This window comes from Ranitomeya imitator, chromosome 1, assembly GCF_032444005.1.
Source record: "Ranitomeya imitator isolate aRanImi1 chromosome 1, aRanImi1.pri, whole genome shotgun sequence".
Classification (NCBI taxonomy): Eukaryota; Metazoa; Chordata; class Amphibia; order Anura; family Dendrobatidae; genus Ranitomeya; species Ranitomeya imitator.
This window is the reverse complement of record NC_091282.1, coordinates 1,252,331,427-1,252,402,799: the sequence shown is the minus strand read 5'-3', so window position 1 is coordinate 1,252,402,799 and position 71,373 is coordinate 1,252,331,427.

The following is a 71,373-nucleotide window of genomic DNA, read 5'->3' as shown; positions in this document are numbered from 1 at the left end:
TTTCAATGTTTAGGCACATCAGGGGCTCTCCAAACACAACATGGCGTCCCATCTCAATTCCAGTCAATTTTGCATTGAAAGTCAAATGTCGCTCCTTTCCTTCCGAGCTCTGCCATGCGCCCAAACAGTGGTTTACCCCCACATATAGGGTATCGGCGTACTCAGGACAAATTGTACAACAACTTTCGCGGTCCATTTTCTCCTGTTACCCTTGGTAAAATAAAACAAATTGGAGCTGAAATAAATTTTGTGTGAAAAAAAGTTAAATGTTCATTTTTATTTAAACATTCCAAAAATTCCTGTAAAACACCTGAAGGGTTAATAAACTTCATGAATGTGGTTTTGAGCACCTTGAGGGGTGCAGTTTTTAGAATGGTGTCACACTTCGGTATTTTCTATCATATAGACCCCTCAAAATGACTTCAAATGAGATGTGGTCCCTAAAAAGAAAATGGTGTTGTAAAAATGAGAAATTGCTGGTCAACTTTTCACCCTTATAACTCCCTAACAAAAAAAAAATGTTGGTTCCAAAATTGTGCTGATGTAAAGTAGACATGTGGGAAATGTTACTTATTAAGTATTTTGCATGACATATCTCTGTGATTTAAGGGCATAAAAATTAAAATTTGGAAAATTGCGAAATTTTCAAAATTTTCGCCAAATTTCAGTTTTTTTCTCAAATAAACGCAAGTTACATCGAATAAATTTTACCACTAACATGAAGTACAATATCTCATGAGAAAACAATGTCAGAATAACCAGGATCCGTTGAAGCTTTCCAGAGTTATAACCTCATAAAAGGACAGTGGTCAGAATTGTAAAAATTGGCCCGGTCATTAACGTGCAAACCACCCTCGGGGCTTAAGGGGTTAAACATTCTCAAAAATTCCTGTGAAGCACCTGAAGGGTTAGTAAAATGTGGTTTTGAGCACCTTAAGTGGTGCAGTTTTTAAAGTAAACATGTGGGAAATGTTACTTATTAAGTATTTTGTGTAATATATCTCTGTGATTTAAGAGCATGAAAATTCAAAGTTGGAAAATTGCGAAATTTTCTGAATTTTCACTAAATTTCCATTTTTTTCACAAATAAACACAAGTAATATCAAATAAATGTTACCACAGTAATGAAGTACAATATGTCTCGAGAAAACCATGTCAGAATCACCGGGATCCGTTGAAGCGTTCCAGAGCTATAACCTCATAAAGGGACAATGGTCAGAATTGTAAAAATTGGCCCGGTCCATAACGTGCAAACCACCCTTGGGGTAAAGGGGTTAAGGTCAAAACTGTCACAGTCACTAAGGGATTTTAATGCAATGACACTTGTTTCTGTGCATGCTTTTTGTAAGGTTCGTAATAAAAGCCAATAGAGAAAAAAACACAGGTGGTCCTTGACCTAGAATTCTTCGTATTATCAATGCATGTCTCTAAATACTTTGAAATCCCTATGTAATGTTTTTTATTTTAATATATTGTTCATACATCAATATCTATTAATAAGTTTCCTGCGTTTATTACTTCTTAACTTTTTTGGGGGTCCCAGGAGAGTTCTAGTACTTCTATTGGACAGAATTGTATTATATTTTTTCTAAGAACATCATCCTTGGCTTCAATGAAAATAAAGTCTTACAAAGTTGAAATCTGATTAAACTTTTCAGTAAATTTGTAAATTATTAATCTATGTCAAGATAAGAATGAAGAAAACAAGAAGAAAAAGCTTAATTCCATCATGATCAGAATCATTATTTCTAACTGTTTCTCAAAAGCATTTAAAAATGATTCCATGCTACAATGTTATATTTTCTTAACAGTTTAGGGCACAATCAGCAGGGAGTAGATCCAGGGTGACGCATGATGAAACAAGACTATATCTGGTCCCATGTAAAATCTATCCCATCATACTGTATATAAAGTGAGGACGGAGTTGTGTGGTGCACAATGCAGCTGATGATGATGAGTGCCGTGTTCTCTATGTTGGGTGACTTGCTGACTTTCCCTCGTCAGTCATGTATTGTGGCAAATGTAATGCTCGGCACAGGAGCTTCATATCACTGCTGTAATATTATGTTATATGTCACTGTCTTCTTAGTGACTCAGACTATATCTGAGGATTCACACCTAGTCTGTAACCTTCCTATTAGAAAGACTAAAACTGTTTTTAAAACTTGTTACCATGATGGAGACATCATCATTGGCGGATTGTTCACTATACATACAAGAAGCAAGGATGAAATATTTCCCGAAGAGCCTTATACATCTATATTGTGTGTTGCGTAAGTAGTTTTCAAATATTTATGGAGAAATAATATGTTCTTGTATCACAATTAAAGTATATCCATGAATTAATGACTCATCATCAACAATGTAGTAAATGTGACTAGCAATTTCAAAAACGACTTTGGGGTTTCTCTTGAACTTGATCAAATAGATCATGTGGCATCAAGTAATATAGTCTCACGACTCTTATTGTAAAAATGTCCTTCTATGATGATGGTACCTTCTAGAACAGAGGTCTCGCATTCCTCGAGGGCCGCAAACAGGTCATGTTTTCAGGATTTCCTTGTATTGCACAGGTGATAATTTAATCACCTGCACAGGTAAAGATTTCAGCACCTTGTGCAATACAAAGGAAATCTTGAAAACACGTATGGTCTGAGGCCCTCGAGGAATGCAGTTTGAGACCCCTGTTCTAGATGGAGTGGATGTCTCCTTCTCATGGTCATGGAAACTCATTGATCAGATCAGAAGGGGAGATGTCCTTCCATGATGAGGTGGTGAAAGGTGACCGCAGTCAACAAAGGCTACAACTGCAGAGAATGGTGTTTTTTCCAAGCTACTCTGGCCATCATTGTAAGAGCTTTGCTGCTATTTCTCAGTCATTCCAACACTGTAGCATGGCATGAAAAATATTAAGATTTGAGAGTCCTCAGTGGTTGATACCTTTTAATGGCTAACTGAAAAGATGGTAACAAATTGCAAGCTTCCGAGACTACACAGGTCTCTTCATCAGTCATAGAGTAGTCATAAAAGAGACCTGAGTAGTCTCGAAAGTAAGCAATTTGTTACCATCTTGCAAGCTTTCAAGACTACTCAAGTCTCTTTATCAGGCACAGAACACAAAATATTCTATGTCAGATGAAGAGACATGAGTAGTCTCGAAAGCTTGCAATGTTTTACCATTTAATGTAGCCAATAAAAGATATCAACCACTGAGGACTTTCAATTCTAAATATTTTTCTATCCACTGGCCAACATGGTACCAAGATATATATCTTTCCATTTGTTGCATGGTATGTGATTCAGCCATCCATCACTTATTCTAGAGAGCCATAAAACATAGAAAGGTGAAACTAATCACCTGAATTGAAATTGAAGTTACATTTACATTTAGGCCATGTGCAAACGTTCAGTATTTTTCGCATTTTTTTCCGCGTTCTTTCACTATAAAAACATGATAAAAACGCGAAAAAACCGCGAAAAAAACGCTTACATATGCCTCCTATTATTTACAGTGTATTCCGCATTTCTTGTGCAAATGTTGAATTTTTTTCCGTGAAAAAATCGCATTGCGGAAAAAAAAGCAACATGTTCATTAAATTTGCGGAATTGCGGGGATTCCGCACACCTAGGAATGCATTGATCTGCTTACTTTCCGCATGGGGCTGTGCACACCATGTGGGAAGTAAGCAGATTATGTGCGGTTGGTACCCAGGGTGGAGGAGAGGAGACGCTCCTCCATGGACTGGGCACCATATAATTGGTAAAAAAAAAGAATTAAAATAAAAAATAGTGATATACTCACCCTCTGATGGCCCCGGAGTCCTCCCACCTCTCAGCGGCGCATGCTGCCGCTTCCGTTCCTATAAATGGTGTGTGTGAAGGACCTGCGATGACGTCGCCATCTTGTGATTGGTCGCGTGACCGCTCATGTGACCACTCATGTGACAGTGACATCATCGAAGGTCCTGCACCCACACACCATCTATAGGAACGGACGCTGCTGAGGAGATCGGCTGTCTGCAGGTGAGTATAACCATTTTTTTTATTTTTTTTATTATTTTTAAACATTCCATCTTTTACTATTGATGCTGCATAGGCAGCATCTATAGTAAAAAGTTGGTCACACTTGTCAAACACTATGTTTGTGTGACCAACCTGTCAGTCAGTTTTCCAAGCGATGCTACAGATCGCTTGGAAAACTTTAGCATTCTGCAAGCTAATTTCGCTTGCAAAATGCTAAAAAAAAATGCGAAAAAAACGGGAAAACAAAAAAAAAAAATGCGGATTTCTTGCAGAAAATTTCTGGTTTTCTTCAGGAAATTTCTGCAAGAAATCCTGACGTGTGCACATACCCTAACAGCTACATTTCTTAGTTTGTGGCTCTGCTTTGCTGTCTCCAGTTGAAAACCTTTAAAAAGTCCGACATCTGATTTGGCCGTCTTTTTGAGATACCTTTCATCCTCTTTTTTCTACATGACTATTGTACTGGTCGCTGTGACCAGTGGGGTACCGCAGGGGTCAGTATTGGGACCTGTTCTCTTCAACATATTCATTAATGATCTGGTAGAAGGTTTACACAGTAAAATATCGATATTTGCAGATGATACAAAACTATGTAAAGCAGTTAATACAAGAGAAGATAGTATTCTGCTACAGATGGATCTGGATAAGTTGGAAACTTGGGCTGAAAGGTGGCAGATGAGGTTTAACAATGATAAATGTAAGGTTATACACATGGGAAGAGGGAATCAATATCACCATTACACACTGAATGGGAAACCACTGGGTAAATCTGACAGGGAGAAGGACTTGGGGATCCTAGTTAATGATAAACTTACCTGGAGCAGCCAGTGCCAGGCAGCAGCTGCCAAGGCAAACAGGATCATGGGGTGCATTAAAAGAGGTCTGGATACACATGATGAGAGCATTATACTGCCTCTGTACAAATCCCTAGTTAGACCGCACATGGAGTACTGTGTCCAGTTTTGGGCACCAGTGCTCAGGAAGGATATAATGGAACTAGAGAGAGTACAAAGGAGGGCAACAAAATTAATAAAGGGGATGGGAGAACTACAATACCCAGATAGATTAGCGAAATTAGGATTATTTAGTCTAGAAAAAAGACGACTGAGGGGCGATCTAATAACCATGTATAAGTATATAAGGGGACAATACAAATATCTCGCTGAGGATCTGTTTATACCAAAGAAGGTGACGGGCACAAGGGGGCATTCTTTGCGTCTGGAGGAGAGAAGGTTTTTCCACCAACATAGAAGAGGATTCTTTACTGTTAGGGCAGTGAGAATCTGGAATTGTTTGCCTGAGGAGGTGGTGATGGCGAACTCAGTCGAGGGGTTCAAGAGAGGCCTGGATATCTTCCTGGAGCAGAACAATATTGTATCATACAATTATTAGGTTCTGTAGAAGGACGTAGATCTGGGGATTTATTATGATGGAATATAGGCTGAACTGGATGGACAAATGTCTTTTTTCGGCCTTACTAACTATGTTACTATGTTACATGGTCAGTTCCAAAAGTGTCTGCCGGTTGTTATATGCATAGTTTACTTGCTGGCTTCTTAACTCTAAAAAGTCGCGAGTGCCATTTTAAAACCTCAAATACCACAATGCTTAAACATCTACATCGTGGTAAAGTCATTGCCATTTTGCCAGAACTTGATGAAAAATGTATGTTTGCCCAAAAGTCATCATTGTGTAAGCAGTAGCGATAGTCAACATGGCATTATAATTCTCGATATTTACAATGATAAACCATAAAATTAAATATTGAGCGCTAGAGAGCTCCAACAAAGTCCTACACTCTCCATGACACCTTTCTTTCATAGACAGGTATACATTTTTCCGCAATTTGTGCATTAGTAGCCGCAATTCCTCTTAAATTTTAAAGTGCTGCGGAATATGTTGGCACTATGGAAATAAATTATTATTATTATTATCATTTTCTCTCTCCATGGACAACAATGAGCTTTGGGTGCATCGCTCTCTTCCCAGTTCACCGTTGGTCCTTCTTTGGGACACCTTTGTTAGGTACTAACCGCTGCATAGCTGGATATTAAAACTCATTTACTTTGTAAATGTCTTTCAGATGGTGAGTAGGAATAATGAGAAGGAAAAGTAACATTTATCAGTGCAAGAAACAACCTGCATTCCACTCCATATAGAATCCATTAGTCGCCAAACACATAAAATTTGAAGTCAAATTTTTATTAGTAACAGTGATGTTTGTGTTTGTCAAAATTCTAGTTTTGCAGTTAACTCCAATTTGCCCAGGAACTTTCATTTGTATTTGATTTTTCTCATAGTTATATGAATGAGCCTTATTGTATTTTCACCAGCTCCTAGTGCAGAATAATCATAGGGTGGAAAAAAATAAAATATCTAATACCTTGTTCGTTGAGATGAAAGAACCTGAATTTCAAAGTTCGGTGTTCGTACCGGACAGTTAGTGACTGATGCTAAACGTCGAAATTCGGGTTGTGCTCACCCCTACTTGCTAGCCATCTGTCCCACCACCGCAGTGAGTATTGATATTCTGTTATTTTTTTCTCTCCTGTCCCAACCTTCTACAAATCAGTAAAATATCTGCTACAGTTACACAAAGTGAATCACAACGCGTGCGTGAATCAGAATTCCATGTAAAAATTGAGGCACATTTCATTCAGCTCAGGCAGATTTATTCAACTCTGTTATTAGATAATGAAATAAGCAAAGGAGATATTGGCGCCAACCACAAAGAATGTAGATAATTCACAGCAAAGAAAGTCTTCAAGAAGCAACATGAGTTAAGAAGAAGATTGAAGGAAGGTCAAGGGTGGCAGTAAGTGGCTTCCTTTTTAAGATGATTATATTTTCTTATTTTTTTTACCATTTACAGGTCCTCATTTCAGGGACACATGGATGCTATGGTTTTCTCCTTTGCTATTGACAACATTAACAAGGATCCTGACATTTTACCCAATATTACACTGGGTTATCATATATATGACTCGTGCTTAGATACAAGACTGGCAGTGAAATATGCTTTTCAGCTTCTGTCCAGTCCAGATGAAGTGATTCCTAATTACTCCTGTGAGGAACGTGCTCAGCTGGCTGGAGTTATTGGAGACCACCACTCATCCACCACTATCCCAATAGCACAGATACTTGGCCTATATGGATATACTCAGGTCAGTGTATAATCATCACAGATTATCATCATTTCAACAAAGTTGCATTCCTTTTTCTAACATCAGACAAATAGAAATGTTGCCCAATTAACTACTACAAATTATATATACGTAGTCATGCTAAAATGTGTATATATATATATATATATATATATATATATATATTAGTCCATAAGGTCAAAAAACACATTCACCAATGCCTACCACGACAACCCTCCACACATTGGACAGGCTAATGCTACCCTTTCTGTAGCCTGTCCAATGTGTGGAGGGTTGTTGTAGTAAAATGTATTTATGCAAATTTTCTCTTCAGAGAAGAAGAGAATTTGAACTCTAGTGCCACCTTAAAGGGTCAATATTGACTTGTAGGATTGCTATTTCCAATAGGAGTCACTAGAGCTCCATTGCACATGTAATTTCCCAGAGTAGCATTCAAGGCGTTTAACCCCTTTCCGACATCCGATGCAATAGTTCGCCGATGTCGGACTCCCTCCCTTTGATGTGGGCTCCTGCGCTGAGCCTACATCTTTCCTGGCACATGTCAGCTGTTTTGAACAGCTAAGATGTGCCTCTAACAGCCGCAGGTGGAATCGTGATCCACCCTCTGCTGTTATGTAGTTTAACACGCATTTCGGGCAATCGCACCACAATGCTTGCCCATCGGCACTTGTGTCACATGACCACAGGTCGCCGATAGGTTGGAATGACAATCAGAGGCCTCTGGCAGACCTCTATGGTGGTCACTGCTGGATCGCTATGAGCGCTGCCCGGTGGTCGCAAGTCAGCAATTCTGCTACATTCAGGCGATCTGATCATCGCCTGTATGTAGCAGAGCCGATCGGGTTATGGCAGCTTCTAGTCTCCCATGGAGACTATTGAAGAATGCCAAAAGTAAAAAAACACAGTTTTTAAAAATATTAAAGAAATAAAAATAAAAGTTCAAATCACCCCCTTTCATTCCATTCAAAATTAGGCAATAGAAAAAAAAATCAAACATACACATGTTTGGTATTGCCACGTTCAGAATTGCCCAATCTGTCGCTATAAAGAACAAATTAACTCAATCGCTAAATGGCATAAAGATAAAAAAAAGTAAAAACTCCAGAAATGTTTTTTTGGTCGCCGCAACATTGCATTAAAATGCAATAATGGATGATCAAAAGAACATACCTGCACCAAATATTATCAATAAAAATGTCAGCTTGGCTCACAACTAATAAGCCCTCACCTGACCCCAGATTATGAAAAATGGAGACGCTATGGGTATCAGAAAATGGCACAATTTTTATATTTTTTAAAACATATTTTGGATTTTTTTTCACCACTTAGTAGTGTTGAGCGATACCTTCCGATATTTGAAAGTATCGGTATCGGATTGTATCGGCCGATATCCGAAAAATATCGGATATCGCCGATACCGATATCCGATACCAATACAAGTCAATGGGACACAAATATCGGAATGTATTCTGTAATGGTTCCCAGGGTCTGAAGGAGAGGAAACTCTCCTTCTGGCCCTGGGATCCATATTAATGTAAAAAATAAAGAATAAAAAAAAATAATATGGCTATACTCACCCCTCCAACGGCCCCTGGCTATAAGCGGTGTAACCGGCAACCTCTGTTCCTTAGAATGCAGGGTGAAGGACCTTCGATGACATCGCGGCTTGTGATTGGTCGCGTGACCGCTCATGTGACCGCTCAGGCGACCAATCACAAGCTGCAGGTCCTTCACTCGCTCATTCTTAGGAAGGGAGACTGCCGGTTGCAGCGGTGACAGCCAGGGCGCGTCCGAGGGTGAGTATATCAATATTTTTTTTTTATTCTTTATTTTACACATGAATATGGATCCCGATACCGATTCCCGATACCGCAAAAATATCGGAACTCGGTATCGGAACTCCGATACCGCAAATATCGGCTGATACCCGATACTTGCGGTATCGGAATGCTCAACACTACCACTTAGATTAAAAAGAACCTAGACATGTTTGGTGTCTACAAACTCAAAATGACCTGGAGAATCATAGTGGCAGGGCAGTTTTAGCATTTAGTTAAGATGTAAAAAAAAAAAAAACAACAACTGTGGGATTGCACTTTTCTTGCAATTTCATCGCACTTGGAATTTTTTTCCTGTTTTCCATTACACTATATGTTAAAACCAATGGTTGTTCAAAAGTATAACTCGTCTCGCAAAAAGCAAGCCCTCACATGGCCATATTGACCAAAAAATTAAAGAAAGTTATGGGAAGAAAGGAGCAAAAAATGAAATTGCAAAAACGAAAATACCTCCAAGGTTAAGGGGTTAAATCTCCTAATACTGGCATGTCAGACGTGGCATGTCACTCTCCATAAGGAGAAAATGTACCTTTTATATCAAGGTTAGACACCTCTTTACCATGAGAGAAATATCAGTGTAAGACCATGTTTACACGTCCAAAATTTGGTCAGTATTTTACATCGGTATTTGTAAGCCAAAGCCAGGAACGGGTGAAAAATGAAGAAGTGGAGACATGTTTCTAATATAATACAGAAGTGGAGACTTGTTTCTAATATACCGTATATACTTGAGAATAAGCCGACCCGAGTATAAGCCGACCCCCCTAATTTTGCCATAAAAAACTGGGAAAACTTAATGACTCGAGTATAAGCCTAGGGTGGAAAATGCAGCAGCTACCGGTGAAAAGTAATAATAGATACCAATAAAAGTAAAATTAATTGAGACATCAGTAGGTTACGTGTTTTTGAATTTCCATATTGAATCAGGAGCCTCATATAATGCTCCATAAAGTTTATGATGGCCCCATAAGATGCTCCATATTAAAAGATGCTCCATAAAGATATTTGCCCCATACAGTGCTGCACAAACGTTGATTATGGCCCCATATGATGCTTCATACAGACACTTGCCCCATATAGTGCTGCACAAACGTCATGGTCCCATACAGACACTTGCCCCATATAGTGCTGCACAAACATTATGGCCCCATACAGACACTAGCCCCATATAGTGCTGCACAAACGTCATGGTCCCATACAGACACTTGCCTCATATAGTGCTGCACAAACATTATGGTCCCATACAGACACTTGCCCCATATAGTGCTGCACAAATGTTATGGCCCCATATAGTGCTGCACAAACATTATGGCTCCATATATGCTCCATACAGACACTTGCCCCATTTGCTGTTGCTGCGATAAAAACAAAATCACATACTCACCTCTCCGTCACTCAGGCCCCTGGCACTTTCAATATTCACCTGTTCCTCGTTCCGGCGCCGCTCCATCTTCAGCGTCTTCTGCACTGACGTTCAGGCTGAGGGCGCGCACTAACCACGTCACCGCACCCTCTGACCTCTGCAGAAGATGCTGAAGATGGAGCAGCATCAGAATGAGGAGCAGGTGAATATCGCGCAGCGCTCCCCATTATACTCCCTGCTCCTGGCGCTGTGCACTCCCTGCTTCCCCGCAGCTTCTTCCTGAATTGAGCTGTCACCGTTACCGCTCATTACAGTAATGAATATGCGGCTCCACCTCTATGGGAGGCGGAGCCGTATATTCATTACTGTAATGAGAGGTACCATGTGACCGCTCAATACAGGAAGAAGCTGGGAAGTAGGCACGTGCAGGGATTGTGCCAGGAGCAGGTGAGTATAATTACACACAGCCCGCTCCCCCTCCCCTGCCGACCCCTGGGTAAGACTCGAGTATAAGCCGAGAGGGAGACTTTCAGCCCACAAAAAGTTGGCTAAAAATCTCGGCTTATACTCGAGTATATACAGTACTTTCCCTCTGATTATCCCACTCCTGGCTTTGGCTCACTTATACTGATGTAAAATACTGACCAAATACTGAACATGTGAACATCGTCTAATAGTGAGAAAATAATGGGGAAAAGAAATGCAAGCATTCAAAGTTTGGGGTGCAATACACAATGGTGTTTAAAAGATTTTAAACAGCTCAGAATTTTCCATATTTCAGCGTAAATTTGAGGTACAACTACATCAGATGACTTTCAGATTAGTCCTAAAAGTAGATAAAGAGAAGTAAATCAAACAAATAATTCATAAAATTAGACTGTATTTTTTGCTTTGTAAGATGCACTTTTTTCCCCACAAATTTGGGGGGAAAATGGGGGTGTATCTTACAATGCGGATATATTACTTACTGGTACCATTGCAGGCTGAGATGAGGGGGTGTCCACCGCCGCTACCACTGCCCAAGGTGTCCGCCACTGCCCAGGATGTCCTTTGCTGCGTGGGGGCTCTGCTGACATTTTGTGAAAGGCCAGAGCCCCCCGGCAGTTCCGTGGATTCCTTCTGTGCGGTGGTTCTGGGGAAATGGCTGCTGGAGGCAGCACATGCACAGATGGAGATCTCGGGACCAAGATCTTGAGAGATGAGATCTCAGAGCTGAAATCTCATCTCCCGAGATCTTGGTGCCGAGATCTCCATCTGCGCATGTGCTGCCTCCCAGCGGCCATTTTCCCTAAGTCCGCTGCACAGAAAAGCATGGACAAACTGCCGGGGGGGGGGGGGTTTCTGGCCTTTCACAAAATGTAGGCAGAGCCCCCATACAGCACTGGAAACTGGAGACACATCACAGAAGTCCCCCGACAGCACAGGAGCCGCCCACAGAACAGGAGCCCCCCACAGCACAGGACACCTGCACACCCCCTCATCCCAGCATGCGGTCTGCAGTAATGCTCCACTCCTGCCTCCTCCAGTAGCTACCCTGGGACCCCGCTTCACCACAGCCACCACCCCGGTAAGCATTAAGATGCATGGATTATAAGAAGCACCACCATTTTATTAAAAAATGTTTTTTCCTATTTTTCTCCTCAAAATTTGGGGTGTATCTTATAATCCGGAGCGTCTTATAATCTGAGAAATACAGTATTTATTTTTTGGATAAATTATTTATCAAGCAAAAGCATTAAGAACCTTTTTTCCAATATCTGTTATGATCCCTTTGTTCAGCAATAGCTGTATCTAGACAGTGTCCAGATTCTCCTTTTATCCACTGCTTGCTTCAGGTCCTTCCCCATCATCCTATTGGAGTAAGTTTAGGACTCTTACTTGGGACAGTGAAAAAACGTTAAATCATAATTGATGTTTTAATTTTATGTAATAAATTAATAGTACACATCACAGTAAGAGAAATTGGCTTTTATGTCTGCCAGCACTGATCACTAATTCTCAAAATTGTCAATTTTCAAGTAAAATCTGGATTCGGTGAAGACAGATTTTTTCTTTGCAGATATAGGAGATGACGGTTACCACTGATAAGATTCTATGCCCAATAGAAGGGGGCGAGCTCCGCCTCTAGCTCTTCCTCTTCCTCCCCATCACTTCCTCAATTTACATAGAACCTTATCAGCAGCTACTTCCATCTCTGATCTCAGTAATGAAGAAGTCTGTCCTCACTGAATACAGATTTTACCACAGAATTCGAGAATTTACAAATAGAATGAAAATTAATGCTCGGTCCTGACAGAGAAAGAGGCGGATTTCTTTTGTGCGATCTAATGCAGAGCTGATTACTTTCATGTGGAATATTGATTTATTGAATAAAAATTGAAACAAAGGTCACTCTTTACCTTCTTCTATGAACTTTCTTTTCTATAAAAACTTGGATAATGTTTGGTTATTGTCTTGCTGGATGATCCACTTTCTCTGGAGAATATTCTCATGAACAGATATCCTGACATTTTTCATAACAATTTACTTAAAAAAAACTCATAATTCATTGTTCCGTCAATGATGACAAGTAGAGTTGGGAGAATATATTTGAGTGGAATTAAATTCTAGCAATTTTTTTCAAATAATACGTATACTCCAGAATGTAGATTTGTTTTTCTAATTCAATCCATATAAATTCAGCAAAATGCCAGTTGGCTGACCGCCATTGTTCTAAGCAATAGAGGGCTGATAAAAAGTTAAACAAAATAATACCTATCCTTTGGTGTTTACACTTCCCAGTACGGTCCTTGGTAGTGTTGAGCATTCCGATACTGCAAATATCGGGTATCGGCCGATATTTGCTGTATCGGTATTCCGATACCGAGTTCAGATATTTTTGCGATATCGGAAATCGGAATCGGAAGTTCCTATAAGTTCCCAGTCATCTTCGGCGTGTGCGGTGCGTATGGTTTCCAGGGTCTGGAGGAGGGGAAACTTTCCTTCAGGCCCTGGGATCCGTATTCATGTAAAAAATAAAGAATACAAATAAAAAATATGGATATACTCACCCTCGGACGGCCCCTGGTTCTCAGCGGTGCAATCAGCAGCCTCCATTCCTAAGAATGCAGTGAGTGAAGGACCTTCGATGACGTCGCGGTCACATGAGAGGTCACGTGAGCGGTTGCGTGACCACGACATCATCAAATGTCCTTCACTCACTGCATTCTTAGGAACGGAGGCTGCCGGTTGCACCGCTGAGAGCCAGGGGCCGTCCGAGAGTGAGTATATCCATATTTTTTATTTTTACTCTTTATTTTTTACATGAATATGGATCCCAGGGCCTGATGGAGACTTTCCTCTCCTTCAGACCCTGGGAACCATCCAGGATCACTTCCGATATTTGTGTCCCATTGACTTGCATTGGTATCGGGTATCGGTATCGGCGATATCCGTTATTTTTTGGATATCGGCCGATCCCATCCGATACCGATACCTTTGAATATCGGAAGATATCGCTCAACACTAGTCCTTGGTGCATTTTCTTGCCGCGTTCATGCACTGAAGCCCCGGTCTCTTCACTCCTGTCAGGGACTTCTGGCCACGACTAGGCCAAGGGTGTCCATGCACATGACGAATTTCCAAGGCCTAGTCACACCTGGAAGTCATAGCCTCAAGCACGCATCATAAGGTTGCAACATCATATTTTCTGCCTAGTCGCTGCCAAAAGTCCAGGCCTAGTGTGAAGATGCCCAGGATATCCGCATGAGGGGGTGATAGAAGGCACCAAGGACTATAAGGGTGACAGTGAGAAACAGAGGTGAGCAATGAGGTTAATATTTGTATTTTGTGTTGTAATTTTTTACTCTACATCTTGTGTTTATTACCTTTTTTCACATCTTGTGCTTTGGGACATTTAACTCAGGGAAAATATATTCATCTACAATTGAATTTCCCGTCAGCACACTTTGATAAATTCAAATCTTGGTGGAGCTGCTCTGTTGTGAATTCTGCTTCTGGGCTCCCTCAGGTGGTGGCAGGTGGTATTGCAGTTGTGCCTGGGCTGCAGTCCTGAACAGGTGTGTCTGCTAATTGCAATTCGGACTGGGGTATTTAGGTTTCCTGGACTCATTAGTCCTTTCCAGTTGTCAATGTTTCTTGTGAGGTGTTGGATCACTGTCTGGCTTTTCCTGCCTGCTGCCAATTCAGCAAAGATAAGGGTCTGTATCTTTTTCCATGGCAAACAAGCTGTGTGCTTGTTTTTTTATTGCATTCTTGCTCTGAGTGTGTTTTTCTCTGGAGTTGCAGATACTCGCCCCACGTCTTTTGTTGGATGGTGGGATTTTTGTATTATCTGCTGTGAATATTTTTGAAGGGTTTTTGTACTGACCGCACAGTGCTCTGCCCTTTCCTTTCCTATTTTAGCTAGAGTGGCCTCCTGTGCTAATCCTGTTTTTCTGCCTGGGTGCGTCTTTTCCTCTCCTACTCACAGCCAATATTTGTGGGGGGCTGCCTATACTTTGGGGTTCTGCTCTGAGGCAAGATAGTATTCCTATTTCTATCTTTAGGGGTATTTAGTCCTCTGGCTGTGACGAGCTGTCTAGGTTTTGTTAGGTACATCCCACGGCTACTGTTATGATCGGATGGTTTAGGAGTAACATGGGACAAGCTCTGAAGGAGGTGGTAACTGTACTGACCGCAGTCCCTAAGCTTACCACAACACTAGAAGTAGCCGTGGGATGTTCCTGTCACTCCCTAGACACCTCGTCACAGCCTAAGAACTAACTACCCCTAAAGATAGAATCAGGAAAGCTATCTTGCCTCAGAGAAAATCCCCAAAGGATAGATAGCCCCCAACATGTAATGACTGTGAGTGGAGAGGGAAAAGACATACATAGGATGAAACAAGGATGTAGCACAGGAGGCCAGTCTAGCTAGATAGAAAGGACAGGACAGGATACTGTGCGGTCAGTATTAAACTACAAAAAGTCCACACAGAGTTTACAAAAATCTCCACACCTGACTAAAGGTGTGGAGGGTAAATCTGCTTCCCAGAGCTTCCAGCTAACAGAAATAATCCATATTGACAAGCTGGACAAAACATAGAATGCACAGAACAATTTAGTCCACAACATGTGGACCGAAAGGAGCAAAGCAAGGACTTATCTTTGCTGAACTGGTAAGGATATCAGGGAAATCCAAGCAGAGATGTGAATCCAACCAGGAACCATTGACAAGTGGCACTGGCTGAAGGGAAGGGCCAGGCATCAAAGCCGAGCAGAAAGACAATTAGTGGAAGCAGCTGCAGACTGCTGAATCCAAGGAGCAGCCATACCACTTAGAACCACCGGAGGGAGCCCAAGAGCAGAAGTCACAAAAGTGCCACTTACAACCACCGGAGGGAGCCCAAGAGCGGAATTCACAACAGTACCCCCCACTTGAGGAGGGGTCACCGAACCCTCACCAGAGCCCCTAGGCCGATCAGGACGAGCCAAATGAAAAGCACGAACCAAATCGGCGGCATGGACATCGGAGGCAACAACCCAAGAATTATCCTCCTGGCCATAACCCTTCCACTTGACAAGATACTGAAGCCTCCGCCTCGAAAAACGAGAATCCAAAATTTTCTCAACCTCATATTCCAACTCTCCCTCAACCAACACCGGGGCAGGAGGATCATTCGAGGGAACAACGGGCACCACATATCTCCGCAACAAAGATCTATGGAAAACATTATGAATGGCAAAAGAGGCTGGAAGAGCCAAACGAAAAGACACCGGATTGATAATTTCAGAAATCTTATAAGGACCAATAAACCGAGGCTTAAACTTAGGGGAAGAAACCTTCATAGGAACATGACGAGAAGACATCCAAACCAAATCCCCCACACAAAGCCGGGGACCAACACACCGACGGCGGTTAGCAAAACGTTGAGCCTTTTCCTGAGACAACGTCAAATTGTCTACCACATGAGTCCAAATCTGCTGCAGCCTGTCCACCACAGAATCCACACCAGGACAATCAGAAGGCTCAACCTGCCCTGAAGAAAAACGAGGATGAAAACCTAAATTACAAAAGAAAGGTGAAACCAAAGTAGCCGAACTGGCCCGATTATTAAGGGCAAACTCGGCCAATGGCAAGAAAGCCACCCAATCATTCTGATCAGCAGACACTAAGCATCTCAAATAGGTTTCCAAGGTCTGATTAGTTCGCTCAGTTTGGCCATTAGTCTGAGGATGAAACGCCGAAGAAAAAGACAAATCAATGCCCATCCTAGCACAAAAGGCCCGCCAAAACCTAGAGACAAACTGAGAACCTCTGTCAGATACAATATTCTCAGGAATGCCATGCAAACGAACCACATGCTGAAAAAACAATGGAACCAAATCTGAGGAGGAAGGCAACTTAGGCAAAGGTACCAGATGGACCATTTTAGAGAACCGGTCACAAACAACCCAGATAACAGACATCTTCTGGGAGACAGGAAGATCTGAAATAAAATCCATGGAAATATGCGTCCAGGGCCTCTCAGGGACCGGCAAAGGCAAAAGCAACCCACTAGCCCGGGAACAGCAAGGCTTGGCCCGGGCTCAAGTCCCACAGGACTGCACAAAAGCACGCACATCCCGCGACAAGAAAGGCCGCCAAAAGGACCTTGCAACCAAATCTCTGGTACCAAAAATCCCAGGATGACCAGCCAACACTGAACAATGAACCTCAGAAATTACCCTCATTTATGACCATTCAACTTAATGTTTTCACTCTTAGTCTGGTTGACAGTTCCTCATTGTACCTCCTGTTTCTGAGATCTTACACTGCTCAGTATAAGCTGTAGCTGCCAATCAGGCTGAGGGGGCAGTAATTAAAGGGAAACTTTACTTTCTATTACTATGGGCATACAGGTTATAGAAATGTTAATCTAGTCTTACCTGTATGCCTCATAGTTGCTGTCTAGAGGTAGAGAAATAGACTTTTACTTCATTATGTTAATGATTTGTTCCAGACTCTGGGGTGTCTGGTGCCTGGAAGAAATCCCTGCCTACGCTCTTCATTATACTATCACTGTGATGTGAAGTTGTGCACTCTCTCGACAATCTATACTTTTTTCCTTCTCTCTAAAGTCAGTGTTTTAAGTGTTCTTGCCTGTGCACAAGAACGCTGACCAACCATAGAAAGAAGGAAGTGGTAGAGATTGTTGAGCAAGCGAAGGGCGCATGTGCACAAGAACGCTGACCGACCATAGAAAGAAGGAAGTGGTAGAGATTGTTGAGCGAGCGAAGGGCGCATGTGCACAAGAACGCTGACCGACCATAGAAAGAAGGAAGTGGTACAGAGTGCTCAGCGAGCGAAGGGTGCATGTGCACAAGAACGCTGACCAACCATAGAAAGAAGGAAGTGGTAGAGATTGTTGAGCAAGCGAAGGGCGCATGTGCACAAGAACGCTGACCGACCATAGAAAGAAGGAAGTGGTACAGATTGTTGAGCGAGCGAAGGGCGCATGTGCACAAGAACGCTGACCGACCATAGAAAGAAGGAAGTGGTACAGATTGTTGAGCGAGCGAAGGGCGAATGTGCACAAGAACGCTGACCGACCATAGAAAGAAGGAAGTGGTACAGATTGTTGAGCGAGCGAAGGGTGCATGTGCACAAGAACGCTGACCGACCATAGAAAGAAGGAAGTGGTACAGAGTGCTCAGCGAGCGAAGGGTGCATGTGCACAAGAACGCTGACCGACCATAGAAAGAAGGAAGTGGTACAGATTGTTGAGCGAGCGAAGGGTGCATGTGCACAAGAACGCTGACCGACCATAGAAAGAAGGAAGTGGTACAGATTGTTGAGCGAGCGAAGGGTGCATGTGCACAAGAACGCTGACCGACCATAGAAAGAAGGAAGTGGTACAGATTGTTGAGCGAGCGAAGGGTGCATGTGCACAAGAACGCTGACCGACCATAGAAAGAAGGAAGTGGTACAGATTGTTGAGCGAGCGAAGGGCGAATGTGCACAAGAACGCTGACCGACCATAGAAAGAAGGAAGTGGTACAGATTGTTGAGCAAGCGAAGGGTGCATGTGCACAAGAACGCTGACCGACCATAGAAAGAAGGAAGTGGTACAGAGTGCTCAGCGAGCGAAGGGTGCATGTGCACAAGAACGCTGACCGACCATAGAAAGAAGGAAGTGGTACAGATTGTTGAGCGAGCGAAGGGCGCATGTGCACAAGAACGCTGACCGACCATAGAAAGAAGGAAGTGGTACAGATTGTTGAGCGAGCGAAGGGTACATGTGCACAAGAACGCTAACCGACCATAGAAAGAAGGAAGTGGTACAGATTGTTGAGCGAGCGAAGGGCGAATGTGCACAAGAACGCTGACCGACCATAGAAAGAAGGAAGTGGTACAGAGTGCTCAGCGAGCGAAGGGTGCATGTGCACAAGAACGCTGACTGACCATAGAAAGAAGGAAGTGGTACAGATTGTTGAGCGAGCGAAGGGTGCATGTGCACAAGAACGCTGACCGACCATAGAAAGAAGGAAGTGGTACAGAGTGCTCAGCGAGCGAAGGGTGCATGTGCACAAGAACGCTGACCGACCATAGAAAGAAGGAAGTGGTACAGATTGTTGAGCGAGCGAAGGGCGCATGTGCACAAGAACGCTGACCGACCATAGAAAGAAGGAAGTGGTACAGATTGTTGAGCGAACGAAGGGCGAATGTGCACAAGAACGCTGACCGACCATAGAAAGAAGGAAGTGGTACAGAGTGCTCAGCGAGCGAAGGGTGCATGTGCACAAGAACGCTGACCGACCATAGAAAGAAGGAAGTGGTACAGATTGTTGAGCGAACAAAGGGCGAATGTGCACAAGAACGCTGACCGACCATAGAAAGAAGGAAGTGGTACAGAGTGCTCAGCGAGCGAAGGGTGCATGTGCACAAGAACGCTGACCGACCATAGAAAGAAGGAAGTGGTACAGATTGTTGAGCGAGCGAAGGGTACATGTGCACAAGAACGCTGACCGACCATAGAAAGAAGGAAGTGGTACAGATTGTTGAGCGAGTGAAGGGCGCATGTGCACAAGAACGCTGACTGACCATAGAAAGAAGGAAGTGGTACAGAGTGCTCAGCGAGCGAAGGGCGCATGTGCAGGATTCCAGCGCGGGATTGAGGCACCAAAACTGCGTGTCAGAGGTCAGCGTGACAATCATGGGAGGTGGGTGATAGTATAATTAAAAGCGGAGGCAAGGATCAGGAATCAGAGTCATGGAAGTGATGGATGAGGCTAATGTGAGGATGTGGACTGTCTTACCCCGTCCCTACCCTGAAGACAACTGCCTTTTGCAAATGTGTAATGTGAATAGTGCTATGCATTTTATGCCGTTATTGTGTGCAATCTATGCAATATGTTATGTTAATGTGTAGAATAGCGGTGCAAATGGGGAAAACCTCATGAAAGTGTATAAAAATAAGTGTTTTATAGATAAAAGGAAGCAAGGATTATTAGTGATATACTATAAAGTTAGAAAATAGATAAGGAACGGTTAATGTTAAGTGAGGGCCACCAGATGCGAGGGCAAAAGTGTTAGGAAGCAGATCCTGGGGAGAGAGTGAGATAGGATGTAAAGATAAGCAAGTTCATTGGGAAGATGAAGTGCAGTAGGCTGGTAGAGCCAACATGAGCCTATCATTTGAGGCAGTGGATTGCCTTACGATTCCCAATGTGGATCCACTTCTTGTGCCCGAACTTCGAGATTGGTATCGGAACCATCGGGTACATCGCGCCTGCAGGCTTGCAGGGGGGAATGGACATGGATGCTCAAAGGCAGAGGAAGATGGAATCCTTATACACTAGGAAAAACCAAGAAATTACAAAAATAAACCTAAAAAGTACTCTTTAATGATAATAATTAAATTCTTGGACTAGAAACCACACATACCAAACAACCAATGGCACGGAACCCACAAATAGGATCAGATAGTCCTTGAGTACAAATAATTGGATATAGATAATAGCTAATAAGGAAAAGGCTAGGGAAGATAGACGTGCCTCACCCTAATGGAATCCCTTCCTTGCAGCGGAGGTTGGCACCCTGGGGTACGATATGGCGCCCCCGCTCAATGTAGACCGACCCTAAGGACCCTAAAAGGTATCCCTACCAAAGCTGCCACCCAAAACACACCACAAAAAAACAAAATAAATAGATAAACATGTGTGCTGTGGCTGCTAATAACTGTCAATACAAATGGCGTTAGTAAGCCTTGTTGTAACATGTTGACTATACGTGATGTCAAATCTGGGAAGATGAGTGATTTAGAAGAATGTCTATAGTAATCAATAAACAATACTCTCTTTTTAATATTATTATTTATAAATACAGCAGTGGATAATCATAGAAAATGGTTGGTGTCTCCGTAATTAGCAGATTGTCTGAGACAATAGAAGGGACTTAAATATAAGAGATATTGTCACTTCAACAGGAGACACATACTGTAAACATTCTCTACTGATAGCGTATATAGATAGGATATAATCACCTACTCAGAGATCATATCTTATATTGGTAGCATAGATCTATATACACCAATAGTGGTAAAATTACCAAAACCTCAGATGCTTAAACACCAAGAAAAGTATCGGCATCACCGCCAGAGTCATATGGGCATCCCAGGGTCGGTCTACATTGAGCGGGGGCGCCATATTGTATCCCAGGGTGCCAACTGTTATGGACCTGGTGATTAGGACTGTTATGGACCTGGTGGTTAGGAGCACCCGGAATGACCTGATAGTTAAAACAACACAGGACAAGCTCTGGAAAGTGGGAACTCTGCTGACTGCAAACCCTAAACCTATCACACACACTAGAAATAGCCGTGGAGCGTACCTAACTCTACCTAGACGCCTCTTCACAGCCTCAGAGCTAACTAGTCCTAAAGATAGAAAATAAAGCCTACCTTGCCTCAAAGAAATTCCCCAAAGGAAAAGGCAGCCCCCCTCATATATTGACTGTGAGTAAGATGAAAATCACAAACACAGAGATGAAATAGGTTTTAGCAAAGAGAGGCCCGACTTACTAAACAGACAGAGGATAGGAAAGGTATCTTTGCGGTCAGCACAAAAAACTACAAAAAACCACGCAGAGTGTGCAAAAAGACCTCCGCACCGACTCACGGTGCGGAGGTGCCACTTTGCATCCCAGAGCTACCAGCTAGCAAGGCAAAATCATAACAGCAGGCTGGACAAGAAAATAATGAACAAATAATTAACTAGCAGGGACTTAGCTTCTGCTGGAGTAGACAGGTCACCAGAAAGATCCAGGAGCGAACTGAACCAGTACAAAAACATTGACAGCTGGCATGGAGTAACGATCTGAGTGGAGTTAAATAGAGCAGCCATCTAAAGAATAGCTTAAGTCACCTGTGGAAGGAACCTCAGAAGCAGCAGCTCCACTCACAGCCACCAGAGGGAGTCCATGGACAGAACTCGCCGAAGTACCATTCATGACCACAGGAGGGAGTTCGATAACAGAATTCACAACAGCCAACCTCCGCTGCAAGGAAGGGATCCTAGTAGGGTGAGGCACGTCTATCTTCCCTAGCCTTTTCTTTATTAGCTATTATCTATATCCAATTATTTGTACTCGATGACTATCTGATCCTATTTGTGGGTTCCCTGCCATTGGTTGTTTGGAATGTGTGGTTTCTAGTCCAATAATTTAATTATTATTAGGGTTGAGCGAAATGGGTCTGTCCTTTTCAGAAGTCGCCGACTTTTGGCAAAGTCGGGTTTCATGAAACCCGACCCGATCTCTGTGTGGGGTCGGCCATGCGGTACGCGACTTGAAGGTGGACGCAGAGTGTGGGCAGCGTGATGACATAGGTCTCAGTCCCCACCATCTTAGAGAAGGGCATTACAGTGATTGACTTGCTTTCTGCGGCGTCACAGGGGCTATAAAGGGGCGTTCCCGCCGACCGCCATCTTACTGCTGCTGTTCTGAGCATAGGGAGAGGTTGCTGCTGCTTCATCAGAAGCAGGGATAGCGTTAGGCAGGGTCCATTAACCCCCAAACCGCTTGTGCTGTAGCAATTTCCACTGTCCAACACCACCTTTTGTTTGCAGGGACAGTGGAGGCTACATTTTTTTTTCCTCAGCGCTGTAGCTCATTGGGCTGCCCTAGAAGGCTCCCTGATAGCTGCATTGCTGTTTGTATGCCGCTGTGCAAACCAATTGCTTTTTTCAAAGCACAAATCCTGTTGCTCCTTCCTTTCTGCACAGCTTTCTTGTTTGTTTGTCCACACTGTTGACTTTTTTTGTGCAGCAGTCCACTCCTTGTTATTGCTGCCTGCCATACTTTGCTGAGATTACTGCAGGGAGATAGTAATTGTAGGACAGTCCCTTTTTTGTTTCGTTATATCTCTTCAAGCCACTTTCTGCCACAGAAAATAGACTCTAATACAGTGGCCCAGATTTATTCACTAGTCTCCCTGAAGAAAAAAAAAGGGTGCAGATTAAAATTGGCAAATCTGTATCAGTGGCAGTCCTGTGTGTGGCATCTGTGTCTCATTTTCTGGCACAGAAAACATGCAGTCTAACAGTGGGCCTGATTTCTTGCCAATTCTCCCATAAATAAAAAAAAATAGTGGGAGACTAAGATTGGCATTTCAGCCTCAGTGCCAGTGCTGTGTGTGCCACCTGTCTCAAATTTTGTGCCACATTAAACCTAGTGTGTAATACTGGGCCAGATTTCTTTTAAATTCTCCCTGAAAAAAAAATAGTGGGAGATTAAGATTGGCATTTCTGCTTCAGTGCCACTCCTGTGTGTGCCACCTGTCTTAAATTTTGTGCCACATTAAACCTAGTGTGTAATACTGGGCCAGATTTCTTTTAAATTCTCCCTGAAAAAATAAAAAAATAGTGGGAGATTAAGATTGGCATTTCTGCTTCAGTGCCACTCCTGTGTGTGCCACCTGTCTCAAATTTTGTGCCACATAAAACCTAGTGTGTAACACGGTGCCAGATTTTTTGACAATTCTCCCAGGAAAAAAAAATAGTGGGAGATTAAGATTAGCATTTCTGCCTCAGTGCCAGTCCAGTGTGTGCCACCTGTCTCATTTTGTGCCACATAAAACCTAGTGTGTATCACTGGGCCAGATTTTTTGACAATTCTCCCATAAAAAAAAAAATATGGGGAGATTAAGATTGGCATTTCTGCCTCAGTGCCAGTCCAGTGTGTGCCATCTCTCTCATTTTGTGCCACATAAAACCAAGTGTGTAACACGGTGCCAGATTTTTTGACAATTCTCCCATAAATAAAAAAAAATAGTCGGAGATTAAGATTGGCATTTCTGCCTCAGTGCCAGTCCAGTGTGTGCCATCTGTGTCTCATTTTCTGGCACAGAAAACATACCGTCTAACAGTGGGCCTGATTTCTTGCCAATTCTCCCATAAATAAAAAAAAAAATAGTGGGAGATTAAGATTGTCATTTTTGCCTCAGGGCCAGTCCAGTGTGTGCCATCTGTCTCTCATTTTCTGCCACAGAACATTTTATTGTATAAGAGTGGGCCACATTTCTTCAATATTCTCCCTGAAAAAATAAAAAGGGGGAGATTATTATTAGTAGTGTCTGCATCTGCGTCAGTCCTGTTAGTGGCATATCTGTCTGCCACTGAAGCTGTGTACTGTTATACATTGGGCCTGATTTTCCCTGCAGTCTCACCCACATATAAAGGGAGATATAAATTCACCACAAGTTTGAGTACACCTTGTAACTGGTTTTACACTAACAAATACCGTTTGTTTGGTTACGTGTTTCAAACAATGAGGAAGTCTGGTGGAAGAGGTCGTGGCTGTGGGCGTTCATTGCCAGCTGGTAATGATGGTAGTGGTGGTGGAGCATCAGGTGGTCGTGGGAAAAACAATATAGCACCTAAGTCTCGAGCTGTGGAGCCAGGTTCGTCGTCTGGCTACACAAGGCCTCGAACGCTCCCTTTTCTGGGAGTAGGAAAACTGCTTTTAAAGCCGCAGCAGCAAGAACAAGTTTTGGCTTTCCTTGCTGACTCAGCCTCTAGCTCTTTCGCCTCCTCTTCTGAAACTGCTAAATGTAAAACCAGCGCGTCGTTAGTGGATGTTCACGGTCAGGGACAAGTCGCTTCCTTGTCTTCTTCACCAAGAACAACAGAGAATGATGCATCAGGCGACACAACAGGTTACTCCATGGAGCTCTTTACATATAATGTTCCTGGGTTAGAAAGTGAAATAGTTAACAGGCGATGCCCATTACAAGTTGAATCGGACATGGAGTGCACAGATGCACAGCCACAACCAGATTACTATGCTGTTCCTTTGACTCAGACCAGAACATTGCCCTCGCAGTGTACTGATCCAGAATCTGACCCTGATGAGACTACGGTGCCCCATCACGAACGCTACACCACCGGCTTACACGGTGACACAGACTAAGTTGCACACGAGATAGAAGAGGAGGTCATAGATGACCCAGTTGTTGACCCCGATTGGCAGCCATTGGGGGAACAGGGTGCAGGCGGCAGTAGCTCTGAAGCGGAGGAGGAGGAGCCGCAGCAGGCATCAACATCGCAACAGGTTCCATCTGCCAAGCCCCTATCTGGCCAAAAAAGCGTGGCAAAGCCTAAACCAGTTGTAGGACAGCGTGGCCATCCGGTTAAAGAATCTCAGTCTGCAATGCCTGAAAAGGTATCCAATAGTAGAAAGAGTGCAGTCTGGCATTTTTTTAAACAACATCCAAATGATCAGCGCAAAGTCATCTGTCAAAAATGTTCAACTACCTTAATCAGAGGTCAGAATCTTAAAAGTCTAAATACAAGTTGCATGCGTAGACATTTAAGCACCATGCATTGCAAACCTGGACTAACTACCAAACGTCCCTTAAGGTTGTAGCACCCTCGGCCAATGAAGCTAGTCAGCAACGCTACATCCCTTCCCTCACTGTAAGCCCACCATTTCCCGCACCACCTGCAGTAAATGTGCAGGTTTTGTCAGCAGGCCAAAGCAGTCAGGGAATCACCAGGTTCATGGTAGGAAACACTACATTTAGGGCACCAGCAAGAATACCATCTCCAACCCTCTCTCAGTCTGCCATGTCCACCGGCACCCCCGCTAGTTCCACGATCTGCAGCTCTCCAGTCAAGCTCACCCTACATGAGACTCTCGTTAGGAAAAGGAAGTACTCATCCTCGCATCCGCGTACACAGGGTTTGAACGCCCACATAGCTAGACTAATCTCGTTAGAGATGATGCCCTACCGGTTAGTTGAAAGCAAAGCTTTCAAAGCCCTGATGGACTACGCCGAACCACGCTACGAGCTACCCAGTCGACACTTCTTTTCGAGAAAAGCCATCCCAGCCCTCCACCAGCATGTAAAAGACTGCATCGTCCATGCAGTCAGGCAATCTATGAGTACAAAGGTGCACCTGACAACAGATGCATGGACCAGTAGGCATGGCCAGAGACGTTACGTGTCCATCACGGCACACTGGGTTAATGTGGTGGATGCAGGGTCCACAGGGGACAGCAATATTGGGACAGTTCTGCCTAGCCCACGGTCTAGGAAACAGTTGGCTGTAGGCGTTCGCCCCCCCTCCTCCTCCTCCTCATCCTCCTGCAGAAGCAAGAGCTCATCTACAGACTGCAGTCGCACGAGCACTCCATCCGCAGCTGCCACTGTTGCACACGAGATGTCCCATTAGGGGACAGCTAGTGGCAAGCGTCAGCAGGCTGTATTGGCAATGAAGTGTTTGGGCGACAACAGACACACCGCGGAAGTTCTGTCCGAGTTCTTGCAGCAAGAAACTCAGTCATGGTTGGGCAGTGTACATCTTGGGGCAGGCAAGGTAGTCTGTGATAACGGAAGGAATTTAATGGCTGTCATAGCCCTTTCACAACTGAAACACATTCCTTGCCTGGCTCACACCTTAAACCTGGTGGTGCAGTGCTTCCTGAAAAGTTATCCGGGGTTACCCGACCTGCTCCTCAAAGTGCGCAGACTTTGCTCGCATATCCGCCGTTGCGCCCGTGCACTCCAGCCGTATGCAGAACCATCAGCGGTCTTTGAACCTTCCACAGCATCGCCTAATTATTGATGTTGCAACAAGGTGGAACTCCACACTGCACATGCTTCAGAGACTGTGCGAACAGAGACGTGCTGTTATCTATTTGTGGGAGGATACACATACACGGGCAGGCAGTTGGATGGCAGACATGGAGTTGTCAGGTGTGCAGTGGTCGAAGGTACAAGACCTGTGTCAAGTCCTTCAGTGTTTTGAGGAATGCACACGGCTGGTTAGTGCAGACAATGCCATAATAAGCATGAGCATCCCCCTAATGCGTCTGTTGATGCAAAGTTTGACGCACATAAAGGAGCAGGCGTCTGCAGCCGAGGAAGAGGGAAGCCTTGATGACAGTCAGCCATTGTCTGGTCAGGGCAGTCTACAGGACGAGGTAGCGGGTGAAGAGGAGGAGGACGAGGAGGATGATGGGGATGAGTATTTTTTGAATGAGGAAGCTTCTCCGGGGCCAATAGAAACTGGTGGCGTTGCAAGGCCGGGTTCAGGTTTTTTGAGGGAGACAAGTGACGTAGATTTGCCAGAAACTGCCCCTCAACCCAGCACAAGCGCAAAATTGACAACTGGAACTTTGGCCCATATGGCGAATTATGCCTTATTTATCCTCAAAAGGGACCCACGCATTATTAAAATGATGTCCGATGAAGATTACTGGTTGGCCTGCCTCCTTGATCCTCGCTATAAAGGCAAATTGCAAAATATCATGCCACATGAGAACCTCGAACAAATATTAGCAATCAAACAAGCAACTCTTGTTGACCGTTTGATTCAGGCATTCCCAGCACACAGCGCCGGTGATGGTTCTCACACAAGCTGCAGGGGGCAACAGGGCAGAGGTGTTAGAGGTGCACAAATCAGAAGTGGCGTTGGACAGAGGGGTTTTCTGAACAGGTTGTGGAGTGATTTCGCAATGACCGCAGACAGGACAGGTACTGCAGCATCAATTCAAAGTGACAGGAGACAACATTTGTCCAGTATGGTTACTAACTATTTTTCATCCCTTATTGATGTTCTCCCTCAACCGTCATTCCCATTTGATTACTGGGCATCCAAAATAGACACCTGGCCTGAATTGGCAGAATATGCTTTGCAGGAGCTTGCTTGCCCAGCAGCTAGTGTGCTATCAGAAAGAGTATTCAGTGCTGCTGGTTCAATATTGACCGAAAAAAGGACTCGTCTGCCTACCCACAATGTTGATGATCTAACCTTCATTAAAATGAACCACTCATGGATTTCGAATTATTTTGCCCCACCTTTCCCAGCTGATACCTAGTTTTCCTATAAAAAGGTCTTGCTTGTGGACTGGTCTTACTAACTGTTCCAATCTCTTAATTTGCAGCAGCTGTTTGTCCAGCATACAAAAGGTTTACACCTCCCTAAATGGGCTAACTCCCCCCACGGGGCCGTGGTCCCGCCACTTGGCGCAAGCAGCCGTGAGAATGCCGTTTGTCTGAAGAGGTGGGTGTGCCCGCTTTTCGCCGACAGCACTGCAACTGGGTCCCTCATAGTACAATAAAGTGTCTCTGGCGGTGGTGGCGCGCACCCAACGTCAGACACACCGTTGTAACATGAGGGGCCCTGGGCCTGTACCGCTGGCCACAAGAGTTTCCCCCCCAGCTCAAGCAGTGCACTACCACTTGCAAAATTATCTCTCTCAGCTCCACAAATGTTTAGTCTATGCGCTGACATCCTTCAATGCCTGGCACTGACAATACCAATTTGTTGACATGTTTGATGCTAGTTAAAATAGTCAGGGTCAGTGTTCTATATTGACACCAGTGAATTCTTGGCGCCAAATTACTTTGTTTGAAACTCAGCAGAGGAGCCCACCCCTGTACCTAAGTATGCCACCCTTTTTTGGGGGGTTATGTTGTTTTGCAAGACATTAACATCTATTTTTTTTTGGGGAGTACTAACTGTGTCAGACACTCCTTCCAATCGTCCTCCGCTGACCATACCAATGCTGCCTGTGTACCCCTGGATCCTATTTAAAAGTGCATAGAGCGACCTTTTTTTATTTTAGGCCTACTAAGTCTGTCTGCGGTCCCTCCTTCAAATTGTCCTCCACTGACCACACCAATGCTTCCTGTGTACCCATGTAACCTTTTTCAAACCGGCAGCGAACCAACTTTGTGTTGTAAGGCCTACTAGCAGTGTCTGTCTGCGCCACTCAATACAGCTGTCCTCCTTCTCTTTTAAAATAAAAGAGCCACAATTGTCTGGTTTTCAGCCTGTCGGAATTTTAAAACTGCATTGGGGCCACAAGTTTCGATGGGGTCTACAATCTGTGTCTGCTGCTCCAAGGTGTTCTCCAGGTTGCCTCTCCAAAGCTTCTATCTTCTAGCTCTCGTTAAGTAGTTGTTGAAACAACACTGCATTAGAGCTAAAAGTTGAGTCTGGGTTGTCGAGACGGTGTCTGTCGCTCCAAGGTGTTCTCCAGGTTGCCTCTCCCTAGCTTCTATCTTCTAGCTCTCGTTAAGTAGTTGTTGAAACAACACTGCATTAGGCCTACAAGTTGGGTCTGGGTTGTCGAGACGGTGTCTGCCGCTCCAAGGTGTTCTTCAGGTTGCCTCTCCCTAGCTTCTATCTTCTAGCTCTCGTTAAGTAGTTGTTGAAACAACACTGCATTAGGCCTACAAGTTGGGTCTGTGTTGTCGAGACGGTGTCTGCCGCTCCAAGGTGTTCTCCAGGTTGCCTCTCCGTAGCTTCTATCTTCTAGCTCTCATTAAGTAGTTGTTGAAACAACCCTGTATTAGGCCTACAAGTTGTGTCTGGGTTGTCGAGACGGTGTCTGCCGCTCCAAGGTGTTCTCCAGGTTGCCTCTCCCTAGCTTCTATCTTCAAGCTCTCGTTAAGTAGTTGTTGAAACAACACTGCAATAGGCCTACAAGTTGGGTCTGGGTTGTAGAGACGGTGTCTGCCGCTCCAAGGTGTTCTCCAGGTTGCCTCTCCATAGCTTCTATCTTCTAGCTATCGTTAAGTAGGTGTTGAAACAACACTGCACTAGGCCTACAAGTTGGGTCTGGGTTGTAGAGACGGTGTCTGCCGCTCCAAGGTGTTCTCCAGGATGCCTCTCCATAGCTTCTATCTTCTAGCTCTCGTTAAGTAGTTGTTGAAACAACACTGCAGTAGGCCTACAAGTTGGGTCTGATTGTAGAGACGGTGTCTGCCGCTCCAAGGTGTTCTCCAGGATGCCTCTCCATAGCTTCTATCTTCTAGCTATCATTAAGTAGTTGTTGAAACAACACTGCACTAGGCCTACAAGTTGGGTCTGGGTTGTCGAGACAGGGTCTGCCGCTCTAAGGTGTTCTCCAGGTTGCCTCTCCGTAGCTTCTATCTTTTAGCTCTCGTTAAGTAGTTGTTGAAACAACACTGCATTAGGCCTACAAGTTGGGTCTGGGTTTTCGAGACGGTGTCTGCCGCTCCAAGGTGTTCTCCAGATTGCCTCTCCGTAGCTTCTATCTTCTAGCTCTCATTAAGTAGTTGTTGAAACAACCCTGCATTAGGCCTACAAGTTGTGTCTGGGTTGTCGAGACGGTGTCTGCCGCTCCAAGGTGTTCTCCAGGTTGCCTCTCCCTAGCTTCTATCTTCTAGCTCTCGTTAAGTAGTTGTTGAAACAACACTGCAATAGGCCTACAAGTTGGGTCTGGGTTGTCGAGACGGTGTCTGCCGCTCCAAGGTGTTCTCCAGGTTGCCTCTTCATAGCTTCTATTTTCTAGCTATCGTTAAGTAGTTGTTGAAACGACACTGCACTAGGCCTACAAGTTGGGTCTGGGTTGTAGAGACGGTGTCTGCTGCTCCAAGGTGTTCTCCAGGTTGCCTCTCCATAGCTTCTATCTTCTAGCTCTCGTTAAGTAGTTGTTGAAACAACACTGCACTAGGCCTAGAAGTTGGGTCTGGGTTGTAGAGACGGTGTCTGCCGCTCCGAGGTGTTCTCCAGGTTTCCTCTCCATAGCTTCTATCTTCTAGCTCTCATTAAGTAGTTGTTCAAACAACACTGCACTAGGCCTACAAGTTGGGTCGGGGTTGTAGAGACGGTGTCTGCCGCTCCAAGGTGTTCTCCAGGTTGCCTCTCCATAGCTTCTATCTTATAGCTATCGTTAAGTAGTTGTTCAAACAACACTGCAGTAGGCCTACAAGTTGGGTCTGATTGTAGAGACGGTGTCTGCCGCTCCAAGGTGGTCTCCAGGTTGCCTCTCCATAGCTTCTATCTTCTAGCTATCGTTAACTAGTTGTTGAAACAACACTGCACTAGGCCTACAAGTTGGGTCTGGGTTGTCGAGACGGTGTCTGCCGCTCCAAGGTGTTCTCCAGGTTGCCTCTCCGTAGCTTCTATCTTCTAGCTCTCGTTAAGTAGTTGTTGAAACAACACTGCATTAGGCCTACAAGTTGGGTCTGGGTTGTCGAGATGGTGTCTGCCGCTCCAAGGTGTTCTTCAGTTTGCCTCTCCCTAGCTTCTATCTTCTAGCTCTTGTTAAGTAGTTGTTGAAACAACACTGCATTAGGCTTGACAGTTGGGTCTGGGTTGTCGAGACGGTGTCTGCCGCTCCAAGGTGTTTCTCAGGTTGTCTCTCTGTAGCTTCTATCTTCTAGCTCTCGTTAAGTAGTTGTTGAAACAACACCGCATTAGGCCTACAAGTTGGGTCTGGGTTGTCGAGACGGGTCTGCCGCTCCAAGATGTTCTCCAGGTTGCCTCTCCCTAGCTTCTATCTTCTAGCTCTCGTTAAGTAGTTGTTGAAAAAACACTCCATTAGGCCTACAAGTTGGGTCTGGGTAGTCGAGACGGTGTCTGCTGCTCCAAGGTGTTCTCCAGGTTGCCTCTCCATAGCTTCTATCTTCTAGCTCTCGTTAAGTAGTTGTTGAAACAACACTGCAATAGGCCTACAGGTTGGGTCTGGGTTGTAGAGATGGTGTCTGCCGCTCCAAGGTGTTCTCTAGGTTGCCTCTCCATAGCTTCTATCTTCTAGCTCTCGTTAAGTAGTTGTTTAAACAACACTGCACTAGGCCTACAAGTTGGGTCTGGGTTGTAGAGACGGTGTCTGCCGCTCCAAGGTGTTCTCTAGGTTGCCTCTCTATAGCTTCTATCTTCTAGCTCTCGTTAAGTAGTTGTTTAAACAACACTGCACTAGGCCTACAAGTTGGGTCTGGGTTGTAGAGACGGTGTCTGCCGCTCCATGGTGTTCTCCAGGTTGCCTCTCCATAGCTTCTATCTTCTAGCTCTCGTTAAGTAGTTGTTGAAACAACACTGCATTAGGCCTACAAGTTGGGTCTGGGTTGTAGAGACGGTGTCTGCCGCTCCAAGGTGTTCTCCAGGTTGCCTCTCCGTAGCTTCTATCTTCTAGCTCTCGTTAAGTAGTTGTTGAAACAACACTGCATTAGTTCTACAAGTTACATAGTAACATAGTAACATAGTTAGTAAGGCCGAAAAAAGACATTTGTCCATCCAGTTCAGCCTATATTCCATCATAATAAATCCCCAGATCTACGTCCTTCTACAGAACCTAATAATTGTATGATACAATATTGTTCTGCTCCAGGAAGACATCCAGGCCTCTCTTGAACCCCTCGACTGAGTTCGCCATCACCACCTCCTCAGGCAAGCAATTCCAGATTCTCACTGCCCTAGCAGTAAAGAATCCTCTTCTATGTTCGTGGAAACACGTTCTCTCCTCCAGACGCAAAGAATGCCCCCTTGTGCCCGTCACCTTCCTTGGTATAAACAGATCCTCAGCGAGATATTTGTATTGTCCCCTTATATACTTATACATGGTTATTAGATCCCCCCTCAGTCGTCTTTTTTCTAGACTAAATAATCCTAATTTCGCTAATCTATCTGGGTATTGTAGATCTCCCATCCCCTTTACTAATTTTGTTGCCCTCCTTTGTACTCTCTCTAGTTCCATTATATCCTTCCTGAGCACCGGTGCCCAAAACTGGACACAGTACTCCATGTGCGGTCTAACTAGGGATTTGTACAGAGGCAGTATAATGCTCTCATCATGTGTATCCAGACCTCTTTTAATGCACCCCATGATCCTGTTTGCCTTGGCAGCTGCTGCCTGGCACTGGCTGCTCCAGGTAAGTTTATCATTAACTAGGATCCCCAAGTCCTTCTCCCTGTCAGATTTACCCAGTGGTTTCCCGTTCAGTGTGTAATGGTGATATTGATTCCTTCTTCCCATGTGTATAACCTTACATTTATCATTGTTAAACCTCATCTGCCACCTTTCAGCCCAAGTTTCCAACTTATCCAGATCCATCTGTAGCAGAATACTATCTTCTCTTGTATTAACTGCTTTACATAGTTTTGTATCATCTGCAAATATCGATATTTTACTGTGTAAACCTTCTGCCAGATCATCAATGAATATGTTGAAGAGAACAGTTCCCAATACCGACCCCTGCGGTACCCCACTGGTCACAGCGACCCAGTTAGAGACTATACCATTTATAACCACCCTCTGCTTTCTATCACTAAGCCAGTTACTAACCCATTTACACACATTTTTTCCAGACCAAGCATTCTCATTTTGTGTACCAACCTCTTGTGCGGCACGCAACAAAAGAGAAAATGAAGTTCAGGTCCATAGATAAATATATTTTATTTCACAAATAACAACCATAATATAAAACATACATAAATAAAGGTGTTCTCAAGTAATACCTTATGGTGAATGGTAGCTAAAGATGGAAAACAGACACCTAATGGGTTAACCTAATGCCCAGTTATTATCTTTTAAAGTGCATAGTGCTGTAAACATAAAGGGGCAAGGACCACAAAGTGTGAGGTTCTCGTATATAGATCTAACAGGCTGATATTAAGTAATGAAACTTAATTAGGCTATTTATATAAGGTATTACTTGAGAACACCTTTATTTATGTATGTTTTGTATTATGGTTGTTATTTGTGAAATAAAATATATTTATCTATGGACCTGAGCTCCATTTTCTCTTTTGTTGTATGCTATTCTGAGGAGTGTCCGTTGCGACAAATAATAGTTGAATATCTCCCTGGGCAGCTCCCCCACTTTGGGGTTTGAGCATGGTTGGGATATTTGATAAAATATCTTCATGTTTGATCTTTTTTGGCTCTTGTGCGGCACGGTATCAAACGCTTTGGAAAAATCGAGATATACCACGTCCAATGACTCACCGTGGTCCAGCCTATAGCTTACCTCTTCATAAAAACTGATTAGATTGGTTTGACAGGAGCGATTTCTCATGAACCCATGCTGATATGGAGTTAAACAGTTATTCTCATTGAGATAATCCAGAATAACATCCATCAGAAACCCTCCAAATATTTTACCAACAATAGAGGTTAGACTTACTGGCCTATAATTTCCAGGTTCACTTTTAGAGCCCTTTTTGAATATTGGCACCACATTTGCTATGCGCCAGTCCTGCGGAACAGACCCCGTCGCTATAGAGTCCCTAAAAATAAGAAATAATGGTTTATCTATTACATTACTTAGTTCTCTTAGTACTCGTGGGTGTATGCCATCCGGACCCGGAGATTTATCTATTTTAATCTTATTTAGCCGGTTTCGCACCTCTTCTTGGGTTAGATTGGTGACCCTTAATATCGGGTTTTCATTGTTTCTTGGGATTTCACCTAGCATTTCATTTTCCACCGTGAATACCGTGGAGAAGAAGGTGTTTAATATGTTAGCTTTTTCCTCATCATCTACAACCATTCTTTCCTCACTATTTTTTAAGGGGCCTACATTTTCAGTTTTTATTCTTTTACTATTGATATAGTTGAAGAACAGTTTGGGATTAGTTTTACTCTCCTTAGCAATGTGCTTCTCTGTTTCCTTTTTGGCAGCTTTAATTAGTTTTTTAGATAAAGTATTTTTCTCCCTATAGTTTTTTAGAGCTTCAATGGTGCCATCCTGCTTTAGTAGTGCAAATGCTTTCTTTTTACTGTTAATTGCCTGTCTTACTTCTTTGTTTAGCCACATTGGGTTTTTCCTATTTCTAGTCCTTTTATTCCCACAAGGTATAAACCGCTTACACTGCCTATTTAGGATGTTCTTAAACATTTTCCATTTATTATCTGTATTCTTATTTCTGAGGATATTGTCCCAGTCTACCAGATTATGGGCATCTCTAAGCTGGTCAAACTTTGCCTTCCTAAAGTTCAGTGTTTTTGTGACTCCCTGACAAGTCCCCCTAGTGAAAGACAGGTGAAACTGTACAATATTGTGGTCGCTATTTCCTAGATGCCCAACCACCTGCAGATTTGTTATTCTGCAGGTCTATTAGATAGTATTAGGTCTAAAAGTGCTGCTCCTCTGGTTGGATTCTGCACCAATTGTGAAAGATAATTTTTCTTGGTTATTAGCAGAAACCTGTTGCCTTTATGGGTTTCACAGGTTTCTGTTTCCCAGTTAATATCCGGGTAGTTAAAGTCCCCCATAACCAGGACCTCATTATGGGTTGCAGCTTCATCTATCTGCTTTAGAAGTAGACTTTCCATGATTTCTGTTATATTTGGGGGTTTGTAACAGACCACAATGAGAATTTTGTTACCATTTTTCCCTCCATGAATTTCGACCCATATGGACTCAACATCCTCATTCCCTTCGCTAATATCCTCCCTTAAAGTGGACTTTAGACAAGACTTTACATAGAGACAAACCCCTCCTCCTCTCCGATTTTTACGATCCTTTCTAAACAGACTGTAACCCTGTAAGTTAACTGCCCAGTCATAGCTTTCATCTAACCATGTCTCGGTTATTCCCACTATGTCAAAGTTACCTGTAGATATTTCTGCTTCTAGTTCTTCCATCTTGTTTGTCAGGCTTCTGGCATTTGCGAGCATGCAGTTTAGAGGATTTTGTTTTTTTCCAATTTCCTCGCTGTGGATTGTTTTAGAAATGTTCTTACCTCCCTTCTGAGTATGTTTTCCTGGGTCTTCTTTGTTCAAGTCTAATGTTTTTCTTCCTGTCCCCTCTTCTTCTAGTTTAACGCCCTCCTGATGAGTGTAGCGAGTCTTCTGGCGAATGTGTGTTTCCCAGGTTTGTTGAGGTGCAGTCCGTCTCTGGCGAGGAGTCCATCGTACAAGTAATTCACACTGTGGTCCAGGAATCCGAATCCTTGTTGTCTGCACCATCGTCTTAGCCAGTTGTTCGCATCAAGGATCCTGTTCCATCTCCTGGTGCCATGCCCGTCTACTGGAAGGATAGAAGAAAAAACTACCTGTGCATCCAGTTCCTTTACTTTCTTCCCCAACTCTTCAAAGTCCTTGCAGATTGTCGGTAGGTCCTTCCTTGCCGTGTCATTGGTGCCAACATGTGTCAGAAGAAATGGGTGGACGTCCTTGGAGCTGAAGAGCTTTGGTATCCTATCAGTCACATCCTTGATCATCGCACCTGGAAGGCAGCATACTTCTCTTGCAGTTATGTCCGGTCTGCAGATGGCTGCTTCTGTGCCTCTCAGTAGTGAGTCTCCCACCACCACCACTCTTCGTTGCTTCTTGGCTGTACTTTTTGCTGTCACTTGTTGCTGTGTGCCCTTTTCTTTTTTGCTTGCTGGTATTGCTTCATCCTTAGGTGTGCCATCTTCATCCTCTACAAAGATTTGATATCGGTTCTTCAATTGTGTGGTTGGTGATTTCTCCATGGTCTTCTTGCTTCTTTTGGTCACATGCTTCCACTCATCTGCTTTTGAAGGTTCTCTGACACTTTTTTCACCTTCTGTGACCAGTAGAGATGCTTCTGTTCTGTCTAGGAAGTCTTCATTCTCGTTGATGAGTTTCAAAGTTGCTATTCTTTCTTCCAGACCCCGCACCTTTTCTTCTAAAAGGGCCACTAGTCTACATTTCTGACAGGTGAAATTGGATTCTTCTTCTGGTCGATCTGTGAACATGTAGCACATGCTGCAGCTCACCATGTAGGTTGTCACATCTGCCATGTTGCTCCTAGATCCTGCTGACTTGCTGTGTGTTTTCCTTCTTGTGTAATCTACTCAGCCAAGCTTTCTTGCAATAATGTCCTACAGGCAAAAATTCCTCAAGCTTGAATCCCTGGTTTGGTGATGCTTTCCAAGCAGCTGGTCCCGGCTGTACCCAACGATCTTCTTGCTTAGGGAGACTCTTCGCTTTTCCCAGAAGGCACCTGGAATATGCAAATTATCCTCCTCAAGCTTGAATCCCTGGTTTGGTGATGCTTTCCAAGCAGCTTGTCCCGGCTGTACCCAACGATCTTCTTGCTTAGGGAGACTCTTCGCTTTTCCCAGAAGGCACCTGGAATATGCAAATTATCCTCCTCAAGCTTGATTCCCTGGTTTGGTGATGCTTTCAAAGCAGCTGGTCCCGGCTGTACCCAATGATCTTCTTGCTTAGGGAGACTCTTCGCTTTTCCCAGAAGGCACCTGGAATATGCAAATTATCTTCCTCAAGCTTGAATCCCTGGTTTGGTGATGCTTTCCAAGCAGCTGGTCCCGGCTGTACCAAACGATCTTCTTGCTTAGGGAGACTCTTCGCTTTTCCCAGAAGGCACCTGGAATATGCAAATTATCCTCCTCAAGCTTGAATCCCTGGTTTGGTGATGCTTTCCAAGCAGCTGGTCCCGGCTGTACCCAACGATCTTCTTGCTTAGGGAGACTCTTCGCTTTTCCCAGAAGGCACCTGGAATATGCAAATTATCCTCCTCAAGCTTGAATCCCTGGTTTGGTGATGCTTTCCAAGCAGCTGGTCCCGGCTGTACCCAACGATCTTCTTGCTTAGGGAGACTCTTCGCTTTTCCCAGATGGCACCTGGAATATGCAAATTATCCTCCTCAAGCTTGAATCCCTGGTTGGGTCTGGGTTGTAGAGACGGTGTCTTACGCTCCAAGGTGTTCTCCAGGTTGCCTTTCCCTAGCTTCTATCTTCAGGCTCTCGTTAAATTGTTTTTAATACAACACTGCATTTGGCCTACTTGTTTTGTTGGCCCTACTAATGGTGTCTGCCGCTCCTTGATGTTCTCCTCCACTGAACAAACCAGTGCCGCCTGTTTACTTCTGTTGCCAATTTTGAACTGCATTTAGCCCACTTTATTCTTTGGGCCTATATCTGTGTTTCCTCCTCATCCTGCCCATTGCCCAGCCAGTGATAGATGAGTCTGCTGGTACATTGACCCATAATACAACATTCCCCGTGCACGCTACACAGCAAGATTGTGACCCTGCTGAAAGTCAGTTTCCCCTTCCCGCATACCATACCACCTTACACGGGGACAAAGAGGAAGGTGCAGATGAAAGTGCAGGTTCCTTCATCAGGTGGGGGGAGGAATACTCGTTGGCAACGTCACAGGCACAGGGCCCCTCATAGTACACAAAAGTGTCGCTGCCGGTGGGAGGCGCCCCCGCCGTGCAAACACACCGCCGTACTTTGAGGGGCCATGTGCCAGTGCCAATGCCAACGAGTGGGCCCCCCTGCTTGCTCAGGATCACATCACTTGCAAAGTTGAAATACTTACCTCTCCCTGCTCCACTGCCGTGACGTGGTCCAGATTTCCTGGGCCCACTAATTACTTGACCCAGCCATACCCCCCACAACTTTAGCCAAATGACCCCCAATTTCCAATGCATTACTATTATTATAAGGTTAATTAAGATTGACAAGCTTCAGTAACAAGAATGGATGTTTTTGGCATTAAAATGGGCACTGTAGGTGTTTTCCTGGCCTCCACTCACTGCCGACTATGCTCCCCCATTGACTTGCATTGGGTTTCGTGTTTCGGTCGATCCCCGACTTTTCGCGATAATCGGCCGATTCCACTCGACTCGACTTTTGAGATAGTCGGGTTTCGCGAAACCCGACTCGACCCTAAAAAACTAAAAGTTGCTCAACCCTAATTATTATCATTAAAGAGTACTTTTTAGGTCTTTTTTGTAATTTCTTGGTTTTTCCTATTGCTACTAGACCTAGGCCATCTTTTTTGTTTTTTTTCTCAATCCATATACACACTCGGTAGAGAGGGATCCTTAGTGGTAGTGGAGACAGCAGGAAAAGGGATGTTCTATCTATTTACCACTGGGTAAATCTGACAGGGAGAAGGACTTGGGGATCCTAGTTAATGATAAACTTACCTGGAGCAGCCAGTGCCAGGCAGCAGCTGCCAAGGCAAACAGGATCATGGGGTGCATTAAAAGAGGTCTGGATACACATGATGAGAGCATTATACTGCCTCTGTACAAATCCCTAGTTAGACCGCACATGGAGTACTGTGTCCAGTTTTGGGCACCGGTGCTCAGGAAGGATATAATGGAACTAGAGAGAGTACAAAGGAGGGCAACAAAATTAATAAAGGGGATGGGAGAACTACAATACCCAGATAGATTAGCGAAATTAGGATTATTTAGTCTAGAAAAAAGACGACTGAGGGGCGATCTAATAACCATGTATAAGTATATAAGGGGACAATACAAATATCTCGCTGAGGATCTGTTTATACCAAGGAAGGTGACGGGCACAAGGGGGCATTCTTTGCGTCTGGAGGAGAGAAGGTTTTTCCACCAACATAGAAGAGGATTCTTTACTGTTAGGGCAGTGAGAATCTGGAATTGCTTGCCTGAGGAGGTGGTGATGGCGAACTCAGTCGAGGGGTTCAAGAGAGGCCTGGATGTCTTCCTGGAGCAGAACAATATTGTATCATACAATTATTAGGTTCTGTAGAAGGACGTAGATCTGGGGATTTATTATGATGGAATATAGGCTGAACTGGATGGACAAATGTCTTTTTTCGGCCTTACTAACTATGTTACTATGTATCAGGAAAGAGTGCTAGGACTGAAGTGATGTCCTGTATCGGAGAGGAAGACTGTAACCTGTTGTGCCCTATCCCACATACCTCACGGAATTGACCATGGACTTTTCAGCAAACATCTCACTGTTGTAAAGCACTTGTTGTCCACTGGAATGTGTGCGGCGGTTCCAAAGGATGAAAGCCTGGAGCCAGTGGAGGCCTATGACCCACAAAGGAGTGTGATGCACCCCACACCTGACAGCACACTGGGACAGGGACACGGTTTTCGTATAGGGTGACAGAGAGGGCGGCAGCAGCAGACCACCCTCGACTACCTCGCCCCGCCACCTTACACTAAGGCCGGGATCACACATGCGAGAAATATGTCTGAGTCTCGCATGGTAATCCCCGGCCCTGTCGCCTGCACTCCGGAGCGGAGCGTGCGGCCGCATAGCAATACATGGAGCCGCACGCTCCGCTCCTGAGTGTCGGTTGCAGGGCCAGGGATTACCATGCGAGACTCGAACGTATTTCTCGCATGTGTGATCCCGGCCGAACACAGCCTTTCTCAATCACCACCTATTTTTGAATGTTACACACACATGCATTTCATGCCACACAGCATATATTACACATATACTGCATGTTGCACGCACAGCATGTGAAGCACTGCATGTTAAACAAATGTTACACACGGACACTATATTACACACACTGCAGGTTACACACACATTACATGTAACACACTGCACTATGCACACACACTTCATGCCGCGTACAACTGCGCACTACTCTACATACAATACATGTTACACACACTGCATGTTACACTAAGGAGATGTCTGGAAGTTTAGCGCCTGCAGCGGCAGCAACCAGTAGCAAAAGAAGAGGGCCGCCAGGAAGTGTGTCCATGGCATGGTTGTACATTTTTAGTTGTAGCAGCAAAAATCTCACTGTAGAAAAATATATGTCAGAAAGAGAAATGTCTCGAAGTGTAGAGCTAGATACGGCAGCCTTGGCAGTAGCAAGGAGTCGATTCCTCGCTGAGTATTGGTAACAATATGGAAGACAGTAAAAGGCGGGCAGAGGGGTCATTTTGACAAGTCTAAGGTTTGCAAAGCTTGTGATGGATAACCTATGCAACTAGAGTTAATCAGAATTGTGGTAAATGATGCCGCCCATGCACCGACTGCTATGTAACATGAGCGTAAATGTGATTGGCTAATTCTGAACACAACCAAAATTATGTAAGGGTGTTCACACTTATGCAATCACAGTATATGAGTTCATGCGGTGGAATAACACGGGCTTCATGTGTGATTCCACCGCATCATAGCACCGGGACCGCAATTACCAGCAACGCTGGAACGATTACAGGAAGGTTTCTAAGAAAGCCCCAACAATATGCTAACACCTGTCTCCCAGTCTTTTATATCAGTGCTGAATGTGTTTTTTTAAATGCGGGCAGATGTAAAATGTGCAATACGTGTACCAATATGCTTTACATTCATCACCAATGAGTCATAGAATACATGTAAGGCTACTTTCACACTGGCGTTTTTTGCAATACGTCGCAATGCGTCGTTTATGGGAAAAAACGCATCCTGTAAAGTTGTTTGCAGGATGCGTTTTTGCCCCATAGATTAACATTAGCGACGCATTGCCACACGTGCGACGGTTGCGCCGTGTTGTGGCGGACCGCAGGGAGCAAAAAACGTTACATGTAACGTTTTTTGCTGCCAACGGACCGCTTTTTCCGACCACGCATGCGTGGCCGGAACTCCGCCCCCACCTCCCCGCACTTCACAATGGGGCAGCGGATGCACCTTAAAAATGCATCCGCTGCCTCCGTTGTGCGGCGCATTCACTGCTAGCGTCAGAACCTTGGCCCGATGCACTGCGACGGGCCGAATCCGACGCTAGTATGAAAGTAGCCTAAATTGTAATCCTTCATATGTAATATATCAAATTATATGTGCAGCATATTGCATCTATTATGTAGGATGCACCAGATGTCCATAGAAACTGGAGATAAAAAACACAGTTCAGACAGTACAAAGCTAGAAAACCAAAATAACACTGCTGTGTCCACTATTGCTAGACAATACTGTAGTGCAGCGGTAGCACACTTAGTTTGTGATGAGGCAATGAACCTGCAAAGTACAAAACAAAAGTCTCTTTAATGTGTTTACTTCACAGCATTAATGTTCAATTCACAGTATTAACGTCCAACTCACAAAAACACAGCTCACGATATCCTGAGGATCGCAGCCAATAAACACGCCAGTCCACCTCCGAGACCAGCTCCCGTGGGCGACTGCACTGCTGTGTACATTGTGGGTGCCAGACCTCTCATCTCCCTTGGCTGTTTGACTCCACTTGCCTGTGTTGCCTCACACAGATGGAGCTCTGAGCTCTAGCAAACACCAAACTGACTCTTGCCCTGACACCCAAGCCCTATACTGGAGGGTTTGTAACTAGCAACCTGTGGCCTTCAGTCACATGGAAAACCTGACCAGGAAGGAAATGGACTGCACGACTACCATCCTGTAGTTTGTTTCAAAAGCCCAGGTTTTCTGAAATTTGCCCTGGACAAAGAGCTTTTCCAGGACTAACACTTTTTTTTATTTCACATTGCAATCACAGCAACACCTGTGACTGCAATGCACTCCCATGGCCTCAATACTCCTCTATGCGTTTCCTGAGTGAACTAACAGCGACCCTTATCAGTCACTGCCTCACAATACTGGAAGGATGTGGAATTGAAAAGTATAAAAGCAACTCTTATAGAGAGGGAGATAGGAGACAGATTCTGTTGAAACGTGGTATTTTGATTTTTTGCCTTGGAGCTATATTATCAGGTGGTTAAATGTAAGGCTAGATCTAACATGATCTAAATTACCATTGTTGATTTTGCTGCAATTATAGCAAAAAGGGATGAGCAAATCAATTCACAGAAGTAACTTTGAATTAAATTTCCAGAAATTTGCGGTTTCACTCAACTTTAAGATTTGATTTGCAGTTCCCCAAAGAAAACCTTGCCATTTTCCACATTGTTGAAGTATCAGATAGGAGGTTGACATTTTGCTTTCCAATGATTCACATAATGCCCTGCACTATCACATTTTAGATAACGTTTTGTACAATGGTGGTCAGTACCTGGGACAATTGAGATAACTGATTGCCAGCGAAGTACAATTTGTACAACAGAGTAATTTTGCACCTCCAGATTTACGGTGGAAGCTTCTCTTCTATTTAGAGTAATATTATATTGTCACCCAGGTTCTTGTTTTTTTTCTGTAGAGTGTAAGCTCTTATGGTCAGCGGGGTCCTCTCTCTCCTGTAGAGTGTAAGCTCTTATGGTCAGCGGGGTCCTTTCTCTCCTGTAGAGTGTAAGCTCTTATGGTCAGTGGGGTCCTCTCTCTCCTGTAGAGTGTAAGCTCTTATGGTCAGTGGGGTCCTCTCTCTCCTGTAGAGTGTAAGCTCTTATGGTCAGTGGGGTCCTCTCTTTCCTGTAGAGTGTAAGCTCTTATGGTCAGTGGGGTCCTCTCTCTCCTGTAGAGTGTAAGCTCTTATGGTCAGCGGGGTCCTCTCTCTCCTGTAGAGTGTAAGCTCTTATGGTCAGTGGGGTCCTCTCTCTCCTGTAGAGTGTAAGCTCTTATGGTCAGCGGGGTCCTCCCTCTCCTGTAGAGTGTAAGCTCTTATGGTCAGTGGGGTCCTCTCTTTCCTGTAGAGTGTAAGCTCTTATGGTCAGTGGGGTCCTCTCTCTCCTGTAGAGTGTAAGCTCTTATGGTCAGCGGGGTCCTCTCTCTCCTGTAGAGTGTAAGCTCTTATGGTCAGTGGGGTCCTCTTTCTCCTGTAGAGTGTAAGCTCTTATGGTCAGTGGGGTCCTCTCTCTCCTGTAGAGTGTAAGCTCTTATGGTCAGTGGGGTCCTCTCTTTCCTGTAGAGTGTAAGCTCTTATGGTCAGTGGGGTCCTCTCTCTCCTGTAGAGTGTAAGCTCTTATGGTCAGCGGGGTCCTCCCTCTCCTGTAGAGTGTAAGCTCTTATGGTCAGTGGGGTCCTCTCTTTCCTGTAGAGTGTAAGCTCTTATGGTCAGTGGGGTCCTCTCTCTCCTGTAGAGTGTAAGCTCTTATGGTCAGCGGGGTCCTCTCTCTCCTGTAGAGTGTAAGCTCTTATGGTCAGTGGGGTCCTCTCTCTCCTGTAGAGTGTAAGCTCTTATGGTCAGTGGGGTCCTCTCTCTCTTGTATAGTGTCAGCTCTTATGGTCAGTGGGGTCCTCTCTCTTCTGTAGAGTGTAAGCTCTTATGGTCAGTGGGGTCCTCTCTCTCCTGTAGAGTGTAAGCTCTTATGGTCAGTGGGGGCTGTTATGCAGGCAATCCAGTGACACAGTGTGCCAGAAATCAGAGCACATACAGTGATCAGACAATAACCAAAAAACAATAAAACGAGCTCTGAGACGTGGAATCTCTGTAGACTGCAACCTGAACCTATCCTATACACAACTAAAGGTGGCTGTGGATTGCGCCTGACAATACCTATGCAACTCGGCACAGCCTGAGGAGCTGACTAGCCTGAAGATAGAAACACAAGCCTGACTTGCCTCAGAGAAATACCCCAAAGGAAAAGGCAGCCCCCCACATATAATGACTGTTAGCAAGATGAAAAGACAAACGTAGGGATGAAATAGATCCAGCAAAGTGAGGCCCGATATTCTAGATAGAGCGAGGATAGCAAAGAGAACTTTGCAGTCTACAAAAAACCCTAAAGCAAAAAACCACGCAAAGGGGGCAAAAAGACCCACCGTGCCGAACTAACAGCACGGCGGTACACCCTTTGCGTCTCAGAGCTTCCAGCAAAACGAATAGACAAGCTGGACAGAAAAAGTAGCAACAAAAGCAAAGAAGCACTTATCTAAGCAGAGCTGCAGGCCACAGGAAAAATCCAGGAGCTCAGATCCAACACTGAAACATTGACAAGGAGCAAGGAAGACAGAATCAGGCGGAGTTAAATAACAAAGAAGCCAACGAGCTCACCAGAACACCTGAGGGAGGAAGCTCAGAAGCCGCAGTACCACTTGTGACCACAGGAGTGAATTCAGCCACAGAATTCACAACAGTACCCCCCCCTTGAGGAGGGGTCACTGAACCCTCACCAGAGCCCCCAGGCCGACCAGGATGAGCCACATGAAAGGCACGAACAAGATCTGGAGCATGGACATCAGAGGCAAAAACCCAGGAATTATCTTCCTGAGCATAACCCTTCCATTTAACCAGATACTGGAGTTTCCGTCTAGAAACACGAGAATCCAAAATTTTCTCCACAATATACTCCAATTCCCCCTCCACCAAAACCGGGGCAGGAGGCTCAACAGATGGAACCATAGGTGCCACGTATCTCCGCAACAACGACCTATGGAATACATTATGTATGGAAAAGGAGTCTGGGAGGGTCAGACGAAAAGACACAGGATTGAGAATCTCAGAAATCCTATACGGACCAATAAAACGAGGTTTAAATTTAGGAGAGGAAACCTTCATAGGAATATGACGAGAAGATAACCAAACCAGATCCCCAACACGAAGTCGGGGACCCACACGGCGTCTGCGATTAGCGAAAAGTTGAGCCTTCTCCTGGGACAAGGTCAAATTGTCCACTACCTGAGTCCAGATCTGCTGCAACCTGTCCACCACAGAATCCACACCAGGACAGTCCGAAGACTCAACCTGTCCTGAAGAGAAACGAGGATGGAACCCAGAATTGCAGAAAAATGGAGAGACCAAGGTAGCCGAGCTTGCCCGATTATTAAGGGCGAACTCAGCCAACGGCAAAAAGGACACCCAATCATCCTGGTCAGCAGAAACAAAACATCTCAGATATGTTTCCAAGGTCTGATTGGTTCGTTCGGTCTGGCCATTAGTCTGAGGATGGAAAGCCGAGGAAAAAGATAGGTCAATGCCCATCCTACCACAAAAGACTCGCCAAAACCTTGAAACAAACTGGGAACCTCTGTCAGAAACAATATTCTCAGGAATGCCATGCAAACGAACCACATGCTGGAAGAACAAAGGCACCAAATCAGAGGAGGAAGGCAATTTAACCAAGGGCACCAGATGGACCATTTTAGAAAAGCGATCACAGACCACCCAAATGACTGACATCTTTTGAGAAACGGGAAGGTCAGAAATGAAATCCATCGAAATATGTGTCCAAGGCCTCTTTGGGACCGGCAAGGGCAAAAGCAACCCACTGGCACGAGAACAGCAGGGCTTAGCCCTAGCACAAATCCCACAGGACTGCACAAAAGTACGTACATCCCGTGACAGAGATGGCCACCAGAAGGATCTAGCCACTAAGTCTCTGGTACCAAAGATTCCAGGATGACCAGCCAACACCGAACAATGAAGTTCAGAGATAACTTTACTAGTCCACCTATCAGGGACGAACAGTTTCTCCGCCGGACAACGATCAGGTTTATTCGCCTGAAATTTTTGCAACACTCGCCGCAAATCAGGGGAGATGGCAGACACAATGACTCCTTCCTTGAGGATACTCGCCGGCTCAGATGAACCCGGAGAGTCGGGCACAAAACTCCTAGACAGAGCATCCGCCTTCACATTTTTAGAGCCCGGAAGGTACGAAATCACAAAATTGAAGCGGGCAAAAAATAACGACCAATGGGCCTGTCTAGGATTCAAGCGCTTGGCAGACTCGAGATAAGTAAGGTTCTTATGATCAGTCAATACCACCACGCGATGCTTAGCTCCTTCAAGCCAATGACGCCATTCCTCGAATGCCCACTTCATGGCCAGCAACTCTCGGTTGCCCACATCATAATTACGCTCAGCAGCCGAAAACTTCCTGGAAAAGAAAGCACATGGTTTCAACACTGAGCAACCAGAACCTCTCTGTGACAAAACCGCCCCTGCTCCAATCTCAGAAGCATCAACCTCGACCTGGAACGGAAGAGAAACATCTGGTTGACACAACACAGGGGCAGAACAAAAACGACGCTTCAACTCCTGAAAAGCATCCACAGCAGCAGAAGACCAATTAACCAAATCAGCACCCTTCTTGGTCAAATCGGTCAATGGTTTGGCAATGCTAGAAAAATTACAGATGAAGCGACGATAAAAATTAGCAAAGCCCAGGAATTTTTGCAGACTTTTCAGAGATGTCGGCTGAGTCCAATCCTGGATGGCTTGGACCTTAACCGGATCCATCTCGATAGTAGAAGGGGAAAAGATGAACCCCAAAAATGAAACTTTCTGCACACCGAAGAGACACTTTGATCCCTTCACAAACAAAGAATTAGCACGCAGGACCTGGAAAACCATTCTGACCTGCTTCACATGAGAGTCCCAATCATCTGAGAAGATCAAAATGTCATCCAAGTAAACAATCAGGAATTTATCCAGATACTCACGGAAGATGTCATGCATAAAAGACTGAAACACAGATGGAGCATTGGCAAGTCCGAACGGCATCACTAGATACTCAAAATGACCCTCGGGCGTATTAAATGCAGTTTTCCATTCATCTCCTTGCCTGATTCTCACCAGATTATACGCACCATGAAGATCTATCTTAGTGAACCAACTAGCCCCCTTAATCCGAGCAAACAAGTCAGATAACAATGGCAAGGGATACTGAAATTTAACAGTGATCTTATTAAGAAGGCGGTAATCAATACACGGTCTCAGCGAACCATCCTTCTTGGCTACAAAAAAGAACCCTGCTCCCAGTGGTGATGACGATGGGCGAATATGTCCCTTCTCTAGGGATTCCTTCACATAACTGCGCATAGCGGCATGTTCAGGCACGGATAAATTAAATAATCGACCTTTAGGGAATTTACTACCAGGAATCAAATTGATAGCACAATCACAATCCCTATGCGGAGGTAGGGCATCGGACTTGGGCTCTTCAAATACATCCTGATAATCAGACAAGAACTCTGGGACCTCAGAAGGAGTGGATGACGAAATAGACAAAAATGGAACATCACCATGTACCCCCTGACAACCCCAGCTGGATACCGACATAGAGTTCCAATCCAATACAGGATTATGGGTTTGCAGCCATGGCAACCCCAACACGACCATATCATGCAGATTATGTAGCATCAGAAAGCGAATAACTTCCTGATGTGCAGGAGCCATGCACATGGTCAGCTGGCTCCAATACTGAGGTTTATTCTTGGCCAAAGGTGTAGCATCAATTCCTCTCAACGGAATAGGACACCGCAAAGGCTCCAAGAAAAACCCACAACGTTTAGCATAATCCAAATCCATCAGATTCAGGGCAGCGCCTGAATCCACAAACGCCATGACAGAATACGATGACAAAGAGCATATCAAGGTAATGGACAGAAGGAATTTGGATTGTACAGTACCAATGACGGCAGACCTATCGAACCGCTTAGTGCGCTTAGGACCATCAGAAATAGCATGAGTGGAATCACCACAGTAGAAACACAGACCATTCAGGCGTCTGTGTTCTTGCCGTTCAACTCTGGTCATAGTCCTATCGCACTGCATAGGCTCAGGTTTATTCTTAGATAATACCGCCAAATGGTGCACAGATTTACGCTCGCGCAAGCGTCGTCCGATCTGAATGGCCAAAGACATAGACTCATTCAAACCAGCAGGCATAGGAAAACCCACCATGACATCCTTAAGAGCCTCAGAGAGACCCTTTCTGAACAAAGCTGCCAGCGCAGATTCATTCCACAGAGTGAGTACTGACCACTTCCTAAATTTCTGACAATATACTTCTATATCATCCTGACCCTGGCACAAAGCCAGCAAATTCTTCTCAGCCTGATCCACTGAATTAGGCTCATCTTAAAGTAATCCGAGTGCCAGGAAAAACGCATTTACATTACTCAATGCAGGGTCTCCTGGCGCAAGAGAAAATGCCCAGTCCTGAGGGTCGCCGCGCAAAAAAGAAATAATAATCAAAACCTGTTGAATAGGATTACCAGAAGAATGAGGTTTCAAGGCCAGAAATAGCTTACAATTATTTTTGAAATTAAGAAACTTAGTTCTATCACCAAAAAACAAATCAGGAATAGGAATTCTTGGTTCTAGCATAGATTTCTGATCTATAGTATCTTGAATCTTTTGTACATTTATAACGAGATTATCCATTGAAGAGCACAGACTCTGAATATCCATGTCCACACCTGTGTCCTGAAACACCCAAATGTCTAGGGGAAAAAAAAATGAACACAGAGCTGAGGAAAAAAAATGATGTCAGAACTTCTTTTTTCCCTCTATTGAGAATCATTAGTGTGGCTCCTTGTACTGTTATGCTGGCAATCCAGTGACACAGTGTGCCAGAAATCAGAGCACATACAGTGATCAGACAATAACCAAAAAACAATAGAACGAGCTCTGAGACGTGGAATCTCTGTAGACTGCAACCTGAACCTATCCTATACACAACTAAAGGTGGCTGTGGATTGCGCCTGACAATACCTATGCAACTCGGCACAGCCTGAGGAGCTGACTAGCCTGAAGATAGAAGCACAAGCCTGACTTGCCTCAGAGAAATACCCCAAAGGAAAAGGCAGCCCCCCACATATAATGACTGTTAGCAAGATGAAAAGACAAACGTAGGGATGAAATAGATCCAGCAAAGTGAGGCCCGATATTCTAGATAGAGCGAGGATAGCAAAGAGAACTTTGCAGTCTACAAAAAACCCTAAAGCAAAAAACCACGCAAAGGGGGCAAAAAGCCCCACCGTGCCGAACTAACAGCACGGCGGTACACCCTTTGCGTCTAAGAGTTTCCAGCAAAACGAATAGACAAGCTGGACAGAAAAAGTAGCAACAAAAGCAAAGAAGCACTTATCTAAGCAGAGCTGCAGGCCACAGGAAAAATCCAGGAGCTCAGATCCAACACTGGAACATTGACAAGGAGCAAGGAAGACAGAATCAGGCGGAGTTAAATAACAAAGAAGCCAACGAGCTCACCAGAACACCTGAGGGAGGAAGCTCAGAAGCCGCAGTACCACTTGTGACCACAGGAGTGAATTCAGCCACAGAATTCACAACAGGGGGCCTCTCTCTCCTGTAGAGTGTAAGCTCTTATGGTCAGTGGGGTCCTCTCTATCCTGTAGAGTGTAAGCTCTTATGGTCAGTGGGGTCCTCTCTCTCCTGTAGAGTGTAAGCTCTTATGGACAGTGGGGTCCTCTCTCCTGTAGAGTGTAAGCTCTTATGGTCAGTGGGGTCCTATCTCTCCTGTAGAGTGTAAGCTCTTATGGTCAGTGGGGTCCTCGCTATCCTGTAGAGTGTAAGCTCTTATGGACAGTGGGGTCCTCTCTCCTGTAGAGTGTAAGCTCTTATGGTCAGTGGGGTCCTCTCTCTCCTGTAGAGTGTAAGCTCTTATGGTCAGTGGGGTCCTCTCTCTCCTGTAGAGAGTAAGCTCTTATGGTCAGTGGGGGCCTCTCTCTCCTGTAGAGTGTAAGATCTTATAGTCAGTGGGATCCTCTCTCTCCTGTAGAGTGTAAGCTCTTATGGTCAGCGGGGTCCTCTCTCTCCTGTAGAGTGTAATCTTTTATGGTCAGTGGGGTCCTGTCTCCTGTAGAGTGTAAGCTCTTATGGTCAGCGGGATCCTCTCTCTCCTGTAGAGTGTAAGCTCTTATGGTCAGTGGGGGCCTCTCTCTCCTGTAGAGTGTAAGCTCTTATAGTCAGTGGGGTCCTCTCTCCTGTAGAGTGTAAGCTCCTATGGTCAGTGGGGTCCTCTCTCCTGTAGAGTGTAAGCTGCTATGGTCAGTGGGATCCTCTCTCTCCTGTAGAGTGTAAGCTCTTATGGTCAGTGGGATCCTCTCTCTCCTGTAGAGTGTAAGCTCTTATGGTCAATGGGGGCCTCTCTCTCCTGTAGAGTGTAAGCTCTTATGGTCAGTGGGGTCCTCTCTCCTGTAGAGTGTAAGCTGTTATGGTCAGTGGGGTCTTCTCTCCTGTAGAGTGTAAGCTCTTATGGTCAGTGGGGTCTTCTCTCCTGTAGAGTGTAAGCTCTTTAGGTCAGTGGGGTCCTCTCACTCATGTAGAGTGTAAACTCTTATGGTCAGTGGGGTCCTCTCTCCTGTAGAGTGTAAACTCTTATGGTCAGTGGGATCCTCTCCCTCCTGTAGAGTGTAATCTCTTATAGTCAGTGGGGTCCTCTCCCTCCTGTAGAGTGTAAGCTCTTATGGTCAGTGAGTTCCTGTCTCCTGTAGAGTGTAAGCACTTATGGTCAGTGGGGTCCTCTCTCTCCTGTAGAGTGTAAGCTCTTATGATGAGCGGGGTCCTCTCTCGCCTGTAGAGTGTAAGCTCTTATGGTCAGTGAGGTCCTCTCTCCTGTAGAGTGTAAGCTCTTATGGTCAGTGAGGTCCTGCCTCCTGTAGCGTGTAAGCACTTATGGTCAGTTGGGTCCTCTCTCCTATAGAGTGTAAGCTCTTATGGTCAGCGGGGTCCTCTCTCTCTGGTAGATTGTAAGCTCTTACGATCAGTGGGGTCCTCTCTCTCCTGTAGATTGTAATCTCTTATGGTAAACGGGGTCCTTTCTCTCCTGTAGAGTGCAAACTCTTATGGTCAGTAGGGTCTTCTCTCTCCTGTAGAGTGTAAGCTCTTATGGTCAGCGGGGTCCTCTCTCTCATGTAGAGTGTAAGCTCTTATTGTCAGTGGGGTCCTCTCTCTCCTGTAGAGTGTAAGCTCTTATGGTCAGTAGGGTCTTCTCTATCCTGTAGAGTGTAAGCTCTTATGGTCAGTGGGGTCCTCTCTCTCTCCTGTAGAGTGTAAGCTCTTATGGTCAGCGGGGTCCTCTCTCTCCTGTAGAGTGTAAGCTCTTATGGTCAGTGGGTCCTCTCTCTCCTGTAGAGTGCAAACTCTTATGGTCAGTAGGGTCTTCTCTCTCCTGTAGAGTGTAAGCTCTTATGGTCAGTGGGGTCCTCTCTCTCTCCTCTAGAGTGTAAGCTCTTATGGTCAGTGGGGTCCCCTCTCTCCTGCAGAGTGTAAGCTCTTATGGTCAGCGGGGTCCTCTCTCTCCTGTAGAGTGTAAGCTCTTATGGTCAGTGGGGTCGTCTCTCTCTCTTGTAGAGTGTAAGCTCTTATGGTCAGTGGGGTCCTCTCGCTTTCCTGTAGAGTGTAAGCTCTTATGGTCAGTGGGGTCCTCTCTCTCTCCTGTAGAGTGTAAGCTCTTATGGTCAGCGGGCTCCTCTCTCTTCTGTAGAGTGTCAGCTCTTATGGTCAGTGTGGTCCTCTCACTCTCCTGTAGAGTGTAAGCTCTTATGGTCAGTGGGGTCCTCTCTCTCTCCTGTAGAGTGTAAGCTCTTATGGTCAGCGGGCTCCTATCTGTTCTGTAGAGTGTCAGCTCTTATGGTCAGTGTGGTCCTCTCTCTCCTGTAGAGTGTAAGCTCTTATGGTCAGTGGGGTCCTCTCACTCTCCTGTAGAGTGTAAGCTCTTATGGTCAGTGGGGTCCTCTCTCTCTCCTGTAGAGTGTAAGCTCTTATGGTCAGCGGGCTCCTCTCTGTTCTGTAGAGTGTCAGCTCTTATGGTCAGTGTGGTCCTCTCTCTCCTGTAGAGTGTAAGCTCTTATGGTCAGTGGGGTCCTCTCGCTCTCCTGTAGAGTGTAAGCTCTTATGGTCAGTGGGGTCCCCTCTCTCCAGTAGAGTGTAAGCTCTTATGGTCAGTGTGGTCCTCTCTCACCTGTAGAGTGTCAGCTCTTACGGTCAGTGTGGTCCTCTCTCTCCTGTTGAGTGTAAGCTCTTACGGTCAGTGTGGTCCTCTTTCTCCTGTAGAGTGTAAGCTCTTACGGTCAGTGTGGTCCTCTCTCTCCTGTATAGTGTCAGCTCTTGTGGTCAGTGGAGTCCTCTCTCTCCTGTAGAGTGTAAGCTCTTATGGTTACTTGGGTCCTCTCTCTCCTGTAGAGTGTAAGCTCTTATGGTCAGTGGTGTCCTCTCTCTCCTATAGAGTGTAAGCTCTTATGGTCAGTGTGGTCCTCTCTCACCTGTAGAGTGTCAGCTCTTACAGTCAGTGTGGTATTTTCTCTCCTGTAGAGTGTCAGCTCTTACGGTCAGTGTGGTCCTCTTTCTCCTGTAGAGTGTTAGCTCTTACGTTCAGTGTGGTCCTCTTTCTCCTGTAGAGTGTAAGCTCTTACGGTCAGTGTGGTCATCTCTCTCCTGTATAGTGTCAGCTGTTACGGTCAGGTTGGTCCCCTTTCTCCTGTAGAGTGTAAGCTCTTATGATCAGTGTGGACCTCTCTCTCCTGTAGACTGTAAGCTCTTATGGTCAGTGTGGTCCTCTCTCTCTTGTAGAGTGTTAGCTCTTATGGTCAGTTGGGTCCTCTCTCTCTCCTGTAGAGTGTAAGCTCTTATGGTCAGCGGGCTCCTCTCTCTTCTGTAGAGTGTAAGATCTTATGGTCAGTGTGGTCCTCTCTCTGCTGTAGAATGTAAGCTCTTATAGTCAGTGGGGTCCTATCTCTCCTGTAGAGTGTAAGCTCTTATGGTCAGTGGGGTCCTCTCTCTCTCCTGTAGAGTGTAAGCTCCTATGGTCAGTGGGGTCTTCTCTCTCCTGTAGAGTGTAAGCTCTTATGGTCAGTGGGGTCCTCTCGCTCTCCTGTAGAGTGTAAGCTCTTATGGTCAGTGGGGTCCTCTCTCTCCTGTAGAGTGTAAGCTCTTATGGTCAGTGTGGTCCTCTCTCTCCTGTAGAGTGTAAGCTCTTATGGTCAGTGTGGTCCTCTTTTTCCTGTAGAGTGTAAGCCCTTATGGTCAGTGGGGTCCCCTCTCTCCTGTAGAGTGTAAGCTCTTATGGTCAGTGTGGTCCTCTCTCACCTGTAGAGTGTCAGCTCTTGCGGTCAGTGTGGTCCTCTCTCTCCTTTAGAGTGTCAGCTCTTATGGTCAGTGTGGTCCTCTCTCACCTGTAGAGTGTCAGCTCTTGCGGTCAGTGTGGTCCTCTCTCACCTGTAGAGTGTCAGCTCTTATGGTCAATGTGGTCCTTTTTCTCTTGTAGAGTGTTTGCTTTTATGGTCAGTGGGGTCCTCTCTCTCTCCTGTAGAGTGTAATCTCTTATGGTCAGCGGGCTCCTCTCTCTTCTGTAGAGTGTAAGCTCTTATGGTCAGTGTGGTCCTCTCTCTGCTGTAGAATGTAAGCTCTTATAGTCAGTGGGGTCCTCTCACTCTCCTGTAGAGTGTAAGCTCTTATGGTCAGTGTGGTCCTCTCTCTCTTGTAGAGTGTTAGCTCTTATGGTCAGTGGGGTCCTCTCTCTCTCCTGTAGAGTGTAAGCTCTTATGGTCAGCGGGCTCCTCTCTCTTCTGTAGAGTGTAAGCTCTTATGGTCAGTGTGGTCCTCTCTCTCCTTTAGAGTGTCAGCTCTTATGGTCAGTGTGGTCCTCTCTCTCCTTTAGAGTGTCAGCTCTTATGGTCAGTGTGGTCCTCTCTCACCTGTAGAGTGTCAGCTCTTGCGGTCAGTGTGGTCCTCTCTCACCTGTAGAGTGTCAGCTCTTATGGTCAATGTGGTCCTTTTTCTCTTGTAGAGTGTTTGCTTTTATGGTCAGTGGGGTCCTCTCTCTCTCCTGTAGAGTGTAATCTCTTATGGTCAGCGGGCTCCTCTCTCTTCTGTAGAGTGTAAGCTCTTATGGTCAGTGTGGTCCTCTCTCTGCTGTAGAATGTAAGCTCTTATAGTCAGTGAGGTCCTCTCTCTCCTGTAGAGTGTAAGCTCTTATGGTCAGTGTGGTCCTCTCTCTCTTGTAGAGTGTTAGCTCTTATGGTCAGTGGGGTCCTCTCTCTCTCCTGTAGAGTGTAAGCTCTTATGGTCAGTGGGGTCCTCTCTCCCCTGTAGAGTGTAAGCTCTTATGGTCAGTGGGGTCCTCTCTCTCCTGTAGAGTGTAAGCTCTTATGGTCAGTGTGGTCCTCTCTCTGCTGTAGAATGTAAGCTCTTATAGTCAGTGGGGTCCTCTCACTCTCCTGTAGAGTGTAAGCTCTTATGGTCAGTGGGGTCCTCTCTCTCTCCTGTAGAGTGTAAGCTCTTACGGTCAGTGTGGTCCTCTTTCTCATGTAGAGTGTAAGCTCTTACGGTCAGTGTGGTCCTCTGTCTCCTGTATAGTGTCAGCTCTTACGGTCAGTGGGGTCCTCTCTCTCCTGTAGAGTGTTAGCTCTTATGGTCAGTGGGGTCCTCTCTCTCCTGTAGAGTGTAAGCTCTTATGGTCAGTGAGGTCCTCTCTCCTGTAGAATGTAAGCTCTTATGGTCAGTGAGTTCCTGCCTCCTGTAGAGTGTAAGCACTTATGGTCAGTTGGGTCCTCTCTCTCCTATAGAGTGTAAGCTCTTATGGTAAACGGGGTCCTTTCTCTCCTGTAGAGCATAAGCTCTTATGGTCAGTGGAGTCCTCTCTCTCCTGTAGAGTGTAAGCTCTTATGATCAGTGGGGTCCTCTCTCTCCTGTAGAGTGCAAACTCTTATGGTCAGTAGGGTCTTCTCTCTCCTGTAGAGTGTAATCTCTTATGGTCAGTGGGATCCTCTCTCTCCTGTAGAGTGTAAGCTCTTATGGTCAGTGGGGTCCTCTCTCTCCTGTAGAGTGTTAGCTCTTATGATCAGTGGGGTCCTCTCTCTCCTGTAGAGTGCAAACTCTTATGGTCAGTAGGGTCTTCTCTCTCCTGTAGAGTGTAATCTCTTATGGTCAGTGGGATCCTCTCTCTTCTGTAGATTGTAAGCTCTTATGGTCAGCGGGGTCCTCTCTCTCCTGTAGAGTGTAAGCTCTTATGGTCAGTGGGATCGTCTCTCTCCTGTAGAGTGTAAGCTCTTATGGTCAGTGGGGTCCTCTCACTCTCCTGTAGAGTGTAAACTCTTATGGTCAGTGGGGTCCTCTCTCTCCTGTAGAGTGTAAGCTCTTACGGTCAGCGGGGTCCTCTTTCTCCTGTAGAGTGTAAGCTCTTACGGTCAGCGGGGTCCTCTCTCTTCTGTAGAGTGTCAGCTCTTATGGTCAGTGTGGTCCTCTCTCTCCTGTAGAGTGTAAGCTTTTATGGTTAGTAGGGTCCTCTCACTCTCCTGTAGAGTGTAAGCTCTTATGGTCAGTGGGGTCCTCTCTCTCCTGTAGAGTGTAAGCTCTTACGGTCAGCGGGGTCCTCTTTCTCCTGTAGAGTGTAAGCTCTTACGGTCAGCGGGGTCCTCTCTCTCCTGTAGAGTGTAAGCTCTTATGATCAATGTGGACCTCTCTCTCCTGTAGACTGTAAGCTCTTATGGTCAGAGTGGTCCTCTCTCTCCTGTAGAGTGTAAGCTCTTATGGTCAGTGGGGAGCTCTTTCTCCTGTAGATTGTAAGCTCTTACGGTCAGCGGGGTCCTCTTTCTCCTGTAGAGTTTAAGCTCTTATGGTCAGTGGGGTCGTCTCTCTCTTGTAGAGTGTAAGCTCTTATGGTCAGTGGGTCCCTCTCGCTTTCCTGTAGAGTGTAAGCTCTTATGGTCAGTGGGGTCCTCTCTCTCTCCTGTAGAGTGCAAACTCTTATGGTCAGTAGGGTCTTCTCTCTCCTGTAGAGTGTAAGCTCTTATGGTCAGCGGGGTCCTCTCTCTCATGTAGAGTGTAAGCTCTTATGGTCAGTGGGATCGTCTCTCTCTTGTAGAGTGTAAGCTCTTATGGTCAGTGGGGTCCTCTCTCTCCTGTAGAGTGTAAGCTCTTATGGTCAGTGTGGTCCTCTCTCTCCTGTAGAGTGTAAGCTCTTATGGTCAGTGGGGTCCTCTCTCTCTCTTGTAGAGTGTAAGCTCTTATGGTCAGTGGGGTCCTCTCTCTCCTGTAGAGTGTAAGCTCTTATGGTCAGCGGGCTCCTCTCTCTTCTGTAGAGTGTCAGCTCTTATGGTCAGTGTGGTCCTCTCTCTCCTGTAGAGTGTAAGCTCTTATGGTCAGTGGGGTCCTCTCACTCTCCTGTAGAGTGTAAGCTCTTATGGTCAGTGGGGTCCTCTCCTGTAGAGTGTAAGCTCTTATGGTCAGTGGGGTCTTCTCTCTCCTGTAGAGTGTAAGCTCTTATGGTCAGTGGGGTCCTCTCGCTCTCCTGTAGAGTGTAAGCTCTTATGGTCAGTGTGGTCCTCTCTCACCTGTAGAGTGTCAGCTCTTACGGTCAGTGTTGTCCTCTCTCTCCTGTAGAGTGTCAGCTCTTATGGTCAGTGTGGTCCTCTTTCTCCTGTAGAGTGTAAGCTCTTACGGTCAGTGTGGTCCTCTTTCTCCTGTAGAGTGTAAGCTCTTACGGTCAGTGTGGTCCTCTCTCTCCTGTATAGTGTCAGCTCTTACGGTCAGTGTGGTCCTCTTTCTCCTGTAGAGTGTAAGCTCTTATGGTCAGCGGGGTCCTCTTTCTCCTGTAGAGTGTAAGCTCTTATGGTCAGTGGGGTCCTCTATCTCCTGTAGAATGTAAGCTCTTATGGTTAGTGGGGTCCTCTCTCTCCTGTAGAGTGTAAGCTCTTATGGTTAGTGGGGTCCTCTCTCTCCTGTAGAGTGTAAGCTCTTATGGTCAGTGGGGTCCTCTCTCTCCTGTTGAGTGTAAGCTCTTATGGTCAGTGTGGTCCTCTCTCACCTGTAGAGTGTCAGCTCTTACAGTCAGTGTGGTCTTCTCTCTCCTGTAGAGTGTCAACTCTTATGGTCAGTGTGGTCTTCTCTCTCCTGTAGAGTGTCAGCTCTTACGTTCAGTGTGGTCCTCTTTCTCATGTAGAGTGTAAGCTCTTACGGTCAGTGTGGTCCTCTCTCTCCTGTATAGTGTCAGCTCTTACGGTCAGGGTGGTCCTCTTTCTCCTGTAGAGTGTAAGCTCTTACGGTCAGCGGGGTCCTCTTTCTCATGTAGAGTGTAAGCTCTTATGGTCAGCGGGGTCATCTCTCTCCTGTAGAGTGTAAGCTCTTATGATCAGTGTGGACCTCTCTCTCCTGTAGAGTGAAAGCTCTTATGGTCAGTGGGGTCCTCTCTCTCCTGTAGAGTGTAAGCTCTTATGGTCAGTGGAGTCCTCTCTTTCCTGTAGACTGTAAGCTCTTATGGTCAGTGTGGTCCTCTCTCTCCTGTAGAGTGTAAGCTCTTATGGTCAGTGGGGTCCTCTTTTTCCTGTAGAGTGTAAGCTCTTACGGTCAGCGGGGTCCTCTCTCTTCTGTAGAGTGTAAGCTCTTATGATCAGTGTGGACCTCTCTTCTCTCCTGTAGAGTGTAAGCTCTTATGGTCAGTGGGGTCCTCTCTCTCCTGTAGAGTGTAAGCTCTTATGGTCAGCGGGGTCCTCTCTCACCTGTAGAGTGTCAGCTCTTACGGTCAGTGTGGTCTTCTCTCTCCTGTAGAGTGTCAGCTCTTATGGTCAGTGTGGTCCTCTCTCTCCTGTATAGTGTCAGCTCTTACGGTCAGGGTGGTCCTCTTTCTCCTGTAGAGTGTAAGCTCTTATGGTCAGCGGGGTCCTCTTTCTCATGTAGAGTGTAAGCTCTTACGGTCAGCGGGGTCATCTCTCTCCTGTAGAGTGTAAGCTCTTATGATCAGTGTGGACCTCTCTCTCCTGTAGAGTGAAAGCTCTTATGGTCAGTGGGGTCCTCTCTCTCCTGTAGAGTGTAAGCTCTTATGGTCAGTGTGGTCCTCTCTCTCCTGTAGAGTGTAAGCTCTTATGGTCAGTGTGGTCCTCTCTATCCTGTAGAGTGTAGGCTCTTATGGTCAGTGGGGTCCTCTTTTTCCTGTAGAGTGTAAGCTCTTACGGTCAGCGGGGTCCTCTCTCTCCTGTAGAGTGTAAGCTCTTATGGTCAGTGTGGTCCTCTCTCTCTCCTGTAGAGTGTAAGCTCTTATGGTCAGTGGGGTCGTCTCTCTCTTGTAGAGTGTAAGCTCTTATGGTCAGTGGGTCCCTCTCGCTTTCCTGTAGAGTGTAAGCTCTTATGGTCAGTGGGGTCCTCTCTCTCTCCTGTAGAGTGCAAACTCTTATGGTCAGTAGGGTCTTCTCTCTCCTGTAGAGTGTAAGCTCTTATGGTCAGCGGGGTCCTCTCTCTCATGTAGAGTGTAAGCTCTTATGGTCAGTGGGATCGTCTCTCTCTTGTAGAGTGTAAGCTCTTATGGTCAGTGGGGTCCTCTCTCTCTCTTGTAGAGTGTAAGCTCTTATGGTCAGCGGGCTCCTCTCTCTTCTGTAGAGTGTCAGCTCTTATGGTCAGTGGGGTCCTCTCACTCTCCTGTAGAGTGTAAGCTCTTATGGTCAGTGGGGTCCTCTCCTGTAGAGTGTAAGCTCTTATGGTCAGTGGGGTCTTCTCTCTCCTGTAGAGTGTAAGCTCTTATGGTCAGTGGGGTCCTCTCGCTCTCCTGTAGAGTGTAAGCTCTTATGGTCAGTGTGGTCCTCTCTCACCTGTAGAGTGTCAGCTCTTACGGTCAGTGTTGTCCTCTCTCTCCTGTAGAGTGTCAGCTCTTATGGTCAGTGTGGTCCTCTTTCTCCTGTAGAGTGTAAGCTCTTACGGTCAGTGTGGTCCTCTTTCTCCTGTAGAGTGTAAGCTCTTACGGTCAGTGTGGTCCTCTCTCTCCTGTATAGTGTCAGCTCTTACGGTCAGTGTGGTCCTCTTTCTCCTGTAGAGTGTAAGCTCTTATGGTCAGCGGGGTCCTCTTTCTCCTGTAGAGTGTAAGCTCTTATGGTCAGTGGGGTCCTCTATCTCCTGTAGAATGTAAGCTCTTATGGTTAGTGGGGTCCTCTCTCTCCTGTAGAGTGTAAGCTCTTATGGTTAGTGGGGTCCTCTCTCTCCTGTAGAGTGTAAGCTCTTATGGTCAGTGGGGTCCTCTCTCTCCTGTTGAGTGTAAGCTCTTATGGTCAGTGTGGTCCTCTCTCACCTGTAGAGTGTCAGCTCTTACAGTCAGTGTGGTCTTCTCTCTCCTGTAGAGTGTCAACTCTTATGGTCAGTGTGGTCTTCTCTCTCCTGTAGAGTGTCAGCTCTTACGTTCAGTGTGGTCCTCTTTCTCATGTAGAGTGTAAGCTCTTACGGTCAGTGTGGTCCTCTCTCTCCTGTATAGTGTCAGCTCTTACGGTCAGGGTGGTCCTCTTTCTCCTGTAGAGTGTAAGCTCTTACGGTCAGCGGGGTCCTCTTTCTCATGTAGAGTGTAAGCTCTTATGGTCAGCGGGGTCATCTCTCTCCTGTAGAGTGTAAGCTCTTATGATCAGTGTGGACCTCTCTCTCCTGTAGAGTGAAAGCTCTTATGGTCAGTGGGGTCCTCTCTCTCCTGTAGAGTGTAAGCTCTTATGGTCAGTGGAGTCCTCTCTTTCCTGTAGACTGTAAGCTCTTATGGTCAGTGTGGTCCTCTCTCTCCTGTAGAGTGTAAGCTCTTATGGTCAGTGGGGTCCTCTTTTTCCTGTAGAGTGTAAGCTCTTACGGTCAGCGGGGTCCTCTCTCTTCTGTAGAGTGTAAGCTCTTATGATCAGTGTGGACCTCTCTTCTCTCCTGTAGAGTGTAAGCTCTTATGGTCAGTGGGGTCCTCTCTCTCCTGTAGAGTGTAAGCTCTTATGGTCAGCGGGGTCCTCTCTCACCTGTAGAGTGTCAGCTCTTACGGTCAGTGTGGTCTTCTCTCTCCTGTAGAGTGTCAGCTCTTATGGTCAGTGTGGTCCTCTCTCTCCTGTATAGTGTCAGCTCTTACGGTCAGGGTGGTCCTCTTTCTCCTGTAGAGTGTAAGCTCTTATGGTCAGCGGGGTCCTCTTTCTCATGTAGAGTGTAAGCTCTTACGGTCAGCGGGGTCATCTCTCTCCTGTAGAGTGTAAGCTCTTATGATCAGTGTGGACCTCTCTCTCCTGTAGAGTGAAAGCTCTTATGGTCAGTGGGGTCCTCTCTCTCCTGTAGAGTGTAAGCTCTTATGGTCAGTGTGGTCCTCTCTCTCCTGTAGAGTGTAAGCTCTTATGGTCAGTGTGGTCCTCTCTATCCTGTAGAGTGTAGGCTCTTATGGTCAGTGGGGTCCTCTTTTTCCTGTAGAGTGTAAGCTCTTACGGTCAGCGGGGTCCTCTCTCTCCTGTAGAGTGTAAGCTCTTATGGTCAGTGTGGTCCTCTCTCTCTCCTGTAGAGTGTAAGCTCTTATGGTCAGTGGGGTCGTCTCTCTCTTGTAGAGTGTAAGCTCTTATGGTCAGTGGGTCCCTCTCGCTTTCCTGTAGAGTGTAAGCTCTTATGGTCAGTGGGGTCCTCTCTCTCTCCTGTAGAGTGCAAACTCTTATGGTCAGTAGGGTCTTCTCTCTCCTGTAGAGTGTAAGCTCTTATGGTCAGCGGGGTCCTCTCTCTCATGTAGAGTGTAAGCTCTTATGGTCAGTGGGATCGTCTCTCTCTTGTAGAGTGTAAGCTCTTATGGTCAGTGGGGTCCTCTCTCTCTCTTGTAGAGTGTAAGCTCTTATGGTCAGCGGGCTCCTCTCTCTTCTGTAGAGTGTCAGCTCTTATGGTCAGTGTGGTCCTCTCTCTCCTGTAGAGTGTAAGCTCTTATGGTCAGTGGGGTCCTCTCACTCTCCTGTAGAGTGTAAGCTCTTATGGTCAGTGGGGTCCTCTCCTGTAGAGTGTAAGCTCTTATGGTCAGTGGGGTCTTCTCTCTCCTGTAGAGTGTAAGCTCTTATGGTCAGTGGGGTCCTCTCGCTCTCCTGTAGAGTGTAAGCTCTTATGGTCAGTGTGGTCCCCTCTCTCCTGTAGAGTGTAAGCTCTTATGGTCAGTGTGGTCCCCTCTCTCCTGTAGAGTGTAAGCTCTTATGGTCAGTGGGGTCCTCTCTCTCCTGTAGAGTGTAAGCTCTTATGGTCAGTGTGGTCCTCTCTCTGATGTAGAGTGTAAGCTCTTATGGTCAGTGGGGTCCTCTTTTTCCTGTAGAGTGTAAGCTCTTACGGTCAGCGGGGTCCTCTCTCTTCTGTAGAGTGTAAGCTCTTATGATCAGTGTGGACCTCTCTTCTCTCCTGTAGAGTGTAAGCTCTTATGGTCAGTGGGGTCCTCTCTCTCCTGTAGAGTGTAAGCTCTTATGGTCAGCGGGGTCCTCTCTCACCTGTAGAGTGTCAGCTCTTACGGTCAGTGTGGTCTTCTCTCTCCTGTAGAGTGTCAGCTCTTATGGTCAGTGGGGCACTCTCTCTCCTGTAGAGTGTAAGCTCTTACGGTCAGTGTGGTCCTCTCTCTCCTGTATAGTGTCAGCTCTTACGGTCAGGGTGGTCCTCTTTCTCCTGTAGAGTGTAAGCTCTTACGGTCAGCGGGGTCCTCTTTCTCATGTAGAGTGTAAGCTCTTACGGTCAGCGGGGTCATCTCTCTCCTGTAGAGTGTAAGCTCTTATGATCAGTGTGGACCTCTCTCTCCTGTAGAGTGAAAGCTCTTATGGTCAGTGGGGTCCTCTCTCTCCTGTAGAGTGTAAGCTCTTATGGTCAGTGTGGTCCTCTCTCTCCTGTAGAGTGTAAGCTCTTATGGTCAGTGTGGTCCTCTCTATCCTGTAGAGTGTAGGCTCTTATGGTCAGTGGGGTCCTCTTTTTCCTGTAGAGTGTAAGCTCTTACGGTCAGCGGGGTCCTCTCTCTCCTGTAGAGTGTAAGCTCTTATGGTCAGTGTGGTCCTCTCTCTCTCCTGTAGAGTGTAAGCTCTTATGGTCAGTGGGGTCGTCTCTCTCTTGTAGAGTGTAAGCTCTTATGGTCAGTGGGTCCCTCTCGCTTTCCTGTAGAGTGTAAGCTCTTATGGTCAGTGGGGTCCTCTCTCTCTCCTGTAGAGTGCAAACTCTTATGGTCAGTAGGGTCTTCTCTCTCCTGTAGAGTGTAAGCTCTTATGGTCAGCGGGGTACTCTCTCTCATGTAGAGTGTAAGCTCTTATGGTCAGTGGGATCGTCTCTCTCTTGTAGAGTGTAAGCTCTTATGGTCAGTGGGGTCCTCTCTCTCTCTTGTAGAGTGTAAGCTCTTATGGTCAGCGGGCTCCTCTCTCTTCTGTAGAGTGTCAGCTCTTATGGTCAGTGTGGTCCTCTCTCTCCTGTAGAGTGTAAGCTCTTATGGTCAGTGGGGTCCTCTCACTCTCCTGTAGAGTGTAAGCTCTTATGGTCAGTGGGGTCCTCTCCTGTAGAGTGTAAGCTCTTATGGTCAGTGGGGTCTTCTCTCTCCTGTAGAGTGTAAGCTCTTATGGTCAGTGGGGTCCTCTCGCTCTCCTGTAGAGTGTAAGCTCTTATGGTCAGTGTGGTCCCCTCTCTCCTGTAGAGTGTAAGCTCTTATGGTCAGTGTGGTCCTCTCTCACCTGTAGAGTGTCAGCTCTTACGGTCAGTGTTGTCCTCTCTCTCCTGTAGAGTGTCAGCTCTTATGGTCAGTGTGGTCCTCTTTCTCCTGTAGAGTGTAAGCTCTTACGGTCAGTGTGGTCCTCTTTCTCCTGTAGAGTGTAAGCTCTTACGGTCAGTGTGGTCCTCTCTCTCCTGTATAGTGTCAGCTCTTACGGTCAGTGTGGTCCTCTTTCTCCTGTAGAGTGTAAGCTCTTATGGTCAGCGGGGTCCTCTTTCTCCTGTAGAGTGTAAGCTCTTATGGTCAGTGGGGTCCTCTATCTCCTGTAGAATGTAAGCTCTTATGGTTAGTGGGGTCCTCTCTCTCCTGTAGAGTGTAAGCTCTTATGGTTAGTGGGGTCCTCTCTCTCCTGTAGAGTGTAAGCTCTTATGGTCAGTGGGGTCCTCTCTCTCCTGTTGAGTGTAAGCTCTTATGGTCAGTGTGGTCCTCTCTCACCTGTAGAGTGTCAGCTCTTACAGTCAGTGTGGTCTTCTCTCTCCTGTAGAGTGTCAACTCTTATGGTCAGTGTGGTCTTCTCTCTCCTGTAGAGTGTCAGCTCTTACGTTCAGTGTGGTCCTCTTTCTCATGTAGAGTGTAAGCTCTTACGGTCAGTGTGGTCCTCTCTCTCCTGTATAGTGTCAGCTCTTACGGTCAGGGTGGTCCTCTTTCTCCTGTAGAGTGTAAGCTCTTATGGTCAGCGGGGTCATCTCTCTCCTGTAGAGTGTAAGCTCTTATGATCAGTGTGGACCTCTCTCTCCTGTAGAGTGAAAGCTCTTATGGTCAGTGGGGTCCTCTCTCTCCTGTAGAGTGTAAGCTCTTATGGTCAGTGGAGTCCTCTCTTTCCTGTAGACTGTAAGCTCTTATGGTCAGTGTGGTCCTCTCTCTCCTGTAGAGTGTAAGCTCTTATGGTCAGTGGGGTCCTCTTTTTCCTGTAGAGTGTAAGCTCTTACGGTCAGCGGGGTCCTCTCTCTTCTGTAGAGTGTAAGCTCTTATGATCAGTGTGGACCTCTCTTCTCTCCTGTAGAGTGTAAGCTCTTATGGTCAGTGGGGTCCTCTCTCTCCTGTAGAGTGTAAGCTCTTATGGTCAGCGGGGTCCTCTCTCACCTGTAGAGTGTCAGCTCTTACGGTCAGTGTGGTCTTCTCTCTCCTGTAGAGTGTCAGCTCTTATGGTCAGTGGGGCACTCTCTCTCCTGTAGAGTGTAAGCTCTTACGGTCAGTGTGGTCCTCTCTCTCCTGTATAGTGTCAGCTCTTACGGTCAGGGTGGTCCTCTTTCTCCTGTAGAGTGTAAGCTCTTACGGTCAGCGGGGTCCTCTTTCTCATGTAGAGTGTAAGCTCTTACGGTCAGCGGGGTCATCTCTCTCCTGTAGAGTGTAAGCTCTTATGGTCAGTGGGGTCCTCTCTCTCTCCTGTAGAATGTAAGCTCTTATGGTCAGTGGGATCCTCTCTCTCCTGTAGAGTGTAAGCTCTTATGATCAGTGTGGACCTCTCTCTCCTGTAGAGTGAAAGCTCTTATGGTCAGTGGGGTCCTCTCTCTCCTGTAGAGTGTAAGCTCTTATGGTCAGTGTGGTCCTCTCTCTCCTGTAGAGTGTAAGCTCTTATGGTCAGTGTGGTCCTCTCTATCCTGTAGAGTGTAGGCTCTTATGGTCAGTGGGGTCCTCTTTTTCCTGTAGAGTGTAAGCTCTTACGGTCAGCGGGGTCCTCTCTCTCTCCTGTAGAGTGTAAGCTCTTATGGTCAGTGTGGTCCTCTCTCTCTCCTGTAGAGTGTAAGCTCTTATGGTCAGTGGGGTCGTCTCTCTCTTGTTGAGTGTAAGCTCTTATGGTCAGTGGGTCCCTCTCGCTTTCCTGTAGAGTGTAAGCTCTTACGTTCAGTGTGGTCCTCTTTCTCCTGTAGAATGTAAGCTCTTACGGTCAGTGTGGTCCTCTCTCTCCTGTATAGTGTCAGCTCTTACGGTCAGGGTGGTCCTCTTTCTCCTGTAGAGTGTAAGCTCTTACGGTCAGCGGGGACCTCTTTCTCCTGTAGAGTGTAAGCTCTTACGGTCAGCGGGGTCCTCTCTCTCCTGTAGAGTGTAAGCTCTTATGATCAGTGTGAACCTCTCTCTCCTGTAGACTGTAAGCTCTTATGGTCAGTGTGGTCCTCTCTCTTCTGTAGAGTGTAAGCTCTTATGGTCAGTGTGGTCCTCTTTCTCCTGTAGAGTGTAAGCTCTTACGGTCAGCGGGGTCCTCTTTCTCCTGTAGAGTGTAAGCTGTTACGGTCAGTGTGGTCCTCTCTCTCCTGTATAGTGTCAGCTCTTACGGTCAGTGTGGTCAACTTTCTCCTGTAGAGTGTAAGCTCTTACAGTCAGCGGGGTCCTCTTTCTCCTGTAGAATGTAAGCTCTTACGGTCAGTGGGGTCCTCTCTCCTGTAGAGTGTAAGCTCTTATGGTCAGTGGGGTCCTCTCTCTCCTGTAGAGTTTAAGCTCTTATGGTCAGTGGGGTCCTCTATCTCCTGTAGAGTGTAAACTCTTATGGTCAGTGGGGTCCTCTCTCTCCTGTAGAGTTTAAGCTCTTATGGTCAGTGGGGTCCTCTCTCCTGTAGAGTGTAAGCTCTTATGGTCAGTGGGGTCCACTCTCTCCTGTAGAGTTTAAGCTCTTATGGTCAGTGGGGTCCTCTCTCTCCTGTAGAGTGTAAGCTCTTATGGTCAGTGTGGTCCTCTTTCTCCTGTAGAGTGTAAGCTCCTATGGTCAATGTGGTCCTCTCTCTCCTGTAGAGTGTAAGCTCTTATGGTCAGTGTGGTCCTCTTTCTCCTGTAGAGTGTAAGCTCTTACGGTCAGCGGGGTCCTCTTTCTCCTGTAGAGTGTAAGCTCTTACTGTCAGCGGGGTCCCCTCTCCTGTAGAGTGTAAGCTCTTATGATCAGTGTGGACCTCCCTCTCCTGTAGAGTGTAAGCTCTTATGGTCAGTGGGGTCCTCTCTCTCCTGTAGAGTGTAAGCTCTTATGGTCAGTGGGGTCCTCTCTCTCCTGTAGAGTGTAAGCTCTTATGGTCAGTGTGGTCCTCTTTCTCCTGTAGAGTGTAAGCTCTTATGGTCAGTGGGGTCCTCTCTCCTGTAGAGTGTAAGCTCTTATGGTCAGTGGGGTCCTCTTTCTCCTGTAGAGTGTAAGCTCTTACGGTCAGCGGGGTCCTCTCTCTCCTGTAGAGTGTAAGCTCTTATGATCAGTGTGGACCTCTCTCTCCTGTAGAGTGTAAGCTCTTATGGTCAGTGTGGTCCTCTCTCTCCTGTAGAGTGTACGCTCTTATCGTCAGTGTGGTCCTCTTTCTCCTGTAGAGTGTAAGCTCTTACGGTCAGCGGGGTCCTCTTTCTCCTGTAGAGTGTAAGCTCTTACGGTCAGCGGGGTCCTCTCTCTCTCCTGTAGAGTGTAAGCTCTTATGGTCAGTGGGGTCCTCTCTCTCCTGTAGAGTGTAAGCTCTTATGGTCAGTTGTGTCCTCTCTCCTGTAGAGTTTAAGCTCTTATGGTCAGTGTGGTCCTCTTTCTCCTGTAGAGTGTAAGCTCTTACGGTCAGCGGGGTCCTCTTTCTCCTGTAGAGTGTAAGCTCTTACGGTCAGCGGGGTCCTCTCTCTCTCCTGTAGAGTGTAAGCTCTTATGGTCAGTGTGGTCCTCTTTGTCCTGTAGAGTGTAAGCTCTTACGGTCAGCAGGGTCCTCTCTCTTCTGTAGAGTGTAAGCTGTTATGGTCAGTGGGGTCCTCTCTCTCCTGTAGATTGTAAGCTCTTATGGTCAGTGTGGTCCTCTCTCACATGTAGAGTGTCAGCTCTTATGGTCAGTGTGGTCCTCTCTCTCCTGTATAGTGTCAGCTCTTACGGTCAGTGTGGTCAACTTTCTCCTGTAGAGTGTAAGCTCTTACGGTCAGCGGGGTCCTCTTTCTCCTGTAGAATGTAAGCTCTTACGGTCAGTGGGGTCCTCTCTCCTGTAGAGTGTAAGCTCTTATGGTCAGTGGGGTCCTCTCTCTCCTGTAGAGTTTAAGCTCTTATGGTCAGTGGGGTCCTCTCTCTCCTGTAGAGTGTAAGCTCTTATGGTCAGTGGGGTCCTCTCTCTTCTGTAGAGTTTAAGCTCTTATGGTCAGTGGGGTCCTCTCTCCTGTAGAGTGTAAGCTCTTATGGTCAGTGGGGTCCACTCTCTCCTGTAGAGTTTAAGCTCTTATGGTCAGTGTGGTCCTCTCTCTCCTGTAGAGTGTAAGCTCTTATGGTCAGTGTGGTCCTCTCTCTCCTGTAGAGTGTAAGCTCTTATGGTCAGTGTGGTCCTCTTTCTCCTGTAGAGTGTAAGCTCTTATGGTCAATGTGGTCCTCTCTCTCCTGTAGAGTGTAAGCTCTTATGGTCAGTGTGGTCCTCTTTCTCCTGTAGAGTGTAAGCTCTTACGGTCAGCGGGGTCCTCTTTCTCCTGTAGAGTGTAAGCTCGTACTGTCAGCGGGGTCCCCTCTCCTGTAGAGTGTAAGCTCTTATGATCAGTGTGGACCTCTCTCTCCTGTAGAGTGTAAGCTCTTATGGTCAGTGTGGTCCTCTTTCTCCTGTAGAGTGTAAGCTCTTACGGTCAGCGGGGTCCTCTTTCTCCTGTAGAGTGTAAGCTCGTACTGTCAGCGGGGTCCCCTCTCCTGTAGAGTGTAAGCTCTTATGATCAGTGTGGACCTCTCTCTCCTGTAGAGTGTAAGCTCTTATGGTCAGTGGGGTCCTCTTTCTCCTGTAGAGTGTAAGCTCTTACGGTCAGCAGGGTCCTCTCTCTTCTGTAGAGTGTAAGCTCTTATGGTCAGTGGGGTCCTCTCTCCTGTAGAGTGTAAGCTCTTATGGTCAGTGGGGTCCTCTTTCTCCTGTAGAGTGTAAGCTCTTACGGTCAGCGGGGTCCTCTCTCTCCTGTAGAGTGTAAGCTCTTATCGTCAGTGTGGTCCTCTTTCTCCTGTAGAGTGTAAGCTCTTATGATCAGTGTGGACCTCTCTCTCCTGTAGAGTGTAAGCTCTTATGTTCAGTGTGGTCCTCTCTCTCCTGTAGAGTGTAAGCTCTTATCGTCAGTGTGGTCCTCTTTCTCCTGTAGAGTGGAAGCTCTTACGGTCAGCGGGGTCCTCTTTCTCCTGTAGAGTGTAAGCTCTTACGGTCAGCGGGGTCCTCTCTCTCTCCTGTAGAGTGTAAGCTCTTATGGTCAGTGGGGTCCTCTCTCCTGTAGAGTGTAAGCTCTTATGGTCAGTGTGGTCCTCTTTCTCCTGTAGAGTGTAAGCTCTTACGGTCAGCAGGGTCCTCTCTCTTCTGTAGAGTGTAAGCTCTTATGGTCAGTGGGGTCCTCTCTCCTGTAGAGTGTAAGCTCTTATGGTCAGTGGGGTCCTCTCTCACCTGTAGAGTGTCAGCTCTTACAGTCAGTGTGGTCTTCTCTCTCCTGTAGAGTGTCAGCTCTTATGGTCAGTGTGGTCCTCTTTCTCCTGTAGAGTGTAAGCTCTTATGTTCAGTGTGGTCCTCTTTCTCATGTAGAGTGTAAGCTCTTACGGTCAGTGTGGTCCTCTCTCTCCTGTATAGTGTCAGCTCTTACGGTCAGGGTGGTCCTCTTTCTCCTGTAGAGTGTAAGCTCTTACGGTCAGCGGGGTCCTCTTTCTCATGTAGAGTGTAAGCTCTTACGGTCAGCGGGGTCATCTCTCTCCTGTAGAGTGTAAGCTCTTATGATCAGTGTGGACCTCTCTCTCCTGTAGAGTGTAAGCTCTTATGGTCAGTGGGGTCCTCTCTCTCCTGTAGAGTGTAAGCTCTTATGGTCAGTGGAGTCCTCTCTCTCCTGTAGACTGTAAGCTCTTATGGTCAGTGGGGTCCTCTCTCTCCTGTAGAGTGTAAGCTCTTATGGTCAGTGTGGTCCTCTCTCTCCTGTAGACTGTAAGCTCTTATGGTCAGTGGGGTCCTCTCTCTCCTGTAGAGTGTAAGCTCTTACGGTCAGCGGGGTCCTCTCTCTCCTGTAGAGTGTAAGCTCTTATGATCAGTGTGGACCTCTCTTCTCTCCTGTAGAGTGTAAGCTCTTATGGTCAGTGGGGTCCTCTCTCTCCTGTAGAGTATAAGCTCTTATGGTCAATGTGGTCCTCTCTCTCCTGTAGAGTATAAGCTCTTAAGTTCAGTGGGGTCCTCTCTCTCCTGTAGAGTGTAAGCTCTTACGGTCAGTGGGGTCCTCTCTCCTGTAGAGTGTAAGCTCTTATGGTCAGTGGGGTCCTCTCTCTCCTGTAGAGTTTAAGCTCTTATGGTCAGTGGGGTCCTCTTTCTCCTGTAGAGTGTAAGCTCTTATGGTCAGTGGGGTCCTCTCTCTCCTGTAGAGTATAAGCTCTTAAGTTCAGTGGGGTCCTCTTTCTCCTGTAGAATGTAAGCTCTTACGGTCAGTGGGGTCCTCTCTCCTGTAGAGTGTAAGCTCTTATGGTCAGTGGGGTCCTCTCTCTCCTGTAGAGTTTAAGCTCTTATGGTCAGTGGGGTCCTCTATCTCCTGTAGAGTGTAAACTCTTATGGTCAGTGGGGTCCTCTCTCTCCTGTAGAGTTTAAGCTCTTATGGTCAGTGGGGTCCTCTCTCCTGTAGAGTGTAAGCTCTTATGGTCAGTGGGGTCCACTCTCTCCTGTAGAGTTTAAGCTCTTATGGTCAGTGGGGTCCTCTCTCTCCTGTAGAGTGTAAGCTCTTATGGTCAGTGTGGTCCTCTCTCTCCTGTAGAGTGTAAGCTCTTATGGTCAGTGTGGTCCTCTTTCTCCTGTAGAGTGTAAGCTCCTATGGTCAATGTGGTCCTCTCTCTCCTGTAGAGTGTAAGCTCTTATGGTCAGTGTGGTCCTCTTTCTCCTGTAGAGTGTAAGCTCTTACGGTCAGCGGGGTCCTCTTTCTCCTGTAGAGTGTAAGCTCTTACTGTCAGCGGGGTCCCCTCTCCTGTAGAGTGTAAGCTCTTATGATCAGTGTGGACCTCCCTCTCCTGTAGAGTGTAAGCTCTTATGGTCAGTGGGGTCCTCTCTCTCCTGTAGAGTGTAATCTCTTATGGTCAGTGGGGTCCTCTCTCCTGTAGAGTGTAAGCTCTTATGGTCAGTGTGGTCCTCTTTCTCCTGTAGAGTGTAAGCTCTTACGGTCAGCAGGGTCCTCTCTCTTCTGTAGAGTGTAAGCTCTTATGGTCAGTGGGGTCCTCTCTCCTGTAGAGTGTAAGCTCTTATGGTCAGTGGGGTCCTCTTTCTCCTGTAGAGTGTAAGCTCTTACGGTCAGCGGGGTCCTCTCTCTCCTGTAGAGTGTAAGCTCTTATGATCAGTGTGGACCTCTCTCTCCTGTAGAGTGTAAGCTCTTATGGTCAGTGTGGTCCTCTCTCTCCTGTAGAGTGTACGCTCTTATCGTCAGTGTGGTCCTCTTTCTCCTGTAGAGTGTAAGCTCTTACGGTCAGCGGGGTCCTCTTTCTCCTGTAGAGTGTAAGCTCTTACGGTCAGCGGGGTCCTCTCTCTCTCCTGTAGAGTGTAAGCTCTTATGGTCAGTGGGGTCCTCTCTCTCCTGTAGAGTGTAAGCTCTTATGGTCAGTTGTGTCCTCTCTCCTGTAGAGTTTAAGCTCTTATGGTCAGTGTGGTCCTCTTTCTCCTGTAGAGTGTAAGCTCTTACGGTCAGCGGGGTCCTCTTTCTCCTGTAGAGTGTAAGCTCTTACGGTCAGCGGGGTCCTCTCTCTCTCCTGTAGAGTGTAAGCTCTTATGGTCAGTGGGGTCCTCTCTCTCCTGTAGAGTGTAAGCTCTTATGGTCAGTTGTGTCCTCTCTCCTGTAGAGTTTAAGCTCTTATGGTCAGTGTGGTCCTCTTTCTCCTGTAGAGTGTAAGCTCTTATGGTCAGTGTGGTCCTCTTTGTCCTGTAGAGTGTAAGCTCTTACGGTCAGCAGGGTCCTCTCTCTTCTGTAGAGTGTAAGCTGTTATGGTCAGTGGGGTCCTCTCTCTCCTGTAGATTGTAAGCTCTTATGGTCAGTGTGGTCCTCTCTCACATGTAGAGTGTCAGCTCTTATGGTCAGTGTGGTCCTCTCTCTCCTGTATAGTGTCAGCTCTTACGGTCAGTGTGGTCAACTTTCTCCTGTAGAGTGTAAGCTCTTACGGTCAGCGGGGTCCTCTTTCTCCTGTAGAATGTAAGCTCTTACGGTCAGTGGGGTCCTCTCTCCTGTAGAGTGTAAGCTCTTATGGTCAGTGGGGTCCTCTCTCTCCTGTAGAGTTTAAGCTCTTATGGTCAGTGGGGTCCTCTCTCTCCTGTAGAGTGTAAGCTCTTATGGTCAGTGGGGTCCTCTCTCTTCTGTAGAATTTAAGCTCTTATGGTCAGTGGGGTCCTCTCTCCTGTAGAGTGTAAGCTCTTATGGTCAGTGGGGTCCACTCTCTCCTGTAGAGTTTAAGCTCTTATGGTCAGTGGGGTCCTCTCTCTCCTGTAGAGTGTAAGCTCTTATGGTCAGTGTGGTCCTCTCTCTCCTGTAGAGTGTAAGCTCTTATGGTCAGTGTGGTCCTCTTTCTCCTGTAGAGTGTAAGCTCTTATGGTCAATGGGGTCCTCTCTCTCCTGTAGAGTGTAAGCTCTTATGGTCAGTGTGGTCCTCTTTCTCCTGTAGAGTGTAAGCTCTTACGGTCAGCGGGGTCCTCTTTCTCCTGTAGAGTGTAAGCTCGTACTGTCAGCGGGGTCCCCTCTCCTGTAGAGTGTAAGCTCTTATGATCAGTGTGGACCTCTCTCTCCTGTAGAGTGTAAGCTCTTATGGTCAGTGGGGTCCTCTTTTTCCTGTAGAGTGTAAGCTCTTACGGTCAGCAGGGTCCTCTCTCTTCTGTAGAGTGTAAGCTCTTATGGTCAGTGGGGTCCTCTCTCCTGTAGAGTGTAAGCTCTTATGGTCAGTGGGGTCCTCTTTCTCCTGTAGAGTGGAAGCTCTTACGGTCAGCGGGGTCCTCTTTCTCCTGTAGAGTGTAAGCTCTTACGGTCAGCGGGGTCCTCTCTCTCTCCTGTAGAGTGTAAGCTCTTACGGTCAGTGTGGTCCTCTCTCTCCTGTAGAGTGTAAGCTCTTAT